The 55,868-nt window shown below is 35.5% G+C and overlaps 4 protein-coding genes and 1 non-coding gene across 9 annotated transcripts; 3 read left to right on the plus strand and 2 right to left on the minus strand.

The window, feature by feature from the left end:
• Positions 1-21,026: 21,026 nt before the first annotated feature.
• TRNAV-AAC (transfer RNA valine (anticodon AAC)) lies at positions 21,027-21,099 on the minus strand. The gene has a single exon. It is a non-coding gene; the product is annotated as a tRNA-Val (tRNA).
• A 2,668-nt stretch (positions 21,100-23,767) lies between these two features.
• On the plus strand, positions 23,768-29,554 carry Sap-r (prosaposin). The gene is made up of 14 exons (XM_018506199.1): positions 23,768-24,028; positions 24,945-25,044; positions 25,334-25,694; positions 26,252-26,554; positions 26,625-26,813; positions 26,882-27,001; positions 27,090-27,356; positions 27,440-27,574; positions 27,643-27,807; positions 27,885-28,104; positions 28,212-28,529; positions 28,613-28,752; positions 28,829-29,053; positions 29,126-29,554. The coding sequence occupies exons 1-14, from the start codon at positions 23,989-23,991 to the stop codon at positions 29,168-29,170; spliced, it is 2,628 nt and encodes an 875-aa protein (XP_018361701.1). The 5' UTR covers positions 23,768-23,988; the 3' UTR covers positions 29,171-29,554.
• A 4,620-nt stretch (positions 29,555-34,174) lies between these two features.
• On the plus strand, positions 34,175-37,068 carry LOC108760321 (prosaposin). Its single transcript, XM_018506200.1, has 6 exons — positions 34,175-34,226; positions 35,736-35,977; positions 36,051-36,191; positions 36,260-36,421; positions 36,513-36,701; positions 36,848-37,068. Exons 1-5 carry the CDS (start codon positions 34,175-34,177, stop codon positions 36,684-36,686), a joined length of 771 nt encoding a protein of 256 aa, XP_018361702.1. The 3' UTR covers positions 36,687-36,701; positions 36,848-37,068.
• Positions 37,069-41,850: 4,782 nt separating this feature from the next.
• Srrm1 (Serine-arginine repetitive matrix 1) lies at positions 41,851-50,690 on the plus strand. 5 transcript variants are annotated; one of them, XM_018506196.1, is made up of 16 exons: positions 41,851-41,934; positions 42,364-42,453; positions 42,950-43,072; positions 44,758-44,928; positions 45,508-45,668; positions 45,762-45,953; positions 46,036-46,869; positions 47,148-47,285; positions 47,351-47,854; positions 47,982-48,204; positions 48,365-48,450; positions 48,519-48,760; positions 48,841-49,002; positions 49,162-49,652; positions 49,732-49,848; positions 50,600-50,690. In XM_018506196.1, exons 1-16 carry the CDS (start codon positions 41,923-41,925, stop codon positions 50,600-50,602), a joined length of 3,549 nt encoding a protein of 1,182 aa, XP_018361698.1. In that variant the 5' UTR covers positions 41,851-41,922; the 3' UTR covers positions 50,603-50,690. The 5 variants fall into 5 exon arrangements, with proteins under 5 accessions (XP_018361698.1, XP_018361696.1, XP_018361700.1 ...); XM_018506194.1 differs by lacking the exon at positions 50,600-50,690 and having other exon boundaries at positions 49,732-50,095; XM_018506198.1 differs by lacking the exon at positions 50,600-50,690 and having other exon boundaries at positions 47,351-47,527; positions 49,732-50,095.
• A 125-nt stretch (positions 50,691-50,815) lies between these two features.
• RpIIIC53 (RNA polymerase III subunit C53) lies at positions 50,816-53,111 on the minus strand. The gene is made up of 6 exons (XM_018506063.1): positions 52,514-53,111; positions 52,339-52,456; positions 51,516-51,825; positions 51,309-51,403; positions 51,012-51,251; positions 50,816-50,932 (listed from the first exon to the last, which is right to left on the minus strand). The coding sequence occupies exons 1-6, from the start codon at positions 52,816-52,818 to the stop codon at positions 50,816-50,818; spliced, it is 1,185 nt and encodes a 394-aa protein (XP_018361565.1). The 5' UTR covers positions 52,819-53,111.
• Between the last annotated feature and the right edge of the window lie 2,757 nt (positions 53,112-55,868).

Raw genomic sequence — 55,868 nt, forward strand, 5'->3', positions numbered from 1 at the left:
CTCTCGAACACGTACACGCGCATAAAGATACGGACCGTAAACCCCAACAAGCGCAAAGACGTGCATTCTGCCATGTGCATGTGTATATATGTGCAGTATATGTGCATGTGTATACGACAATCCGCCACCGACCCAACACACAAATATACACGCGCGTATACGATAACGCCAAGCTAACATCGAAGGCGCAAAGAGCGAGAGGAATGACGGAAAGGAGGGACAGAGATGGTACGTCTTTTCACGGCCATAATGAAAAACAAATTAAAAACTTTCATCGAGGATAGTCAAGAGCAACGTGGAACGATTGGAGGATGAAGCCAACCCCCGAGTTTGGTCCACCGCTCCATCAGGACTTTACGAAAATACAGGATACAGCAGGGAAATAAGAATTATTGAGTTGGGATAGGTCGGTTTTACGATGTTCAATGCCGCTACCATAGCCGTAACCAGTGAGAACAAAGAATTCAAACGAGGAAAACTTAAAGATTCAAGAACGATAATTTTCCAAGAAAACGTTAATCAATATTAACCCGTTGTAGTTCGTTTAATGCGTCTCTGAGAAAAGGATTTATTTTAAAAACAACGTAAACCAATTTACTCTCTTGAATATTCATAAAGTTTGCTCTTATGTTAATACAGCTCTCTGTGATTGGTTTATACTGTTTATATTATATAATAGTATTTTTAAGACATCATAAATCAATCACAAAGCCGTACTAGATTTAAAACGATCTTGAAATAAGAACAAACTATGAATCCGGTCAAAGATTGAAGAATATATAAAAAATTACGTCTTAAATAGGTTTAAAATAAAAAAAGTAATGATAAAAATAATTGTAAAATTCGTTACTTTTACAGTAACAAAAGAATAGGATAACGCCGTTATTAGTCCGCTACCAAAAAAAAAATAATTTGTAACGTATAAAATTCTTTCTCACATATTAATGTCACTTGCAAATTCCTTATGAAAAGTAGACGGTTGAGTGGTCTGTAATTCGTAGATAGGTAAGGTAGTCGTCAAAACCAAAATGTTTGCAACAATAAAATGCGTATAATGATAACTGAAATAAATTCAAAATTATATTAAACATTTTAAAGAGAATCTATCTACGAAACTGAAAAGGCCGTCCTTATTCATGTATGAAATACTTATATAGCTTCTTACAAAAGATATAACACATAATTAATAGTAAGGCGAGAATTCTTGCAACTTAAAGGTTGGAGCGATTAAAAATGTGGTACGTTACAAAGTTACAAAATCTTATATCTTATATCACTTTCACAATAAACTAAAATAATATAGTATTTATTCTCTTTTTCTTATTTATCAAAGAGATATTAATTTCTTCTCACGAAAGATTAACTCGTTAAAATTGTCAGATCGGCGATAAAGCGCCCTTGCTTAACGTCACGTTGCGGATCGATTTGATGAATGAAAGAGAGTGAGGATGCAAGAATTCCCGAAAGAGGTCACGCTAATTACGATAGCATTATTCATACTAAGTTATAGAGGAAATAAGAGACAGGGCAATAAAACCATCACGCGCGAATATTAATTAAAAATAGTTTCCGTCTCCATAGTTAAACCGTATCGCATACGATATATTAAGTTATAGTCGCCTCGACATTTTTGTAAAGGATAAATCGATTCGAAATTGATGAAAAAAAATTCTCTGAATTGGACGATTGACGTGGATCACTTTGCATGTATGTCGAGCTACGATTTCAAAGGATCGAATCGTCCAACGTGCGATATGCATAACTGGGGAAGGACAGCTCGCTTGAGAAACATAAATCGCGAGCGATCAACGTTCCGAAGCGACGCGACGAGGAGCAATTTTTGATTGTCAAGCGGCACGTTAGCCTCGTTACGTCCGCACAACTGGAGAAGGCTCTCCCGTTGCGCCCGACGCGGCGGGCGCTACGAGCGACCCCCGGGCTTTATTAAAACTGGTATATCGCCTGTACTATCTTATAGCCACGGCCTCCTATTTAAGGTTTTGAAATTCAAATCGGGCGCGGCCCTGCCGTCCGCTATTGATATGCGAAATATCGCGGGTCTACCGGACCCGCCCGCTCGCTCTCCCTCCCGCCTATGAGCGATGCCATAAAATCGCAAAAGAGCAAAGCCGCCACGAAAAAAGAGATCGAGAGTCCTCGCTTCGGGTAAAGGCCTCGTCGCGCGTCATAAGTCCGATATATAAAACGCCATATACATATCGGGCGAGATATAACGCTCGTCGGTCGACGAGCGAGCGCGGCGTGAATAGATATAGGCGAAATAGAGTCGCGCCGGGACGATAATAATCGGCCGCTGCGCGCGAGTCCGCCGACGAAGTTCTGCCCAATGAATATTTATCTGAATGATTAAACGGCGCGTAGTTTAATCCTCGTTGATCCTACCAAGCGGCGAGCGTATAGAGCCACTGGAAAGAGTTTTCAGGCAAGATCGTCTCAAGAGGACCGAGACTATCTTCTTAACTCTCCGAGAGCGTTCTTTCTCCCATCATTTCTCTCGAAAATAACATCGGAAATCTCTGAAGACTTCATAGGCATCTCGTGCAAATCGACTCGTTTACGGTCATACGAACAAAATATAGCCGCGCGCACAGGATTCCGGTTGTCTTTCGATTGATCAGGTACCGTCATTCGGGATATCTCTCGGACACGTAGCCATCCGACGTCCCGACAGACCGAATTTTCCCCCGTGCGTGTCTGCACGTTCCTGTGTGTGTGTGTGTGTGTGTGTGCGCGCAGTATGACGCGCGTGTACGCGTGTCGTACACGTGCGCGTGACGATGTGCTCGTCGCATGTATATACATACTCTCGAAACCTTACAAGAACGGAGACGTGTGAAGGAAGAGGACAGAGGAAGAGTGTCGAGAAAGGGAGAGAGCGAGAAGGGAGAAAGACGGTAGGAGAGAGCGAGAGAGGTAGGAATGGTTCACGCAGACACTCGCGAAATTACGGCCTTCGCTTACGTCTGGATACATCGCTCGAGTGAACGAGCTAGCGCCAGCGGACGACCAGGGTTTATAGGGTTGCTGCAGGCACAGCGAGGGATGGCGGTTCGTCGGAGAGAAAGAGAGAAGGAAAGCGAGAAGCGGCGAGACGGCGGCGCGGGAGATGCGGCGAAGGCAGAGAAGGACAGAGAGGCCTCTGGTAAGGGTATGAGAGGACGGGTCGCTGGAATAGGACGGTGGTGGTTACGGGGACGCACACACCGACGTGGTTTTACTGTTTCGGAAGTCTAGCCGCCCCCAGGCTATCCACCCCCTTTCCGGCACTGCCGGAGTCCCACCATCCACCCGACAGCCACCCTTCGTCCTCCCATGGGGTGGCCCACCCGCTTATACGACCTTCCACCCCCTTCGGCCAGACTAGCACACACCGAAGTCGTAAACCTACACCCCTGCGTCTCCCGTCCTCTCTGTCTCGTTTGCGCTCTCTCTATCCTCTCTATCCCTCTTTCTCTTATCCTCCGTTCTACCGCTCGTTCCATCCTCGCCCTCGTTCGACCACCCTCGACCCGACCCACCCTCCACGTCCCTTCAAGCTCGCACGGATACCTCGAATGCACCAGCTCTTTCTCATCGTCTGTCTGACACGCACGCACGCCACCGCTACCGCTGGGATACGAGCACGTATTACACACACACACACACACGCATACTCACACGTACATAAATATACACGTACGCCCGCAGGCATACGTAGATGAGAGTATATGACAGCGTATATGTATGTGTGCATGCATGCGCCCGCGTGTTCGTCCACGCGCCTATAAGCGCGTGCACGTATATATACGCGTCTAGATGTGAGTATATACGATCTTTCGTAAGAGGTGTGGGGAAGAACGTAATTCCATCGGCACCGTCGGTGGTACCACGCCGACCGACACCCCTCTCCCCCCTCCCCCCCCCTTCCCCAACCCCTCGCGCCCGACTCACTCCACTACCCTCTGCGCGCTCCGTCGCGCGCTACAGGATCACGAATTCGTTTCGGCGAAATTGTTCGAGTCCACGTCGAGAATTATCGAGGTTCGAGTAGTTAAACGGGAACCCCTTCCATGGAAGAGTCGACCGAAGGTGAATGAGGTTGGAGAACGAGTCGCTTTGCCTGCCTACCAAGCCTTCGTCCAAAACTCCTCCAGACGAATCGTTGAGAACGCTCGTTTCCAAACTTTTTAGCGGTAATTAAGCGCCTTTTACGACGACGTCAGCGACACGCGGCTGTCGGTATGCGCGCGAGATATTGCGGATCGTGGCGGTGCTATCAGAAAAAAAACCCTGATCGCCCGATTGAATAATTACCGCTCTTTGCGAGAGTAATCCTCGCCCGCCAAATCACCGTTTTATGGCAATGGACGGCGATTACGACGATAGTTAACATTCTGGAAAATTTGCTTGACCGTATGACAGTTGAAAAATACGGTAATAAAGCTTTCCGTTATTTCTAGTAGAAGCGATGCGATCGAATCATATTTTAGGTATGCGTATAGTATAAGAGTATTTTTTTTATGTAAAAAATTCGAGATAAAATGTTTTTAATAGAAAGAAACGGTTATGGAAATATTTAACATTAAAAACTGATATATTCTGACACATTTCGATTGAAAGCTTTAAATAAATAATATTATTTATGAAATTTTGTTTCAACATGAATTAATAAAATAAATGAAAACTAACATAAATCGAAAATGATAAAAATGCTGAAATTGCCAAATCATTCAGATATTTAATATTTAAACAAACGTGACATATGGTCACGACATATCAAACTTTTAATATCAAAATATATTTGTAAAGAAATTTACGATTGGATAGAGATACGAATTTGATAAAAGATATTCGTAAATGAGAAATATATTCTAATCTTCGTTACTCCCAAATTGTACTATAGCATGAACTTGTAATATAAAAAAAGGTTTCTAACTGTATAAAAAAGTCTTAAGATTTTTGAAATAATAAAAATGATGACAATCCTCAGCGTAAATTTTATGTTTAACATACAAAAACAAAAAATTTCCTTTTTATTTGAATAATGATAAGCTACGTACGCGCAATTATTATGCAAATATGTTGATTAATCCCTACCCTCCCCTTCTCGATCCTCTTTGCGCAAGTGACAATCCGAAATAAAAAAGAAGGGAAAAAATGAAATAATTTCAAACGTTATCAACATTTGCCACTCTCAAGAACCCCTTCCCCCGTGCCAAACAAGGAGAATGCAACAACGAGTAGAATTCAGCTCACACCGGTGCGAGTCGAGTTTATGGCAGGATTTTAGGTGTGTTTTCATGGAATTAATACAGAGTTTAGCTTTGCGACCATAAACTACATCCAGACGGCAGTAAAGCGGGCGAAATGGCCGGGGACAGTGCTGTCTCGCCTCGGGCCATTAATGGGTCACGAGACGGGGCTAACTATAAATTGATAAGAGGAACCTGACCCGTTCCATTAAGAGTAAAAGTTCGGCAGACGTCTGGCCTGTCTTTTTTATGCGCGACTGTTCCCTCACTTCCGCGCGACTTTTTACTTTTATCGCACGAACGGGGCGGACCTGAGGACGGACCAACCAACAGCGAAGGAAATTATGGTCCTCGGTCCTTTCCTCTCTGACGTGAGAGGAAGGAAGTGCGATCTTAATGACGCGCTCGTTCAACCGCCCGGTGCGTCGTGAAAAACTTCCCGGTACGTATCTTCGTGCGATCGTTTGCATATCGGAGCTTTTCATCTCTCAACGAATGCACACTCCGTCTCCGCATATAAATGTGCCGCTATTGTCGCCGAGACGGAGACACCGTTGAGAGAGACGTTGTTAAAACAACAATTGCTTCAATCCGGATGTCATAAGTAAAGCTACAGGTAATCTCATTTCATATATACATATATATAGTATATATATATATATGTATGTATGTGTTGTGTGTGTATGTATGTATTTATCCGTGTATATATTTTTTTTATTTGTTATAAGCATATTTATATTTGCAATATTATATTTGAGCTTATCTATTAACTGGAAACCACGGAAGTTTTACGCGCGACGAATCTTTTAATCTCAGATTATTTCAATTATTTGTCTGTTGAACCGTACCGTGTTCGATAAATCGATGACGATATATAAATCGCCTCGATTTTATGGGAATTTCCGAATGCGGCGTGTGGAGAAGTAGAGCTCGTTCGCGTTCATCGGTTCGCAACAAGTGTAGATTTATTCACGGACATTGAGATTTGTCGTGCATACATGCTCGATCGCATAAATTATTGTGGCCCTCGCGAAAAAGTGTTTGTAACATCTCTCGCGATTCGAATCCGGTAGATTCTGCGGCTAGAGTAGCATCTCGTTAATATCAGCCCGGAAGATGATAAACGAGGCCAACTTATCAGCAGTCTACGAACACGACCAAAAAGTTTCGGGGTCCAAAGTAGCGGCGCCGCCGCCGCGGACGCGGAAAAGAGAGCAAACAGAGAGACCGATAAAAGGGGCAGAAGCAGCACAGCACCCCGCTCCGCGCAGCGAGGAAGAGGGGTTGTGAGGAAGGAGTATAAGGAAGAACGGGAGGAACGCGCGGGAGAAAGAGCGATAAAGCGAGCGAGAGCGAGCGAGAGAGAGGAAGAGGGCTAGGTAAGTCGGTTTTCGACATTGACTAAACGAGACACGGAGACATGGCGTCCGTAGCAAGGATGGTAAGTGCGCCGACCATCAGCCCCCCCTCCCATTCCCCTTGACTTCCCCACCGGTTCGCGAGGACCTATAGGCACGTAACACCCTCCGCCGCAGGCTCCTACCCATGAGCGAAAGGGCATTGCCTTGCCAAGGCGCAAAGGAGCCCTTCTTCGTGTGTGATGCACAACCCCTCGTCGGACGTTAACGCTTAACGTTCGGGCCGCTTACTACGCGTTACTTCGCGACCCCTTCGCCTTCGTACGCCCCCGTCGTTCTCTCCCTGAAACCCCATTGGCAACCGTTCTGCCATGGTATCTCCACGGCAAAATGGCCACCCGACCTTCCGCTATCTGACTTCAACCCAGTTCGTAACTGGGTGATGTATACTACCGTCCCCGAGGTCCGACAGCTATTCGTCACACTATATTGTAACGCCCGAAAAATAATAAGAGTTTCTCCGTAACTTCTGTCCGTGTTCGTTCTATATATATATATATATATCTCACACACTTTATGTTTCACGGAAGGTAAGCCAAAGTTTTTCCACGATTTAATTACTACCGACTCCTCTTTTGCGTCGTCCATTCTCACGCTACCATGTTTAAATTATCTTGCAGTTTTTACGTTTCTAATAGAGACATATTTACATCAAATAATATGATAATATATAATAACTATATATATTTTTATTACAAATATTATATTATATATATATATTTTACTATATATTTTTATTAGTAAATAAATATATATATATGGTACATATTATATAACAATATAAAATTTATCGCTTCGAAAGCTTTATGAATGAATTTGTAGATTACGTGCAATCGCAAACATCATTCCAATCGGTTATCGATTATCCATCCTTTTGTGCAGGGACACAATATACGTCCTTGAACCCGTCCTAGCTGCGAAATTGATCAACCCAGATTTTGGTCCAGCTTGTTCGTTTAGCGGAAACCTGTTTCGTCGTAACGCTCGTGAATTCTCGCAGGGCGGATAACACGCCCTAAGGTATACGTTGTTGCGATGACTTCTGACGTGCGACCCCGATTTTCTAACCGCGTCTCGTTGCCGTCGTCGCCGTTGTCGTCGTCGACGGCTTTTCGAGAACGGTCGCGCTGGTGCTACGTGCTATGAAAAAGGGATTTCTGTGAGAATTTCGGATTTCTGGGCGCGACGAGCGAGTGTCAGCAGAGCGCCGTTCCGCCCTCCCGCATCCCTCCCTTTTCACAGAGTTTCCGCCGTGGCGATGTTAGTCCGATGCGGTAGAAGTGGATGAATCAGGGACGCGACGTGGACCAAAAGCTGGTGCTTGCTGAGAGTCAATATTCTCGGATGGCACATGGCTAAAATCGAGACACGAGAAGAGAGAGAGAGAGAGAGAGAAACGAAATCTTCGGGGATTTCGATATATTTTTGGAGTGGATCGTCTCTTCGGAGTGAACGCGCTCTTTTTTTTTTCACTATATACTTGTCTCTCTTTCGAATTTTTCGCACGCGTGTAGGTACATGCATGCACGCATCGATTCTTCCCTATCTGTCGCGTCAGCGTCAGCACGAAGAGGGAGGATTGAAAATTGGGAGAGCGCGCAGAAGAGAGGAGAAAAGAGACGAGAAAAGGGAAATGCGCGGCATTTACGGGAGGTAATTTTCGTAGAACAAGGAAAAAAAGATTCGCGTAAACTCGGCGAACCGCGCGGTCCGTGCGAGTGTCAGCAACCGTTCGTCCTGTATACGCTTTTACTCGGCATCTACGACCCTCCTCCAGTCTCGGGACGCGGTTCAGGACGGCGGAATAGAAGACGGTTACGACACGTAGAAAACGCGACGAGCGTGGAATGGCTCGGTGGAGGTTACAACTGGCAAGTCCTTTTTTTGGGAGCAACGCGGACAAATTCAGTCAGCACAGCACGGGAACTCCCACGATCATTTCGGGTTCTTGACGCGTCGTACGCGCGTCAGCAGTACGCCTCCCGATGGCATCTTGCTTTGCACTTTTCCTTGCGTCAGGCATTGGGTAACGAACCAAAATAGGGTGAACGTGGCTTTCGTATATAGCATTGGAGGGAGGAGTGTGGCACTGATAGCTTTCGAGCTGGCGAATTGAACGATAAAAATATATAAAGCTGAATTAAAAAGTATGAATTGCAACTATTAATTGAAGAATAATAAAGCCACAGATAGAGATGACATTGTAAAATTTTTTTTAATACTTTTAGAACAATTATTGTTTATACGTTATACTTTATATAATTTGTTATTTTTACATTTTGCATTTGAGGCTAATGCCTTTATCGATTAATTGTAAACAAATATATATCTAATAAGAAACAGATAATAAATTAATTTCTGAATTATTTAATTTTGAATAATTTGTCGATTAAAAATAAAAAATAAAAATAAATAACAATTCGAGTTACGCAAGTCAATACATCTCAATAAACGGAACTTTATCGTCGAAACGCGCGACGATAGATTCGCATAATCGATCGAGAGAGGGAGGCGCAATTTCTTAGTGTCCTCTTTCGCGCGTTTCCGTGGCGTCGGTGGTGTCGTGACAAGGCGGGCTGGCGGCAACGAATGCCGGGTGGCCAAGCAGGGTGGGCGGCTACACGCGGTCCAAAATGTGGCTCCTTCTCGCAAGCAGGACGCCGAGGACAAGGACGAGGACGAGGACGAGGACAACGACGACGACGAGGACGAGGACGAGGACGAAAGCGGGGTTCTGTAGGGACTAGCGCGAGGGCGGATCAATACAATCGCTAATCCGGTGCATTGTGAGGCGAGGCGTGGCGTAGCAAAGAGGCGAGGTGAGGCGGTAGTAGTGGTCTTGCTTGCCTTCTCATCCCCCTCGCGTCTCAGCCGTCGGTTTCAACCCTCGCCCTTTCGCCCTCCCATCCCCCCGTACACCCACTCACCATCCGGCCTCCCCCGACCACCACCGCGCCCTCCTCGCACCCGCCCCCGCCCCCGCGTTCACGACGGTTTTCCTCCCCTCGCCGCTCTCTGCGTTTCAACCCCTCGACGAGCCTGCCTCTGCCTTCCTTCGTGGCCGTTCGGCCCACCCGCGCCCCCCTACACCGTCGTCGTCCGCTGCCTTCCACCGCTGCCGGCACCGTCTTGCCGCACTTCCGCCTTCCAACCCTTAACCTACCCCTCGGCGAACCAACAACCCCTTCGGTGGCAGCAACGGTGTAGAATCGCCGTTCGTCGACGAAAACGCAACCTATAACCACGATTGGATCCTCCAGTCGAATCAGCTCGCATACGGATTTACACGATCATCGGGGTTCGTTCCTTCTTTTCCTCGAGACACAAGACGAATATTTTAAGGAGAATAATAAAAAGCGACGATTCAATTTTTCAGCACGCGCAAATGCGTCTTTCTCGCACGCGGCTGCATGTTGTTAAACTTTGTTGTGCGGAGTTTGCTCTTTGCGCTATACATATGGCTACAGCAAATGAATTATAATTTTCGCCCTGAATTAACAGTAGATCCGACGAGTGCCTGCACTTTGTAAGAACCAATTTTACCCTCTCAAATCCGCGTCGTGACGTTATTATTGTTTTATATCACACACACACACACACACACATATGCACTATAATATATTCTTAAAACGTTCAGGTCCTTGAGAAACTTTATACATATATAGGTAAGAGATGGTTGTAACCGAGCACGGTGGTAAAGGTTTAAGGTCAATAAATAATTCATACTTATGTAATTGATAATTTGTATTCCTCGCTCGATATATCTTCTTACTATTAAGAATGCACGTTAACGGAATTTGGACAAGAAACAGCGGAATTAAATAGTAGCTGTAAGTATCGGGCTGTTACAGAGACCACCAAGGTGCGCTTATAAAAAGTTAAACAAGATTAAGGTGGAAAGCGAAGAGCCAGGAGTGGATAGCTGGCTGTAATTTCTAGCCTTCTGTGCAACTTAAAAGATAAATGCCTTGCTGCTTGCAATGAGTATGCACCTTGAAAAATATGCTAAAAGTTTCGTTCGTGCCAGACGATCGTGAGACGACGGATCTCCAAAAAAATTCGTCACTCGTAAAAATTACACGTCGCTTTGTAGGGGCGATAATTGTCAGAGAGTGAAAAATTAAATACGGCTATTTATCGAAATCGATATTCGGAGTAATATTACGGGGGTTTAATTGCACGGCGTCAGATTTCATTCGTTAAAATTATATTTCGCGCTGCGAGCAAATAATTGCGAAAAATCATAAGCGGCTATTTATCAAAGTTAAAATTCGGGATAATAATACGGGAGTTTAATTGCATCGCGTCCCCCTCCGGCGTGAATTTCCGCGTGTATTTTATCAGTATCAAACCGACACGTAACTCCCGCGATAAACAGTTTTCGTCAATGGCGTCGAGGGGCCGCCCGTTGCGTAAACGAATTTATTTATCGCTACGACCGCAGTTGCAACTTCTGAATGGAAATGTCCACCGCGCGGGGAAACGCGCGGCGGTCGCGGCGGATAGCGCGCCGCTACTTTTCCTGATGATCGCGCGCGCGCGCGCGCACCGAGCTAACTTTAGAGAGCTGCAAAAGCATATAATTGCTTTGCAGCCCGTTATACAAATCTACGAGTTGTCGAGGAATTTAATAGCGATGATGCCCCTTCGAGATTCACTCGCGCGTGTACTCGCAGAGATTTTATTCTGTGGCTTTTTTTTTTTTTTTTAAACTAAACCTATTACGATTTTTAACGACAATGTTAATCGCTGCAAATCAATTTGGCAAAGAAGAATCGAGTGAGGAGAAGAACGTGCTTCCATTCTTCTTTCGTATCTCACATCACGTTCGTAAGAAAGTTTCCGATTTCGTTATTTACGGTTGTCGCAGAATAACGCGACTCATATCGTGAAAAAGAAAAATAATGCAACTGAAAGTAAATACACAGAACAAGTTTTAAGATCGTGATACAAAAAAGTAAAATTATAAACTATTTCTTTTTTACTCGAGGGTTTGTTATATTATTAAGTAAAATTTCTAATAAGATAATAGAATGTCATTTTTTCTATTAATATTTGTTCTAAATAAATTCTTTCGGCTTATATTTAAAAAAATTTACTTTTTTGAGTTATATTTTTCTTCTCAAAGTGCGATATATTGCCCGCTTGGTACATAACTAAAAATGCGATTTTTAAGTTGCTTGCGAAGAAGGAAACTAAAGAGAAAAAATAACTTTATAAAATATATTTTAAAAGTGCATACACACACAGCGGCTGTTAAAAATCTTTACAAATAAATATTTAGTATACAAGTACATAATGTATTCTAGTATTAAAAATATCTTGTTTTTAAATTAATTGATTATATCAAAAATTTTATTAACTTTTAATTCAAAACTGAAAGACTATTTGACAAAAATTATCATAAAATTATATGTTGATCGAAAACTTTCGACAGCCACTGTAGGTATTTTCATTCCTCTACGATTTTATCATTAAAATTGCATTTCAAAATTAAAATTACGAAATTTTAATGATTTAAAATATTTAAACTCATTTTCTAAAAAACTTTGCTTTTTTATTTGTGTCGTTGTTGTAGTAAATGAGCAATATGCACGTTGATCTGCTTTGGAAAATTACGTGATTAATAACATATCATTTTACTAACAGTATGCGGTATCCGGGTAAAAATCAATTCTTTATAAAAAAAATCGCTGCGAAATATCCCTCTTTGTTAAAAAGAGGAGGCGATTCTTTACAAAGATATCGGTTTAAAATAGCCTTTTTTAATTAGAAAAATCAATTTTTCGTAAAATAGATCGGTTTAAATTTCGCTATTGTCGTTTAAGAAAATCAATCTTTTGACAATTGGAACATCTTTATATTTCACCAGAATCGCACTCGTGGCCGAGTTAAAAAATGGATCCTAAAAATATCGCGAGATGCTTGCGATTCCACGCCAATGATCTTCCACCCCCTGGTAGCAGCAGCAGCAGCAGCAGCAGCAAAATCAGAGCGGCATTCCTGCATCCTTCACGGAACCGCCCACTCTTAAGCGAGATGGACCCAAACAAACTCGCGAACGAGCAGCCGAAACTGTGTTACTAGAATAAACTCTGTCCGCGGTACTAGCAATTTACCAATACACGCGTGCGTGTACACGTACGAGATTACCGTTCACGCGGACACATTCGTGTATTTGAATGCAGGCGCAGTAGCGGATTGTGTCGCGGATGATGCAGCGTACAATTCGCTTTCTGTTGGCATGAAAAGCGGAAGAAAGTGCCATAAATTCGACGCGTTAACGCCGTCGCGAGAGCCGGAAACCGCCTCCGCGACGTTCGCGAAACGTTCGAGCAACATTCCCATGCGCACCGCGGCTGCTGATTTACCCCTTTGATTTACGAACGGCGCAACAAGCGTACGGTTCCAATGTCATTGCAGAAAAGATCGGCAGGATGCGCTCGAACGCAATAAAGAAGCCGCACGTTCGCTTACTGCTTTCGTCTTACTGTCTTACGTTTTTCGTGTGCCACAGTCTTTATAGAATTTCAGAAATAAATACATTTATTTAGTACAAAAAAATGTAATTGTGTTGATTTGCTTACTGTTTACGGTTTATTCCTTAAGTTTGTTTTGTCTGCTTTGATTCTTTAATGTAACATAATTGTATGCTAAGTACACATTTATCAATAAAGTGAATTGTGAATTTAATTACCAAGGAGGGTAGAAATTTTCGAGGGTTTCGTGATCGCTCAAGGATCGTTTTATTTCCATGTTTTCTTATGTATTTTTCTTCGTAGAGACCGAAAATAATCATTATAATAACGCCAAGCTTAAGGAAAAATTAGTACGTTGAAATAAAACGAATAAAATCCTTATTCGTATCGTTTTAAAATCACTATCAGTTATGCTTTCATAATTTATTCATGAAATTAATTCCAAATTGGATCAAATGCGAGCAATATTGCACCACAAAACGTTAATTAAATTATATTTTTCATTATTTAACATTTGTCATCTCTGTGCCGTTTTCCCCACCCCAATTGTCGCACATTGCTTTTATAACGATTGCGAATAGGGATTTTATTCACTTTATTTCAATGTTTCAATTTTTCCTTAAATCTGACGTTATTATAATGATTATTTTCGGTTTCTACGAAGAAAAATACATTAAAAAACATAGAAATATAACGACCCACGAGTGATCACGAAACCCTTGAAAATTTCTACCTTCCTTTTCATTTGTAAAAAGAGAAGGTCACATCTTTTTTTATTCAGAAATTTTTTTAAATATATTTAGGATGTGGTAGTTCCGAGAATTATTAAAGATTGAAAACAAATAGGAAACAGGAATATTTTTATCAATGACTTCGTTCGGGATGCGTCCACGTGACCATCACGTGTACAAAGCGAGAGAAAGCGATAATTACTTGACGTTCGTTTGCCGGATTTCCATTCTACGAATGACCATCTGAGGACATGTCCAGATGGACCGGCGCGTGTGTATATATACGTAGGGTCAGGCTAGCCAATTATCAAGTGATTGCTCGCAGATTATAGGAAATGCAGTTCCGCGAATGGAAGGTGTGCGACGTCATATCTGCGCATCGTCCACCCACACCCCATCCGTGCGATTCTCCACTTCCTCTTGTCGTATCCTTCGCGAATTGGTTATCGGTATTTGCCGTTCGGCGATCGGGGCGTCCAGCTGCTACTTGTTTGCTATTTCCAGAGATTATCTTTCGGAGAGACGTCCCATTACACAGGCTGTATCAGAGAATTACAATTGATACAAGTGAATCCTCCTCATAACATAGTTTTGACGTTATAAAAAAAGAATTATTATCGAGATTCGGGGTCGATGAATTCCCGAGTAATAACTCGAGAATGCATCGACCCCGGAATCGATAAGAAATACGAATATTATATAAAAACGAAAGCACAAATTTATTTTAAGTTTATTAGTCGATCTCTTATTAATTTAAAAAATTATTGTTTCGTATTTTTCCGTTTTACGTAAAAAATTGAAAGGCAGATATTTATGAGGACAAATAAAAGTACATAAAAAGAACGATTTTACTGAAGTATTTAGAAATTTAACTAAATAGAGATCTGAAAATAATTTTGTTGGACCATCAAAATATAAATTATGTAGGAAATTCAAGCATGGTGAATAATGCTGTAAAAAGTTTTGACATTCTAGCAACTAGGTTGAGCGTCCTACATAATTATTTTGATAGTTCAACAAAATTATTTCCAGATCTGTATTTAGCTAAATTTTTAGATGCTTTAGTAAAATCTCTCTGTATAATAATAATAATAAATAAATAAATAAATAAATAAATATGAAAATATGAATTTCATCTAGTGCCAATTTAAATCAATCTAAACGTTTCTCTATTTCAATGTTTATATTATAAAGTTCAAGAATATATTATACTTAAAATTTTACAATCCAAACACCGCAATAATCAGGCGTATACCATCAGTTTAATCGAATAATTAGCTTGTATTATGGGGTCCGCGTTATTCTTGAATTAAATTGAGAAACGCGCGAGAGCAGAAGCATTATCGACAATCCTCCATGACTTGGACTCGCGTGCGGATTGAAGCCACGCCATCCGCATCCGTTATAGATTATTGCTTATCCGCCACCAATCTGCAAATGGTCGTGCCGGCGGTAAAACAACGGAGGGAAAACCTAAATTCCTCGCAATAAATGGCGGAGGGCGGGAGAAGGATGACCAACCGGAGGGATGTATGCTCGCTCTCTCGCGGATGTACAGGAAATTTGCCTAGAAACCCCGTATTGGCTATCAGGAAGGTCCGGTTGGTCGGTCGTGCATCGCGTCCAGTCTGCGCGAAGTTGCGCCAAGTTCTGCAATCGGTCCACCCTCCCGCGCGTCATCCGCCCCCTCCTATTCAACCGATCGTTCTTTCTCTCCCGATATTCCGTTCTCCAACTCCCCCCCCTGCTTCCCTCCTTGCTCCTTTCTACCCCCTGTTGAGCCTACACTCGCATTTTCCTCTTTCTGCACGCGGTCGCTGCAGCCTCAGCCCCTTCATCGCTCGCCACTCAGACTTCAATTAATTTCGCTAGTTCTGGGCCGACCGTTTTCCAATTTCGAGTTTCTACGGTGAACGCGAGCAGCTCTCGATAGAGCGGGAGGGAGATGCGAGAGACGTGGGAAAAGTGAAACGGTTGTCTGGGCATGAGACTGGCAAGAGAGGACGATGCGCCGCGCCGGTGTATGCATTCCGATTGCGCGCGCGCGCGCGCGTACAAATGGCAAGCACGCGCTTCGACGAATAAAAATTAATTGCATATGCACATCGCCCTGAGGATGTCTCGGGTCATCGTTGTCGTATCTCGCGCAAGAGAAGCGCGGAGGCGTTCTCCCTCGGATTACCATCGGGACCCCATCGGGCATGCTGGACCGGAAACCGTGTTGAATGTTTACATATGCGTAGCGCACGAATTACTTTAGCGAAACCCACGTCTGAGATATTTATGTCCGTGGCGCAATGTGAAATAACGTTGCAAGCAAAAATATTCTCTGCTTGTCTGCTTAATGTTAAAGCGACGTATTACAGATGTAACGTATATATAAAGGTGACCCGAGGCGATGAGATCGGCGCATAATATTCTCGCGCGTAACGTTTGTCCCTCTGTATGAGCGCGGCGCGATGCAATTCCACACGCGTAAGACACGGACATGCACGATTCGGCACTAGTGCACGCCGACCGATCACCGGGTGGGGCTCGTTGCACGCCGATTGATTTACAATGGCCGAAGGTGTGGCAGAATCCGACACCAATATCATGCCGATGCCGCGATGGCCAGCCAGGCGCGTGGACAATTATCTGTGCCGGACAAAGGCTACGGGGGTGTATACACCTATCTCATATATACATCTAGCCTACGGCTCTTTACGCAGCTGACGCGTCGCGTATTAAGAAAACGCGTGGGCCCGCGCGACGCGCACGTGCGTGGGCCAACACCCGCGCGCGCACGCATGTGTTCCACGCCGAATCAAACGAGATCCGAACGTTCTTGCGTTTCTTCACGAGTGGAAGAACAGAGATGTTCGCATTATTCGTAATCCACGACGAACGAGATGCTAGTCCGCGACGAACTTGCTTAATAAATTTAAGAGCGCTTTTTCCACAGATTTTTTTATATACTACACTATGCTATGAGCAACAGTTTTTATAATGAAGCATGGCTATGTTTAGTGTGGGATAAAAATCCACATATACAAGATGTAAACTTTCAACGTATTATCGAGTATGCAATACGTCAAGACATTTTTCAATATTTTTATTTAAAACCGACGTTATCTTTGTTTATTTAGATTAAGCCACACATATTATTCTTACTGCACAGCACATATTATTCCACTGTAATATGGCTACCAGCTTTATATTTTATCGTCATTAGGTGGATTAACTAATAGAGTTTACATATATATACAGAAGTCCGCAGTGGTTCCTACAAATTGATTTTGAAACGTTTTTCACTTTACGTTGATCGTTTTATGGTGACTCCGCAGGATGATCGCTTGAAATAATTAGGAAGATGCTTCCTCAAAATTTCCATGCATATTATCTGGGTAAATATACTCTTAGTATTTAATATTTAAGAAATCTTCAATAAACAAATTTATGCACAAGAAGAGTTTTTTTATTATTAGCAGTAAGTTTACTAGTGATTCCTGCTCCAAGTAATAAGAAGTGCTTTAAGAAAAATAATCTCTCAATTGTTTTCATCAATGCAATTGAATTAAAGAAAATTAATGAAAATCCTGGTAAACTAAATCTCTGATTTTTGAAATTAGGAATTTTAATATTTCCGCTTATGTTCAGTACCACAATCGATCCTGTTGATTTAATTATATTAGACTAAAATTATTTTTTAACGTGATTAATATGTTTGTTGTAAGTTGACGAAGAAATAACAAAAGTTCGGAAAAGATATTATACGATCTAACGACGTTAAAGTACGGACACGGATGCGCGAAATCGTCGTCCCGTTCATAAGAGAATCGGAGCTCAAATTCCGGAATAATATTAGGAAAATACGAGCGTGCTTCTCGAAGCGAAGAGGCCACGTTTCCCTTTTCTATTGGCGCGGAACGAGATATTCTCACTCACACCAGCGATGTCGAGAGTCCTGCGAACAGTATCGTTGGTCCGATATTGCGACAACGTCTCGACAATGCCAATTGCGAAGGGCCCGAATAAATTTACGTAACGAATGACAAAGGGGTAGGAACGCGAGCTGCGGGCGTGCGCGCAATGAGTTCGCAGATACACACGTGTATGCCGTGTCACCGTTGCTTCGTAAAATAATGTTAATACGCAGTCGCGTTAAATTTCTTGATTTATCGTTTTTAACGCTAGCAGATATCATCTACGAAACGAACATTCACAGTGATAGGAAATCGCGATGAAGACTTATGCAATTAAGCGAATATCCCTTATGATCTCAGAATAGAGAATACTCAGAAAATATCCATTTAGGAAAAAGAATCTTCGAATATCCAGGGTTGATTCAGTCTATTAGAGAAAAATGAAAAGCGTATCTACAGTTCATGATAGAATATACGAGTATGTAAATATCTTGCTACGAAAACGTTTTATTGGAACAATTTACTTCTCTCTCCCTTTCCCTTCTCCTCCCCTCTCTACTCTATTTCACTCTGGTATCATTTTAAGCTAGATAAACATAAAAAGAAAAAAAATCTCTTACTTATTTCATTAAAAATGTACACGTTTAATTAGTTTATCTTTAGTTTTGCAACATGTACTTTTCAGCATATATGCAGAAAAGTAGGATATTATATATATATAGAAATGTTAGAATATTGAAATTTCCGTGTTGTATAAAAAAATGTTTAAAGAATACAGACATTAAGATTTTGCGATAGAATATTATTGCTTTTAAAATATAAATTTAATATAGATGTTATCTCAAATTGTATCTACAATATATTGAATTTAATAACTGTAATTTTAATTGAAAATTTTAACTTTAAAATACTTTATTAGAGTGTAATCTTGGATGAGATTTTGTAAAATATATGTATAAGAGGTGAAAGCTGTAAAACTTTCTGATTATGTAGTTCAAATGAAATATTATCGTCTACTGTCAAATTTGTGATAAGGATGTTGCCATCTGTGGGCCATTAGTGAAATTAAACGCACGATTTTAATTTATCTGAAGATAAGAAAAATTACTAAGTCGATAACATGAAGTTACATTATCGATGTATGATAAGTGCATGAATTGAAAAATTGTTACGTATAGTAAAATAATGCGATAAAAAATACATATTTTGTATAATGCGTAATAATTACAAAATTGTATTATAAAAGAATTAAGAATTGATATTTATATTTTTTGCTCCTGTTGGTATCGACAAACTGATAAGTATACAGTGGACTTTATGACAGTTAGGTTGGTCTCTACATGTACATACGTATCATTGAATGATAAATATAATGAGAACGGATATGAGAGTGTATCATTTTCCTGTGATCCCACTGGCTTATATTTTTGTATAAACTTTTAAGATTACAAGACGCAACCAGAATATAAACTCGCATTTAAACTAAAAATGCACTTTCACACAATGCAAAACTTAATAGAACAACTCTGATCAAGTCATTATGTCGAGTCACATAAAAAAAAAACGAAATTTGATCAATAATTAATGACATTGATATACTGTATGATTATTAATATAAGTCGAGTCTGATGTATTTTTGGCCTGGTAATATTTTTACGTTCTATTTTCGTATATCATACAAATAATGGTTGATCAAAATCGTGATTATAAAATCAAATCGTGTTAACCATAATATTATATCGAATTTTACTTAATCTCTTTGTGTTGAAATAAGATCCGAGTTAATTGAGTCGTTCTTTGAAGTCCAATGGAATTATATACAATTTCGTCATGTGTAATATAATATACTACAGGGTGGGCCATCTATTGGTACGTTTTTACAGAGTGGGCCATCTATTGGTACGTTTTTAAAAATGCGATCAAATGAGCATACATTGATATTTTTTATTAATTTTTTTTTTGTTGTGAAGCTAAAAGTATCCGCGTCAAGAATGAAAAACGATTTCGTTCATGTGAAGATGGCCCACCCTGTATAACGTCGAGATAGATTAGATACTGTGTCTCTTGATTAGTGTGTCCAGTGAATATACCCAATTTTAAATAAATAAATAATTAATACGTATGAATAGAATTTTTTTTGGTATTAATGGGAAATGAATAAATAATATGGATTTTGATTTCGCATTTACTCTCATTCTATAATCACAACATTATTTAATCCATTCCTTAGTGAAAGCATCGGCAATAGTTTTCATTTTCTTTTCGTTACAATTATATTTCCCGAACTTTAACCAAGCTAGAATATTTTACGTACTGTATTAGCACTTTAGCGATTATGCTTGTTTACAAGTAAATCAAGATCATTATAAACACTCTATACACTTGCACCAGAAGCTGACAGATAGTCTCCGGTAACTAAGAGTGGGATAAGCATATCTTCGTAATCTTATATCTAAATTCAAATTTAAGTAGAAAAGTAAAGCTAGTATAACAGAATTTAGTATAAAAGCAATAAAGTGAATGATCTTCCACCACAAAAGTATATTTGAATATTTAGTCATTAATTATGTATAAGGGGAAAGGGTTGTTTATTGAAGCTTTCTTTTTTATTTTACTTATATTTTGTTTGAATAAATATTAATTATACATGTAAAATAATTCATAAATATGTAAAATATTCATAAATACATATTTTTAAAAACTCATAGTTTTGAATAAATACATAAATACATAAATAAATATTTTTTATGTGAAAATTTTTAATAAAAAAATTGATCATTCAATTATGAGTTTTTTTTTGCATTCATCGGACACACTAAGTCTCGATTTAAAAAATAAGCATCACCTATACAATATATGTTTTTACAGTAAGACATCTCAAAACACGTATGTTAAAACGTTTTTAAGATTTTTCAAGTGACATCTTTAAAACTTTCTGAAAAGATATATCTTTTATAAAATATTTTTTAGAATATTATATAGCTAATGTTATATATATTGTCTAGCTAGAGTATCTCGTTGGTTTTTATTTTTCTTCATTAAATCTGTTATCTCGAAAAATATCACCGTTATCTGTTTCGCAATCTAAGAAATAATTTCGAATCAAGTCTCTGTTAAGATATCTCTTTGTTGAGAAACAATGCGTCTGATAAAAATATATTTATTTCTATATTTCGTAGAAGTTTGTCACGTAGAAAATTAAATTCTTATTATATAATCACCAAATTTGCGAAAAAAAAAATGTTTCCGCCCGGGATCGAACCGGGGACCTTCCGCGTGTTAGGCGGATGTGATAACCACTACACCACGGAAACTTCTTGGAAGTACGACTTTACTGTACATGTTTTCTGTGAGATGATATCTTGAAATTATCTGGAACACTTGTCATATATTATATTACTATTATCCAATGTTCATTGGTGATGAAAAAAAATAAAAGATATTGCTGCCTTAATATTTGTAGCGCATTTTATCGCAAAAACATCATTCCAACTTGTCTACTATATATATTGTAGTATTATGCACGATTCGAATTGTCGATGCTTGTATTATTCCATATTAATATTCCTATCTATTAAGTATAATCGATGCCTTCGATTCAAATAATTCGACGTACATATAAAGCAATAAAATAAAAAACGTGGAATCGTAAGCGTAGTAGATACAGACATTTCGCGTAAAAGTTATCTAGAATGGGGTTAAGTTTTTGTTTCTATATTATATTTATTCTACATCATTAATTTACTTAAAACACGCTACGAAACAAATATTATTAAAAAAATTTATAAAATGAGCGTAATAAACTTTGCGAAATTTTTTTCAAGATCGACGGAAGATGTTGAATGTGCATAAGACGCAATAAGAAATATCGTGTGAACGATCAACTAAGCAACATATGTATCTCCCGATCAGCTGATTCCATATCGACCGCTTTGGTTTATTGCCAATTAAATCGACTCGCTTTCGTAGAAAAAAATTGCTTGTGTTGCGATTACATGCGCTTCGTCAAAACATCGTAAGCTATTTCGTACGTTTTCGACAAGATCGCGAGGAGGTGAATCGGAATGAGTTAAAAAAGTTTCCACGATCGTTTCACCATTGATTCCGTCATCAACCGTGTTATAACTTGCTTCGACTTTCGCGCATAAATATCATTCCGTTCTAGATTTCGCAATCAGTAACGCTTATATCTTAGGTTTTATTTTTAACGGCAGCGATCATTTTTTTTGCGCAGAACGTCACATGATCTCGAGAACAAGAAGATCGTTATGCGAGAAACGATTCAAAGTTGCTAAAATAGAACAAGTTGAAATAGCAGCTTAAAAGATGTTAAAATGAACAAATCATCAGTTTTTGCTTTCAAAATTTATTAACGTTAAGTTTCATAATGAAAATTGCGAAGCTCATTACGCTTGTTTTTATAGCGTTTATAGTGAACTCCTCAAATGCATACATATTCATTTCTAAATCGTGTTGTAAAGATTTAACCTCATTTTAGATTCTAGGTAATTTTTATTTCGCATCAGATTTTAGGATAAGATTTAATTTGTCGTTTAATATATATTTTATATACGCATTTCTGGTTTTGCGAATGTTTTTCGTATAAAATCATAAAATTCTATCCTCTCTGAATTTTAACATAAATTTCAGATATAAATCGCCTAAAGTAGGCTTAATTTGAATTCTAATATAATTTTGCAATAACGATAATTTATAATATTTATTTAAATTTGATAAGATAAAATCTCTGTAACTATGAAATAAAAGTTTTTATTCCGCCCAGAAATATCGGTTTAATTTTATTCTAGACAAGCGTAAGTGTTTGTGTGTGTGTCATTTCAAGGGTACTGATACTGATTACAAGTTTCTCTATAGAACGGAAATGTGAAAAGTGCAAAATTTTGAAATTTTTCGTTTTTACGTTTCCATTTTAAAGAAAAAGTTATCATATGGTTTGTTTTTTATAGCTGAATTACATAGTACATTTTTGAAACTTAAAGAAAAATAAATATGTTTAATATTTTTGACGAAAGCGAGAAAGACACAAGATATTTACTAAAATTTAAAAAAAAAATCTGAGAATTTCTGGATTTTCCAGGTATTTTTGTACAAGATTCTAAATAAGATTAGAAAATATTTTTTAATACAAAATTTTGAAATAAATTGGAATGCAAGCAACGTAAACAAGCTATTGTGACTGTGTTCCAAATTTACTGTCAATGCTGAAAATGCTATAGTTTACGTTACGTTCAGTACAGATTTTCAGTATAGGCAGTCAATTTTGGGGAACATAGACATATGTTAAAAATTAGAAGACTAACTATATTCTATCATTTTCTACCATTAGAAAGTTGCGAAACCTATAGAATAATATAGAGAAGGCTCATTACAAAATAATATCAGCTATTCTATTCTGCTGAGTTAGCTGATGAATATTATCTGCTACTTGTTACATCTACTTGTCATATGATTTTTTTAAACTCGCGAACACACACAAGAATATAGGTACATGATGAATGTATGCGAATGTGTATGATATTAAAATTGCATTATCGAGCAAAAATTAAAAAAACATAGTTTTTTCAAAGAGACAATAATTAAGTTTAAAAATAAAATTCCAAAAATTTTTCTGAGAACTAATATAACATTTCATAAACAAACATTTTTCGAGGGTAACTAAGAAATCTCCTGACATTCTAGGTTCTCGAGATTTTTCCAAGTAATAAACACACACATCCTGAGAAAGTTTCAGTATTGTCTAGTGTAGGGATGAAAAAAAAATAGAATTTATATTTGGTACCTGGAGCCATAGAAAATTACACTAAGCAGCCCTGTGCTGTGACCTGCGATGCACATGGAAAACGAACCACGTGATTGGTCGCCGTGACGACTCAGTGTATGCGCACGTGCATGTACGACACGTTGCCAATGGATTAATGCCGAACGTTTGCCGAGCATTGCCGAAGCCATGAATTGCGTTTTCCGGAACGAAATTGACGGAAAGCGGTTCTGGCAGTACGGCTTTACAGCTTACAGCGTATTCGTCATTTTGTCGTTCAGCGGTCGACGTCGTTAGGTCAGGAGGCGCTGTCTGTGATTAATTTAATCATTGATCGGTAATTGAATTTCATCGACAATTCAATTGCGCATAATTTCATATCGTGAAATCTTCGGACTGGCGGAGAACGAGACATCGTGGAAACATGAAGGAGATTCTGATCGCGCTCAGCGCGATTCTAGCTGGTGAGTCTGTGTCCCACTTGCCTCCTATTATATTTCCTATTTCCGCTCTGCTTTTTCTCCCGATGGTCTTCGTAATCATCGAAAGTGACCCCTGCTTTGCGTCATCCCGGTGTCCTATTCTCGCGACAATCCCGCTCCAATGCGCACTTCTATCTAGAATGCTTTTGTTTGGCAACTCGTGCTTACACATACGTAATCTATAAATGTATCTCAACCTCCTAAACATTATGACATTGCGGACATTGCAGTTTTGTTTACGAGCGACCTTTAGTTTTATTTTTGAACGATATTTAGCGTCTAGCTCATCATTCTTGACTTTCATCAGTCCCCTCGTCCATTTGTCGGATCTCCTTTTCCTGCAGTTTTTTTCTTTCGCTCTTTTGTTATTGCTGTCTTAACGTCTGTCTCTTTCTCTCTGTCCTTCTCGCGTTGCCGGGTAATCACGTTTCCATTACTCATTGCGAAGAAACTCTAGGATGAATAGGATGACTCAGTTGATTTGAGCTTGTAATTTGTTGATTTAGATGGAATGTACGATTAAGAATGGAATTACTCGATTATATGGAGATAATAACAATGACTTATAATAACATTCTTGATAATACTTATCGTCGAATGATGAGTAATTCTCGAGTGTTTTCTTAGCATTGTTTCAAAATTCTATATTATTGAGTCGCTCATTTATTTCCATGAATGTACCAAATATAGCAGACATGGAAACTGTGAACAAGGCAATGAATGCTTCCTGCCTTGGGGATTATTCATTGTTTCAAGAAGTTGAGAACTAAGCCAACTATTTTATTTTTTTAGACTCTTTTTTGTAATATTTAATTTATAAGATTGTACCTGAAAATTGTAAAATAGATACAACTATGAATAGATACACTATAAATAGATGCAATTTTCTAATTTTCAGTAACTGCGGCTGGAGTGATCATATCTGCTAACCCAGAAGATGGTCTTTTGGGTAGAGATGAATGTACATGGGGTCCAAGTTACTGGTGCGAGAACCTAAAGTAGGTTTTCATAATTTAAAATATATATTAAATATAAAAGTTTAATATATATTTTCTGCATATTGAAATAAAGTAGTAAAATGATGAAATAGATTTATCAAACATCTTTAAAATGTATTCATTATATATTTATAATATGCAGTATAATTATTAAATAAACAGTAATGATAATGATAAAACATTGAAATTTCTATATTGAACTTTCTATGTCTTTTAATTAATTTTTTTTATAATTGATATAACATTGTAATAATAATGGTTGTACTAATATTACTAATATTAATAATAGGACAGCTAAGCAATGTAGCAACGTCAAACATTGTATTGGTAAATATTGGGAACAGATAGAAGTTCCAGAAGACAATGATAGTGTATGTGGAATTTGTAAAGATATGGTAAAACAGGCGCGGGATCAATTGGAGAGTAATCAAACTCAACAAGATTTGAAAGATGTCTTTGAAGGAAGCTGCAAACTGATTCACATTAAACAAATTGTTGACGAATGTATCAAAATTGTGGATCAATTTATTCCTGAACTTGTGGAGACGCTGGCATCTCAAATGAATCCGTCTGTCGTTTGCTCTGTCGCAGGATTGTGTAACAATGCTCATATAGATAAGTTGCTTGCAGAGTACCAAACTTCGATAAAGGTAAGGATGTCAGTTTTTTTTATTCTGTTTTGCTATTTTATTATATCGCCTTGAATGGATCAAAACTTCTAAACTTGATTTCATTATAATTTTAGTTTTTATAGAATGCGATTGTATAGCCCCTTGCCTGACCTTCATTCTGAGAGGAACAATTAAATTTGATTTTTTAAATTATCATTATTTACAGTTTCTGTTTTCCAAATGATAACTATCGTAATTTATTTATTGCCTATTATTTTGGGATTAAATTTGTTTTGCAGATTTTATTTTTATTGAAATATTTGTGCATTTAAAATTCTTAGTGTCCAATATAAGTTCGAAAATTAAATCCAATCTTATAGTGAATTCGGTTGAACGCACTAATACGCACTGATGCATATACATTAATTCATATATTCATTATTTTAATTAATTATCACAATAACAAAATTAATAAATGTTATATATGGAATTTTCTATCTGTACATTTGATAAATAATAGTGGATAAAGAACGTTAGTATGTATCAATATGATTAGTAAAATGACTGTTGACAAAGTACATGTGTTGTATTTCTAGAAGGATGAAACAAAATTAGTTGTATTAAAGAATGATGAACTTGAGCCTGACGAGTGCACCAAATGTTACACGATAACAAAGTATATGGAAAATAAATTGCATCGTACGCCGCGGAACACAATGCTTCTACAATTTTTGAATATTTGCGGTCAACTTAGTTCTTACTCTGATTCTTGTTCGGCCATTGTTATGAAACATTTTGATGCCATTTTTAACCATCTGCAGGATAATTTTAATGCGGATAATATATGTCACTTATCAGGACAATGCAACAGCAAATATCATAAACATGAAAATAGTACAGTAAGTATAATAACACATATATTAATATCTATTTAGCTTAATTTTGTTTTAATATGTATTGTAATAATAGGTTCCACAAGTAGAGATAACACCATTGTCAAGTGTAGGCATGGTAGAAGTTGAAGATGATCTCCCGTGTAAGTTGTGTGAGCAACTTGTGGGTCACTTGAAAGATCTTTTAGTTGCAAACACGACGGAAATAGAATTTAAAGAAGTTCTCCTAGGTCTTTGTAAGCAAACTAAATCTTTCGCCGATGAGGTTTGTATTTTAAATAGTCTCATATTTTTTTGTTTCATATATCTAGTATTAATGGAGATTATTTCTAGTGTAAAGCCATAGTTGAAGAGTATTATGTACAAATTTATGAATATCTTACAAAAGGATTGAATAGTAATGTTATCTGTCAAATGTCTGGAATTTGTCCCAGTCCTGACAAAACAGTACAAGTAAGGACATATTGCATTTTATAAGTAATAAAATATACTTTCTAGATTAAAATATCTGATTATATCGTTATGTTTTATGTTAAAATAGGGACCAATTTGGCCTTTGGTTCCAGTAGAAGTAGCAAATATAGGAATGAAGGTAATGGAAGAGGTACAACCTCGAAAAGGGATAGCTGAAGTTACTATTGGCAAAGAATATCCAAAATCAGAAGCTGAAGAGATGCAACTACCTTTGGAAAGATTAATGCCTCTTCCTTTAGTGCAATCTGAAAGTGTTGACGGAACGCAAGCGTGTATATTTTGCGAGTATCTGTTGCATTATATTCAAGACGCTATTACAAATCCTGTAACTGAGGTAACAAGAATATTAAATTTTATGAAATGTATATATGTAAACATAGAACACAATAAATACTTACAAATACATCAAAATTTAAGGAGAAAATGAAAGAATTTCTTGGAAAAATATGTACAAAGGTACCTTCTTCCATTGAAGGCGAATGTAAACAATTTATAAATACTTATGGGGATGCAGTTGTGGCCCTATTTGTCCAGGAAATTGATCCATCACAGGTAATGTAATTTTTTAGTATTTAAAATATGGAGGTCAATAAAAAGTACAACTTATTGTGTTATTTAAGATTTGTCCTATGCTACATATTTGCCCATCAGAAGCATTGTTAGACATGTGGGAAAAAGTTCCTAAAGAGTTTACCATTACAGAAGAAAAAGATAAACCAGGTTGTGCATTGTGTTTGCTTGCAGTACAGCAGATTTATAATGCTATCGAAAATAATAGAACTGAGGTATTAATCCGCTGTTTATATATTTATATGATTATATTTGATTATACAATTTATTTAATGCAATATTAATATTACAGGCTAACATTAAAGCTGAATTGGATAAATTATGTAATCACTTGCCACATAATTTGATCGATGAATGCATAGATTTTGTGAAATCATATAGCGATGAACTCGTAGAAATGATACTTACAGATTTGTCTCCCCAGGAAGTATGTGAATATCTTCGTTTATGTGTGTCAACCGAAGATCCTGGTCCAAAACCTAACTATATTACTGAGCAGGATGGAGAAATATGTAAGTTATTTCTTGAAGTATATATTTAAATAAAGAATAGAGCAATTTGTTACAATTATTTTATGATAAAAATATTTGTGAAACGGAAAACTTTTTTAATATTTCAGTAACCAATGAGATACCTGAATATCCATTACATATAGTTCGACCCACAAATTCTTTTATCTCTGATACTGAGTGTGTAATTTGTGAATTTGTAATGAAATATATCGACAAAGAGATTGGTAACAAAGAGGCACGGGATAAAATCGAAAAAGTGGTACATGGTGCGTGCAATTATTTACCAAAAACAGTTGCCAAGGAATGCAATGACTTTGTGAATAACTATGCTGACGCCATAATAAGAATGCTTTCAGAAGATGTCAGTCCTAAAGAGGCCTGTAGTATGTTAGGTCTTTGCACCGTGAGCATGATAAAAATTCAAGGTACAGAAATAATAATTATATGTTACAAATTTTGCTAATATTATATGAAAATGTATACGTAATTTAATTATTTATTATTACAGAATCTATAACTGAATGTGCCTTATGTCAAGCAATTATATCGCAAATTGATAAGCTGTTAGGTGATTCAAAAGTGGACGTTGAAATTGAAGAAATTGTTAAGAAGGTGTGCAAGTATCTACCAGCAGATAAGCAAGATATGGTAATATCTTATTAATTTACGATTTCATTTTTTTTACAAAACCAATAACTTGAAACTAAAATTTAAATTTATACAGTGCAACAAGATGGTGAGCATTTACGGGCCCAGTATAATAAATATGCTGAAAAATAAAATTGATAGCGAACAAATGTGCAGCAAAATGGCTTTATGCTCTTCCAGTGACTATTTAGCAATGTCACTTATAAATTTACGTGTATCACGATCAATTACCGAGTCTAAAAAATGTACGTGGGGCGAAGATTTTGTGTGCAAAAACGAAGAAATAGCGAGATTTTGCAACGTAAGTACACAAACCTGTGATATTATTAAGAATGGATGAACAACAGTTTTTAAATTACTGATTTTGAATTAGGTTACGAAGCAGTGCGAAGACCGCAAAAATAGTGGAGTTCAATAATTTTTTCAATTGCGAGTGATTGCACAAGCTGCAAATTGGAGGCAAACGTAAGAAGTGAGATCAAAGATGTGCTACGCTCCTCAATTGAAAGTGTTAAACTTCTGGAGATATTAGCTATAGCCTATTTCATATTATGATATTATATATCGATAATCTTTTTATTAAATCTCTAACTGTATTCGAATACTCGGATAATATTGATCTGTGTAGACATGACGAATGCCATGTGATTTTCGTATTTGAACAAAATAATACACGTAGTTTGCCGTACTTGAGTTATGTTGACGAAATTTCTGATTTTTAATAACGCCGCAAGGATCTATTTTCTTCAATTAAAATAAAATACTGTTTTATACACAATCGAAATAATATATTAAAAGATATCAATACCATCTTTCTACGTGTATTTTTTTCATTATAATTGACCTATAGCAATGATCTGTTATGTTTACTGTGATAATGATAAAAACATTTGGTTCTGTATATTGTATTCTTAAAATTGTATGATTATTATATATATATTTTTTAATAAACATTCTCTATCTCTCTTTTGCATGTGGGATATATTACCTAGAAAATTTCCACTTCTCTAATCACAATATTACGATACTAAAAATTTTGATATCTACACAGTTAGAAATTTTATCTTTTCAGTAACATTCTAGATTATCGTAGATACGAAAATTTTTAGTTTGAGACAGAAATACTATTCTATCGTTACTACTTAATTCAAACGAAGTTTGTTTTTTCTTAGAATAATGCAGAAGTCTTACGAAACGCACATAAGGAATGAAACATCGCAATGACTGGACAACGAGGAGTACGATTGAACATTCACGTTGTCGATGGATTTATTGTTAGATTACGTATAAGTTATGCAAAATGACGAATATTACCGACTATTGCTGAAGTCATAAATTGTTTTCCGAAACGAAAAACGGTTTTTGAAGTTAAAATAATAATTCATCGTCCAGCAATCGGTGTCTATTACTTAATTTAGAAGGGTCTAGTGTTCACTCATCGTTTGATCATCACGTGTTCAATCACGCAGTAATCCAAGTGTGTACAATTTATATTTGGAATAAAAATTATCTTCTCCATGTCTATTTTTAAATGACGAGATAAAGTATGATGAAAACTTTATTCACACTTGACGCGATTCTAGCTGGTATTTCGCCGCGCTTTTCCTCCGACAGTTTTCTCATGTTCGTTCGTTGCATTTACAATGAAACAGATATATCTATCTGGAGACACTGGTAGTGTCTCGGCGCTAAGCCAAGCGCAGCGTATACAAAACTTGAATAAACAAGAAGGAAAGTTTTAGTGCAACGATAAAAAAGAAAATGAACTTAAAGATTCATTATATATAGAGACTTGCTATATTATTCAGATTAGCTATAGCCTTAGAGTGTGCGCGCGCGTGTGTGTACACACACTATCTACATGATTATACCGTAATGAGATGGTTTTCCATCGTAATTTATTTTCAATCTTCTAGTATATGTTTAAACAACAAAATGACAATAACAGTCGATGAGAATATGTAATTTTGGCACATATTTATCGGCGTACGCACGAATTGTTCGGACAAAAGTAACTGTATGAAGGAGAATAAAGATTCAAATCACATAGATTATTTTAAATAAGAATCAGTGATCAATATATAATATCAAGTTAGTTGTTACAAGACAAAAGTAAAACAGTCATTGATTCTAAAAATTATATATCAAGAACAAATACATAAATAATAAGTCATATATATATATATATGTATGTATTTAAAAGGTGAAAGTCATACGTTAAAATATAAATTAAGATAGGATAACAATTCGTAAACTATTTAAAATTGAAAAATAAGCATAATGCAAATATATAATATATTTGTATTGTTTTATTCATGGAGATGTTTGTCCTCTCTTGGGATCATGCAGAAAATTGGACAAAGTTTGCGTGATGCGCACGGGGAAATAAACGTGGTTGCCGCGATAGCAATATGTGTGCACACTTGATATATAAGCTATTGTCGATGAATTTATTGTTGGATTACGTATGAATTGAAAAATAGTTTTTGAAGTTATAACAATTCGTTATTCAGCAGTCAATGTCATTTAGTCTGGAAGTGCCATACACGGCTCATGCTTTTTGATCATCAACCACTCAGTATAATCTAACTACGCACAATTTATATTTAAAATACAAATTATCTTCACTACGTTATCTTTGAAATGATGAGACAATTAAGTATGAAGGAAGTTTTGATCATGTTCGGAGCGATTCTAGCTGGTGAGTTGACATCTTGCCGCCCTTTTCATATCTGCTTTTTCTCTCTAATAATTTTCACGTATATATTCTTTGTACTCAAAATAAAATATAATGTTTAGTAAATTTAAAAGTTGCTTGCAATTAAACTAAATGTCACTCGCAAGTAAAATTAAATTTGCAAAGTTTCAAATATCGGAATATTTATTGCAAAATTAAGGTATAAATATTACAAATATTACATGCGCTTAACTGTCAAGTAAAAAAATTTTCCAAAAAGAAGCTCGCATCAGAGAAAGATTATATAGCTAAGTGATAAATAACAGAAATAATGATTAATGACATAAGAATAACTTATTTTCAATAAACATCAAGTTGTTACATGTAACGTACCTGTTAGTAATAGGTAATTTTCTACTCAATAATATAACTATATAATATACGTGTTATATTACAATTATATTATTGAATGAAAAATTACAACTAACAAGTTATGTTATATTATGTAACTTGATGTTTTATAGAGTTAGAATATATGCAGTATGTACCTGATGGCTATAGTTAATCTGATTATATAATATATATATGAAAAATATCCTTAATATAATATAAATTTATTTTTTAATTTATTTTTTATTATTGTACTGGGTTGTATTAAAACTTCCTTCCTTGGCAAATTTAGACTGTACATATAGACGCGCAGTTAGCACGCACTATTTGGTTTTTTATTTTTTACTTTTTATTATATTTACTGAAATGCTTGAATACTTAAAAAAAATTTTTAATATCTCTAAAATAAATTTTTTTAATTATTTCAGTAATCATTGAAGTACCTGGACAACCATTACAACCTGTTAATATTGAACCTGGTGATGTTTGTATAATTTGTAAAATTGTATTGCAAATTATGGATAAAACTATCAGTATAGATGACGACACGCGAGAGGCAATCGCAAAGGCTGCACATAGGGCGTGCAATTGTTTTCCACAAATAGTTGCCACGGAATGCAATTATTTTGAGAATAAATATGGTGATTCTATAATAAATCTTCTCTCAAAAGGTGTCAATTCTAAAGAGATATGTACTCGGTTAGGTCTTTGCAAAGAGAGCATATTATAAATCTAAGATATAAATTACAAGAAATACAACTTTTGTTATTATTATATTATTTAAAAACATAAATTGTCTGCGCTTGAAATATAGCAACTTATTTTATTTTAATTAATGTTAAATAGAAATGTTAACATTAAATAAAAAATATATGTTTAGAAAACTGTCAATGTTTTATATGAAAAGATTTATTTAAAAAAACGTTTAATATACGCTATAAACGTCTTATGAATATTTTTATATAACATTTATTGTATATAGCTTTAAAAGCGTATTAAATTTTTAACATTTATATTTTAGTTTATTATATGATTTTTAACATTTATGAAATGTAATGTTGATCGAGTATTTTATATAATCTAAACGATATATGAATCTGAATTCCGTCTCTCTATTTATATTTTTTCTATATATATTTAACTTACAGCAATAATAATTGTTATTTTTAATTATAATAATTGCAAAATAAAAAAAATAAAATATTTGATTCCGAATTTATGAGTTGTATTTCTAAAAATGTATGATTTATAGTTATATTTTTTGAATAAAATATTCTCTCTCTCTCTCTCTCTCTCTCTCTTTCTCTCTACGCACGAGATATTTTGTTTGGAATATTTCCTTTTTTCAATCACAATAACGATAGTCTAGAAGATTATATATATATATTTTTTTTTAAAAAAGCAATAACTATATGGCGCCGCATAAAAATTTTCAGTTCATTATAGATACAATTCTATCGGTACTGTTTTATTTATACAAACATAAAATGTTTGAAAAGACTTCCTTCATTTAGAAAATTGGACAAAGTAGCCTTGCGTGATGCACATGGGAAATGAAAACACGTGGTTGCTGTAATCACTCAGTAATGTGTGCTAGTGATGCATTCGAGTAAGACGAGACGAGAAAATACCGATATCGAAATATGGGGTGCTTTGTTACTCTCTGAATGTTAAGAAGGATAGAACGACGCTTGTGTCGACTTGTGTCATCAAATGGAAAGCATTCTTGGTCTCGACAAAAACAAATAATTGATACGATTTTCTCGTCTAAATGGGGGTCGATATTCTCGCTTTTCGAGATTTTCGAATTTTATCGCGAGACATTCAAGAATATCGACTATCTCGTTTTATTTTCGTTTGTAAAAGGCGAAAATGGAATTCGCAATTTGCAAATTGTGTACGTTAGACAAATGACGGTGGTAATTTATTTCTTATTCCGATATTTCTCCGATTTTTTCGAGACGAGACCGAGACGAGAAAAACAAATGATGTATGATAATCTCGGAAATGATATTTTTAATGATACGAGAAAAATTTCGAGACGATATTCAGAGATTCTCGTATCGAAATGCATCACTAATGTGTGCGCACACTTGATCGTGTACGTCGATTTATTATTGGACTACATGTGAGTTGCGTGAAAAGACGAATACTACCGATTATTGCCGAAGTCATGAATTGTTTTCCGAAACAGTTTTTGAAGTTACGATTCGTGGTCCAACAGTCGATTAGTCTGGAAGTGTCGTTCATGACTTTACGCTAATTGATCGTCGTGCGCTCAATTACGTCGGAACTCAATTGTGCACAATTTGTACGCGAAATTCAAATTGTCTTTGCTACATCAACTTCGAAATGATGACGAAAAGCATGAAAGAAATTTTGATTGTGCTCAGTGCGATTCTAGCTGGTGAGTTAACATCTCGCTTTTCCCCTATCCGTTTTACTACCTATCTAACAATTTTTTCATATATGTGCATTCCTTGTACTTAAAATGAAATATAGTTTAAATTTGCCGAAAACAAAAAGGAAAGTTTTTTAGAGCATTCCAATATAGCAATAAAAATATACTTATAAAGATAAATTACGTATATTGAGGATATTTTATTTAAATTATCTATTAACTTTTCAGTATATATACATATTCTAAGTTGTCTTACGTTATAATTCTGTTTCTTTTTGGCTGCGTTTCGAGAGCGCGCTTTCATTGCAGCACTATCAGTGCATTCTATCTTTGTATTTACGTCTAACGGTAGAATGATACGTTGAAAGCATTCTTCCAGAACGCAGCCTTTGTCACATCATGATAATCTCACTCTGATGCGCACTTCTTTCTAGAATACTTTCTTTTGTTTGGCAGTTACGCGCATGTAATATTTGTACCTTTGTAAATATTGCGACATTTAAAATCTCTATTTGCAAGCAATGTTTAATTTTATTTGCGGGCCACATTTAGGCCAGCATTTATAGTCGATTTTTATATATAAAATTATCTTAAATACAATATCTTAAGATGTTATAAATCATTACAGAGTTGTGTATATTATCTGTGTGTAGTATCTTAAGATATTATTTAAGACGATTAAAATAAGAATTGTCTATGATTACTGACCTTACCTTTTATTATTTATAACCAAAGTTTAGTTTTATCTACAAGCCTTTTAATTTTATTTGGATGCAGTATTTAATTTCCAGTACGTATAATGGCTTTAGATTTCATCGTTTTTTTTCACTTCTCTATTATGAAATCCTTTCAATCTTTCTTTCTCACGAGCTTTTTTTCCTTTTTTGTTATTGCTGTCTTTCTGTTTCGCTTCTTGTCCTTACATCTTGTTTATTTTTATTCTCATAGTAAAAGTACTGTATGTACTGAAAATACTGTTTAAACAGATCTGTTGATTTGAACTTGTAATTTATTTAGATAGAATGTACGATTGTCGTTGAAATATTGTAATGTTATAATAACGGTAATATTGTAGCTTATACTTATGATATGCTAATATCTTTAATGTAAATCATGTTGGTTTGTCTTCATTTAACAATCCGCTGTTTTATTGTTCATGTACGGCAAATTACATGAACAATAAAACAGCGGATTGTTAAATGAAGACAAACCAACATGATTTACATTAAAAATTATTCACCTTTAGTACACGAAGCAGATCGGTAAACACTCAATGATTCTTTATTTGCATAATTGATTCTTACGCTTAAACCCAACAAAAACTAAAGGCAAAGTCTAATTATATTAAAGAATCATTAAACGTTCTGAAGAAATACTGAATTCTGTTTTGTCTGCTGAACGTGCTTTGTTAACATTAAGATTATTATTTTGAAAATAATCTTTTTAACTCTAGATTTTTATAATGGCTAATTTATAAGACTGAAAATTACATGAATGTAATTCTTTAATTTTCAGTAGCCACAGCTAAAGTGATCACAACTGATCCCAAAGTGAGTGTGATGGAAGAAGAACTTCGAAAAGAGATTTCACTAAAAAAACATTCATCATCATTGCAAGTTAGAACGATGCAACTGCCACTTGAATTACCGCCTTATCCTACGCAATCCGAAAATACTGATCGAACGCAAACGTGTAAATTGTGCGAATATTTATTGCTAGCATTTGTTTATTTTGGAGATAGTACAAATGCAAATGAGGTAATAAATATTAAATTTTATGATTCTGTGTATATAATATTATGTAAGCTTTATAAATATACCAAAATTTAAGGAACAAGTGAAAGAATTTCTTAGAAGAGTGTGTATAAAAGTACCTACTTCCGTAGAGATTAGAGATGATTGTCAAAGTGTTGTAAATATTTATGGAGGTGCAATTGTGACTACACTTGCTATGGATATGGATCCATCTCTGGTAATATATTTTTGTATTTAAAACAATGAATCAGTAAAGTATAATTTATTTAAGGTTTGTAATTTAAGGTTTGTTCTATGATACGTGTTTGTCCATCGGAATCATTAGTAAATATGTGGGAAGATATTCCTAAGAATTTCATCAGCACCGAAAAAAATAAGCCGAATTGTCCATTCTGTTTGCTTGCAGTATCGGAGATTTGTAATGTTATTAAAAGCAATAAAACTGAGGTATTAGTCTACTGTTTATTATATTAACAATATTTATGTTAAATTTGATTATTCAATCTATTTTATCGATATAATAATGTTGATGTTTCAGACTACCATTAAAATTGAATTGGATAAATTATGTAATCGTATGTCACGTACTTCGAACACTGTATGCACAAATTTTGTGCAGACATATGGCATAGAACTCATAGAGTTACTACTTCTAGACTCGTCTATCGAGAGTGTATGCAATTATCTTAGTTTGTGTGTTCCTGAAATGTAACTATTATTGCAAAAGGTAGAGAGATATGTGAATTATTTCTTAGAATATACACAGGATAAAAATGTTTCAATTTTAACAATTTATCACAATTATTTTTCAATAAAAATGCTTTTTGCGATAAAAGTGTTTTATGATAAAAATAAAAGAAATTTCTTTTTCAGTACTTAATAAATGAAACACATTTCAGTATGATCGCAATGAAATACCTGAGTACTCATTACATATAAGTCAATCCATGAAAGTAAATTCATGAACGAGTTACATAAGTTCGTGTAATACAAACTGCAAATTGAAAGCGAATCTAAGAAAGCGAGAACAAAGAGAACGATGTGCTATGTTTCTTAATTGGAAATATCAGATCTGTGGAGATATTAGCCATAGCGAAGAGCCTATTTTATATTGTTAGTATATATCAATCTGTTATCAAGCATACATTGATCTGTATAGACTTGACTGCCATTGAGAATTTATACTTAAACAAAATATTATATGTGTTAATATTTCATATAATATTAGAAAATATAAATATACAAACATGTGTATATTATGTATATGTATTGTATATATTCCTATTTTGTACCAATTTATAAAATATTTAATCCAGAGAAGTATTAGGAAGGGGATTTGTATTTATTTCAATAATTTTATTTTAACAAAAATCTAATTATTTCGATAATATATGTATATTTCTATATATGTATATGTGAAACTATTATCATTTTTTATTATATTCTAATTTTATATGTTATTTACAGTTTACTTTGATTTTTCGCTTTTTATATTTCCACAGAAAAGGAGGAATTTAACTTTAGTATCTTTTTATATTTAAATATTTCTTTATTTTTAATATATTGAAAATAAACAATAGTTTTCTATAATAATAAGATTTAATTTCGAATTTTTATTTTGTATTAAAATTATTTTTATTAAATAAACATTAATAAATTTTATTTCCTGTTTTTTTTTTATCTATTTTCGTACCTGCACGGGTACAACTTTAAACATAGTAGCGTACACAGAAAGAACGGTTTTGATGAAATATCTAAAAATTAAGCTAAATAAATAAAAGGACGCTCAAGCTGGTTGCTAAAATATTAAAATTTTGTATAGCCTTGCTTTTTTACAGTCTATATTATGTTTAAATTTTCTATATAATTATTTTGATGATTCAACGTAATTATTTTCAAATCTGTATCTATCTAAATTTGTAGATATTTAGATATTTCAGCAAAATTTTTAAAACGCAAATTTTTTCTGTATCAAAGTCACAAACAATAAAAAGGACTCCAAGATTAAATATTTGTCACACTGTTTTATAATTTTTTCATTTTAAGGCAATGAATCCATGAAATTTCGTATATTCACTCGTGATACGATTGTAACAATGTCGATATATAAATATATATTTGACACAATTTTTAAGATTGATTACCTCATTAATAAAATATTTTATCACTCACCGACCGATGCGTACTAAGTAGTCTTTCCTCTATGTTTCCTCTTCCTTTCAGATTTAAAAATTTCTTCCTTTACCTCCTCACAACACTAATCTGTAATACATACAAATATATTCAAATAAAAATGATGTCTAAAATAAATATATTGAAGAATAATTTTATTGAAGTTTACCGTACGTAAGTAATTTTATTTGTGATTTGAAATCAGTCTTTTTAATACAAAATTTAGTTAAAAAATGAATTTTATATTAATTATAAATATCTTAAATATTTTGAAATATTTATATATATAATATTTGTTCACAATTATAAGCATTTTACTAAATATTTTTTAAAATCTTAAAAAAATAATACAAAATATCTTATTTATTTGATAGTATATTACATGCAGTACGCAATTACATAAATCTAAAATACTGTGCTACACATATAAATAATTACTTTCACCTATAATAAATAACAAAATTAATTAATTATGAAATGCTTACCTCGTGATTCTTCGCGCCCTCGTCCCTGTCATCGCCCCGGTTTTTATTTCATTTGTTCTTTTATGTATTGCTATTTCTCCGTGCTACAATATCTGTTTGCAAAAACAAATAAATTACTAATTACAATTAACTGTGATTAAAATTTACTAGAATAACAATTGCGCGTCTTTATCATACTTTATTCAACGGTCTCGATATTAATCACACTTAACGCGTATTTGATCATATTTATACGATAGTGAAAAAATCAGAGCATACGAAATTACGACACGTTTGATATCCGCGATATTTCATAAATAAAACGCATTGGGTTGCATTTAATTGTACTAGTAAGATGATAAAGAGACTCGTTCTCTACGCGATCAATTTCACGCGATTCGACGACACGGTGGTAACGCGTCGTCGCGGTGATGTTACATGTTTTTGTTTTCAACCGAACAAGTACTGCGAAATGCGCGTTCGATCGAATTATCAGCGCACGATTATCGAAATCTATTATGCAATATTTCAGTGAAAGAATAAAAAAATTACTAAATAAATGCGAATTTCACGTACTTATTAAATCAGTAACGACGCCTGCAAATGAAACGTGAACGCGTTAGAGGCTCCGCACAATAAAAGGAACAGGGAACAGAGAACAGAGAATAAGAATTTCAACCTATCAACCTAGAAACTGTGTATTCTACAATACATGATTTCTATTAGATTGAAAATCTTATTCTCTTTTCCCTATTTCTTTTATTGTGCGGAGCCCCTTAGGGTAGCGAGAAAGCTTCATTTTCGGCGCGGACCGCGAACGATTTCACGCACCAAAAGTGACGCGGAGCGACGACGACGCTACGCGTCCCACTCTTAACTTCGTGTTTATACATTTTCTGCATTTCGAACTATAAATAGTCAAAGACATAGAGAATGGACTGCGCAATCCCTATCTAAGTAATGTATCAAATGTGGTCGACAATAATGAGAGAGAGGGACCGTGGGAGATAGCCAATCTCCCTCTCATTCTCTCTCCCATTACATTGAATGGAAAGAGATAGAAATGGCCGTCTGCCACGGTCCCTCTCTCTCATCCCTGTCGACATTTTGACACACGGATCGCGCAGTCCATTCTCTATGCCTTTGTAAATAGTATACACGCATTACATTGTAACAGAATAGGCGTATTGATACCATAACTATATGTATATTCGCGGCATTCGTAATAAGTTGCTTTGTCAATTATTCACGCAATACACCTTTAGTCGAACAAATATTGAGATACGCGTTTTAACTAATTATTAGTAATATACGAGTGCATCAAATTGATGTTTCGCGTAAATTGAATATTGCAAATGAAGAAAGTACAATGATAATAAAAGTTGTTTTTTATCAATTAAACTACACACTGAAAGTATTTTTCTCAATATTCGTTCGGTCGAATTAAAAGTAATACGCCGCGTTAATTTTAATGATGCATGAAGTCAACGGCGCGCGAAAAACGACGCCGCATCGCCATCTTAATGAAATCGCGGTGGAGACGGGATCCATGGACGACGAGCATGTATGCTATCGAAGCGACAGTTTAAAAGCAGCTTAAAAGCGAGCGGTTTTTAAATATTTCTCGCGTTGCGCGTGAAAATATTAATAATTTGATAATATTTATTAGTTACCTCATTAGTATAATTCGAACGATCCTTTCGAGCCGTTTCCCGTCGTTTTATTCTTTACAATAAGGATTGGGATATTTCTGGAGAGCAGGATATTTCTGAAGGAAAGGGTCCATAATTGATTCGAAGCCAGGGGTGCGAACTATTCCAACGTAATATTACAGAACGTACTCCTGCCCCCTGGTCGAGTCGTAGAAACGCGAGAGTGCGAATTACGTGCTATTTATATGCGCCGTTAGACCGCGAACCCCACCACTCGCATGCCAGCCAATGAGCGGTAGCGAATCGCTGCAGCACGTATTCGAACGCTCATTGGATCGGCGCTAGCTTTCGATTGAAGTATATAAGCGCGATGCACGAAAAAGTGCAGTCTTTTTCGGAATTTGGCACCGCGCGTTTCGCGAAGATAAGCCTGGGTACCTATCATAGAACAAGTCGGAATCGATTCCGATCGGAATTATTAAATTATTCCCTAGATTTTTATTGTGTTTTCTAGGGAAAACGGGATAATTCCGATCGGAATCGATTCCGATATATTTCATGATAGGTACCCTGTATATATTCAGAATTCAGATTGCGCTTTTAGTGCTTTAACGATATTAGCGCGTATTTAGCACAGTTCGCGTTATATATACTCTTAATTTAAATTTCAAATATAAAAGCGTATATTCTGAATACGGGCTATAGATATTCTTCAAATTAAGATATTAATAGCAATATGACTTATTCAATTTTAGTTTTATTAAATATTAAATACATCATGTGTGTGGATATAATAAATTTTATTATACCCATGATGTATTTAATATTTAATAGAACTAAAAGTGAATAAGTCATATTGCTATTAATATCTTAATTTGAAGAATATATTGTTACAGAACTTTATAAATAATGACCCGTATTCAGAACGTGCTTTTATCGACAAAAGCGTGCTTTTATCTCTGAAATTCTATAATATGCGTAACGTAAAATATAGTATGTTAGGGCGCTAACATCGTTGTAAGCACGTTCTGAATATGGGCCTACATGTATATTTTTATATTTTAATAAAATGGTCAAATGATCCACAAATTATATATTATATTATATTTTTTAAAGCAATTTAATACGTGATTTAACATGCGACAGAAAGAAACTAGAAAGAGGTCATGCCGATCTTTTTCCTGTTCGAAATCGTCCATACACTACCGCCATTGGTGGTCGCCCATAATTCTTTGTGCTATGATTTTATCGACAGGGTCAGAAAATGGATGTAGCACGTAGTTCCCAAACCGAAAATGGATGTACTGGCGATAGTGTACGGGCGACTTCGGCGGTAACAGGAAAAAGGCTGGTATGGTTTTTGTGTTTCTCTCTGCTCCTGTTGCATGATCCGAGCGATCAAACGGCACGATTGGACTGGGCACGACCGCCATATTAGTAAATCGAGCTAAGTTAGCGTCCGTGTATGATTTTTAGCAAGGTAATCATTCATGGAAAATCGCTTGTATCGCTCCTTCACGTCGTTGTTCGTCAATGATCATCATGGATGTGATTTAACCTATTTGTTTTTCGTTACAGAGGACAAGCTGTCAACTGGTGTCTTGCCAATTTAACGCACCTCGCTTCGCCGAGATCCGGATTCCTGCTACTCGTTGCCAAGATGATGTACACAGTAAGGGGCCGCGTCATCGACGCGTTATTTTCTGACCTAATTTTCGAACTCGCTTTCAGCGAAAATGCTAAAGATGTTTCGCAATTTTCATTTTAGCGATTAAGACTGATTAACTCATCGTTTAATCAATCCAAAGTAGTTCTTCCAAAGTAGGCTTTAAGAAACGTGTGGATATAGCAAGATATTTTTATTTAACTCCAAAACTACTTTAAAAATTTTCTAATTCTAAAGGATTAGGAAGATTTTTCCGTCATAAAGTTGGAGTCGTATTATGTGACTTCTCTATATTTTGCCAAAGTGATACAATTTTTAATTATTCTGCAATGTTAAATATTTGTAGAGATTGATAATTTGTTATTTCTAGTTTCTATATCAAGAAGCACATTTTTTTATATAGGATTTTATCTTTCATGTTTGTTCCTTTTGCAGGGGACGACTGCTTCGCAGGACACCAGGTTCAGCGACAAGGAGAAAAAGCTTCTAAAGCAGATGAAATTTGGAGATTCATTGACACAAAAAGTAATTAATATTTTATATTTAAAAAAAAACTTTTTTTTATTTACTTTATAAATATATCTGTTGCATTGATATCAATCTACACTAGCAAGAATGTTTAGCAAAATGATTAATATAAAAATTAAATATTATGAAAATAAAGTTTGTTAAATATCTGAAGTAAAGTTTAAATAACTAGAGTACTCAATTTTGCTGTTTCTTTATAGGAATAATATTTGAATCTTTAATCAATATCTATACAAATGATATTTAAATTTTTAATTGATATCTTTAAAAAAAAAAATATGTAAATCTTTTTAATCAATACCAATATTAATAATAAAATATTTATTTTTAATTCTGAGTATCAATATATTTAGAATATATATCAAATTTATATTAAGTGCAATTTTATTATTAGAAATACTGTAATTATTGTTATTAAATTAAGAGTCTGTATAACTACTAATCTCTGATTTAAAATTAAAATAATATGAATCTTTAACATATTTGTCTATAGGTGGATATGAGCAAAGTGAAACTTGATGTGATTAAGCCATGGATTACAACAAAGATCACACAGATTCTAGGAATGGAAGACGATGTGGTGGTAGAGTTTGTGTATAATCAGCTTGAGGAGAAGGTAAGAGATGTGTCACACTTAATTTCGAATGAAATTAGATGATTTTATAAGAGATACAATTTTAGTATCACAATTTGTGAAAAAGCAGTAAAATATAGTAATGCAATCACTTGGCTTTTTCCCCTCATCATTATAGGAAATCGATAAATATGCATTATTTCAGCACGATGTTTTCAAATAGCAAGAATTTACTATCCAAACTCGGCACATCGTGCAGAGTTTGGATAACACAAAGCAATGAGGCAGATATTCTCTTAGCCTTTTGGCATACTTGCCACATTGTTTTTTTTATTTCCATAAGTATCATCGCCACTCAGTAATATATTTCATCGTTCCTCGTTTTTAATCAACCTATGTATCCCTTTCCAAGCATATCCACTTTCGACAAAAAAAAAACAGAAAAAAGGTTAAAAAAACTGATTTGTAGCTGATCCTGCCACATTGAACTGTGCAAAGTCAGTCTTTATCATATGTGTTTGAATTCCCCGTTAGTATAAGTAGAGACCGTTGGTGAGGCCCAACCCTTTTGTCCAATTGGCATTCGGATGTGCTCCTCTCTACATCCGATTGGCCGCCTTTCTATCAGCCGTCAACCCTAGTGTCAGCTGTGGCAGTTGGTATCTCAACGTCACCTTAGAACTGCCGACAAATCTTCAGCTTCAGCAGTTACATCGCCGCCGCTGCTGATCATCGCCACGATGACTACGCATCGTTGACACCATCAACATCACGAGACATCACCGGCATCGGGAGGCGATACTTTCATCACGTCATGTTCCTGTCTCGCGTCCATCACATGAGCCTGCAGATGTCTACGAGTCATCTGCTACGGAGCTGCATCACTTCCATTCATGTAGCTGCCTCAACCGAGGTAGTTTATCGTCGCGAGCCGCGAGATTTCGCAGCTTTCGCTCAAGGAGTTCCAACTTCGCGGTGGCATCGTTTTCTCCGATCGTCTCATCCCAAGGTGGCATCCGCGTGTCAATTTGGGCTCTTCGGAACTTTCGTCTACCGCAAGCTACGATTCTCCGTTGGAACCGCCAATGTCAAACGCCAAGAGCAAGCTCGAGCGTCAACCTGGCGCTTACTTACCACCAAAACTCAGTTTGCGATGGACTTCGATATTCTTCCGGATGTACTGTCAATCACGCGTCGGCATGATTGAGGCGAAAACGGCGCCCGGAGGTATCCCTACACATGGTTTGACTCTTTGCCACAGGTTGGTGAAAAGGTTGATCCTTTTATACCACATTATCTCCGATTTTCAGGCGGACATTTTCGCCAGATATTTAATATATACAGGCTTCTCTCTCGTTTCAGCACACGCACCTTAGCGGTGTAAATATTAAAATCGATGATGAAGGGTGACGAGGTATCGGTCTATTTTCTGCTACTTACATTTAACATAATTCTTTTTTCTCTTCAGCATATAATTATTTAATACAGGTACGAAAGAGTGCGGTCGGCAGCATTGGTGGTAAGGCACGCTTAAATATAGAATGATAAATATCTGCTTTTTCGAGGGGGAAAAGCAGTTCATATAACAGAATAGGAATAAAGATTATATCGATTAAAATTGCAGTCAAAATTTAATCTATTATTTTTATTTCGTCGTGAAAAATCTGCACAAAAATTTTTTGTTATTGTGTATGGAGAATTAAATTTGTACGTTGTATATTTTACAGTTTCCTGACCCCCGAAAAATGCAGATCAACCTGACAGGCTTTCTGAACGGTAGGAATGCCCGTTCTTTCATGGGTGAATTATGGGACCTTCTGGTCTCAGCTCAAGAAAGTGTTACGGGCATTCCCGAGGCTTTCTTGCAGCAAAAGAAAGATCAAATTAAAAAGCGTTTGGTAATTATCAGTTTTCACTTTTGTGTAATAATCGAATATCAAAAAGATTCCTAAACACCCGTGCGCGCAACATGATTATGTTCTATATAACTATCTGATAATATATTGCATGTAATTTTTATATTATCCAATATTCGATACATTCATATATGTGAGACATGATAAATTTTATTGTAATATCACTTTTTTTGAATAATCATAATTTTTAGGATTCGATAGTTATATTTAGCATGTATATATATATATATGTTATGCAATTTTATTACCACGGTAGAAGAACAAATAAACTAATATACTTAATATTTCTTCCACCATGTGAAGTTTACCTCATTACATTTTTACTTTACAAGTTTGTTCTTTGTGGATTAGTATATATACATACACTTCAGATTAATTATTTTAAGTATGAAGTTTGTTAGATATGAACGAACAATTGACTTACTATATTTTGACATTCAGAAATGTTCAGTTGAATATAACCAAATGGAAGAAATCAATTTTAACTTAGTTATATTTAGTTGTAAGGAAACGATATTTTGTAAGCATTGGTTTATACTATGTTGTAATATATCAAATTAGGAAGAGCAAGAGAAGCTTCAAGCATCGTTGGCGGAGAAAGAGAAAGAAAAGGAGCGTGAAAAAGAAAAAGATGATGCTGATAAAGTGAAGAAGGAGGAGAAAGATAGAGGCTCATCTAAGGAACGTAGAAGAGATCGAAGTAGGGATCGTGATAGAGACAGGTTAATTGTTTTAATTATCATTAAAAGAAAGGTAATTTTCAAAAAGCATGGTTATATATCATGTTATTTATCTTTATTATTTTTTTTATATAGAAGTAAAAGGAGTAGATCACGTGATCGACATAGGGATCGTGATCGATCAAGTCGCAAGAGAAGATCCGTTTCAAGATCACCGAATAAAAATTCGAAGGATAACGGGAAAGATATGCCCGACGTTAAGATCGAACGAGAAGATTCGCCGCAACCGGAAAACGCTATACCTTTGATGCCAGTTAAAACCAAGCCGTAAATAACAAATCATATTTATGTGTTGTATTGAAATATATTTTATTTTGTATATTTTAAATTTTATGTTTTTTCTTCATAGGGAAGCCGCAGTAGCAATATCAAGATTGCAAGCCAAATTGATGAGCATTGCTGATGGAAAGAAGAAAAATAATCGCACACCATCACCGGAATCGGTGGACAAGTCAGCAAGGAAATCGCGATCTGCATCTAAATCGCCAACGAATCGTTCAAAGAAATCTAGAAGTAAGTCACCTAGCCGAGATTCAAAGACACGTCGATCACGATCGCCCGCTTCAAAGTCAAGACGATCTCGTTCAAAATCAAGATCTAGAAGATCTCGATCTAAATCTAGAAGATCAAAATCGCGCTCGCAGGACCGTACGAAGTCTAAGCGAAGCAAATCCAAATCGCCAAGATCACGATCACGATCGCGATCACGATCACGTTCACGATCCAAGAAATCCCGATCCAAGAGTGAGGACAGGAGCAAGTCGAGAAAATCAAGATCCGTCTCGAGTGACTCGAGATCGTCCAAGTCCCGCTCGAAGTCTATGGAGAAGCAAAAGGCCAATGCAGATTCCAATAGAAAACGCAGTGGTAGTACGAGCAGCAGCTCTGAATCAGAAGTGGACAAAGATGGAAAGGATAAGAGCGACTTTGAGATACGAAAGAAAAAGGATGGCGTGCAAGCTAAGAGATCGTACAGGAAAACCAACAAAGATGATAGTGGTAGTGATAGCGACTCTAGTCGGGAAAGAAAATCAGCTCCTAAGCGAAGAAGTCCTTCGCCACGTAAAGATAGAGGACGATCTAAGGATAGAGACAGAAATAGATCACGAGATAGATCACGAGACAGATCGCGAGATAGATCACGAGATAGATCACGCGATAGATCACGAGATAGGAATCGAAGGTAAGATTTATAAATCTTTGATGTAAATTTAATCTTCAATTGTAAAAGTTATCTAAAAGATATAATATATATTTATATGCATATAATTATTTATGTACACGTATTACAACTTTCCTTGTATTATCAAGAGACAGTTGTATCTTTTGCGCCAAATCAGGTGCAGCAAATATTACAATGCAATATTGTTGGCGGTATATATCTTAATCTAATTGTACTACAAAAAGTTTAGTAAGGAAATCGACAATTTATATGAATTTTTGATGCCTTTTATCTTTTAGAAGATCATTGGACCGGGATCGCGACAGGAGGAGGGACCGAGAGCGTGAAAGAGAGAGGGAAAGGGAGAGATTAGACCGATACAGCGGCAGCCGCAGTATGCGACCACCTTCGGTGCGCAGACCGCTTAATAGGCGAAGGTTGGTATTCTTTTGTGTATTAAATAAATTTATCTTTGCATTGTGTGCATGAGAAATTGTTCTAGCAGTCCCCCACGCAGAAGTCCGGCGAGATATCGTCGTAGGTCACCGAGTCCTGAAGACAGGCGTCGCAGGAGATCACTGGATCGTCGAAGACGATCATCGGAGAGACGCGATAGGCGCCGTTCGCCCGATCGACGTGGTAGCCGACGTTCGCCGGATGGACGGGATCGATCGAGCAGGTATGATAGATCTTCCTCACGCGACAGATCAAGTAGACGGGATCGCTCCAGAGAACGACGGGATAAGGATCGTCGATCTAGATCTAAGGATCGTAGATCGAGATCCAAGGATCAAAGATCATCGATGGATCGTTCGAGAGACGAGAAGCGGTCTCCTGATCGTTCGAAGGGTACCAAGGATAAAGCAAAGGACAGGAAAGTGGATGAGAAAACTAAAAGACCGCCTGATACAGGATCGCGAAAAGAATTACGAAATGGCCGGTCTAAATCAAGTAGCTCGGAAAGTAGCGAGAGTAGTTCCTCTAGCAATGAGGACGAGTCACTTAGGTGAGTGAAATTTTCACTTTGAACACGATACTTTCACGGAGTCTGCAATCGATGGATACTTGGTCGTGGTGTATCTATGTTCGTTGAATAATGTTCTACAAAAAACGTGCTTGTGATCTGTTTGCAGGAAATCGGTCGAACGCAAACCGCCACAAGAGAAGCGGGAAAAAGAACGTGAACACGCAGATGATGCCAAGAAGAAGGAGAAAGAAAAAACGGTGAAAGAAGAACCTGCTAAGCGTCCAGAAAAAGAAATTAAGAAGATAGAACCAGTCGCTGTGAAAAAGCCCGAGCCTAGTGTTTCTCCTAAAAAAATTCAAGCTACATCACTTCCTGTTACCAGACACAGAGTAAGCTTAATAGGTTCAATTAATTATTTACTTATCACATGATTAATAAAAAAAATTCAATTTTATATGTACAATAAATAAAATTATATTGATAATATAAAGGAAAATATTATTACGCTACTCTTTTATAAAAATTTCAATTTTTTTCTTTGTTTTCAAGTTCTCGAAGAGTTTATCGCGTACACCTTCGCCGTTTAAGAAGACCGAAGACATCGTGGCAGTAGCTAAAATTAAACAGACGATTAAGTATGTTGCAAGATATTTGCATAATTAAAATTTTAATTATTACGATTGTGTGTATATTTTATTTCCAGAGAAGACACCAAGGACGAATCACCGACGACGAAGACTGGAGAAGTGAATTTTACCACTGGAGATGCTTTCCCTTTAAAGAAGGATGAGAAGTCTTTGAAATCGACAAAATTAGTAACAGAAGATAAAAAATCTACTCAAAAACCATTGGAACTTCCATCCAAGAAACCTGTAGAAATGGCTAAAAAAACAAAAAGAGAAAAGCGTGATGGTTCTACAGACAGTGAGGATAGTGATGGTGAAGGTAAAAAATACATTTAATTATAGTTAATAACATATAATAAATATATTAATGTTTTTCTCTTTTATAAATTTATTTTACAGGTAAGAGAAAAGTGAAAAAAACAGAAAAATCAAAGAAGTCTAAGAAAACTTCGACAGATGAAGATAAATCTGATAAGAGCAGAGCTGGATCCAGTTCGGATTCTGAAGATGATAGAAAGCATTCAGATAAAAATAAGAAAGTTAGAGATACTAGCCGAACCGGTAAGTTTTTCGTATCAAATATAAATAATTAGCATGTTATAATTTATTTAAATATATAGTATAATTTATAAATAACATTCAAATACACTTTATAAGTATGTAATTTACATATAAATAATAATAAATGTATAGTAATTTTATAAATAATTTTTATTATAGATTCAATAGATGATCGTAATAAGGATAGAAAGGATACTAGAAAACGTGAAATTGCCGAAAATGACTCGCGAAAGCGTTCAAGAAAGGAAACGGAAGAAGAATTAAAAAAATCAAAAAGATCACGAAGAGATTCTTCTTCGGGTGAAGAAGAGCAAAAATCTAAAAGAGGTAAAAACGAAGATGACAGATCAAGATCTCGAAAATCGAAGAAAGACTCTAGTTCCGATGAAGAACCTAAAAAAATGAAAAAGAAGAGAGATACCTCATCCGATGATGAAAAATCTAGATCGCGAAAGTCCAGAAAAGATTCGACAAGTGAAGATGACTCTAAATCAAAATCGAAGAAATCGAAACGAGATTCCAGCTCAGAAGATGACGATCCTGGAGATAAAGATTTGAAGAAGAAAAGAAAAGTTGATGATAGCTCGGACGATGAAAAGGTGAAAAAGAAGCGTAAGAAAAAGACAAAAACCAGCACCAGTGAATCGGAGGTAACGACTTTATAGACAAATTTATTGCAACAAATTTATTATCTTTAATCGTTTATTAATTGAGCTTTGATACTTTCAGGAAAGTGAAGTCGAAGAGAAGAAAAAAAAGAAAGAAAAGAAGCACAAGAAACACAAGAAACATAAGAAGCACAGAAAGCACAAAAAGAAGAAAGTTGCGGATTCAGATGAATCTGATGTAAGTGAAGGTAATACTGAAGAACTGGAAAAGAAACTTCGGGAGAAGGCATTAAAATCAATGAAAAAAGGACATAGCATTGAACGAAGTGATTGAGGTTAATATATGATCTTCGAAAATGTGTCATGCATGTATCTCTTTATCGCAAAGCATTTTAATTGTATTATGAATATGAATAACTTCCGTTTCTTATCAATAATTGGATTCTTACTTATCACTCAATCCCTTCGGAACAAGATCAAATGGTATTCACATTGTGTGAAGTAGTTCACATAAATATATTTAAAAAACATATTATATATATATATATAATTATATATATATCTATATGATTTATACATATATATTTATATATGTATAAAATTGATATTCTCTTCACATTTTATTAAGATTTGTTAGAATTACGTGATGACTCATTTTCTCGTATCAGTGTACAGAGTGTACTTATTCATATTGATACGAATATTCATGTATACTGATATAATGTAAAGATTTTACATGTTTTAAAGAATCCGATAGAAAATATCGTACATTTTTTTAGTTCCTAAGTTCAAGTGAAATTAGGACTCGTATACACAGCGATTCATTTGAGTTAATTTGTATAAAGCTTAGTTTTCATTACAGTGTTAGATAATAATATAGTATACTTGAATGATAATGTTACAGCAACTTGTACAAGTCGAAGAACAATCGAAAACCCATTTGCAAAAACTATGTGTTCCCAAATGATATAATCGTTTCTGTTTTACAGTGACTCCTAATTTCTCCTAGACATCAGAATCGCCATACCGAATTTGCAGACGTAATGTAATTTATTTAATAATTTACGTAATTTGCTAGTATAAAAAATATAGAAGTATTAAAAATTATAATCCGCATTATATATATTGTTCACGAATCTCCTACAACTAAACATCCTTTTATACAAATATTTTTTATTAAAGATGATACATATTTATAAAATTTCTTATGAATTTTCTAATATAGATTCAAAGTCTGGAGAACAAATTAATTTATTGCTCACTGAACCAAGATTGACAAGTTCACCGGTTTGTGATGCATCTATTTTTACAGCTAAAAGGTCCTGAAAAGTAATTAATTATTGAGGATTACAACAGTATTATATTCCTTAAATTATAAGCTATAAAAATATAATTTTATACTTGTTGGAAACGTTGCTGCACTCCAATATCAACGAAAAAACTCATTTCGCCGAAACGTAATCTAGCTTTACCAGACTTCAAAATTTCGAGTTTGCCTAAGAGACCACTTCTTAAATTATTTAAAATACAAAACTCAGTTTTTGCTTTATTATCATTCTCACTACGAGTATTCGAATTATTTGATTGTTTCGATCCTGCTTCCTCTCTACTGGATACCAAACCGGGCAAAGATTCTGGAAACTGTTGATCAATTATTAAATTAAGTAACGATTATAATGAAGTACAAGATATCCTTACTTGAATTAATGTATAAGAATTAGCCTTGCTTTCGATTATTTGAGAAATAGTAAGTTCTTCCTTTTTGTCTTGCCTGCTTTTTTCTTCATTTATGACTATGAAAGAAAAAAATTGTTTAAATTAATAAATTACCAAAAAGAATATTATACACTTACTTTAATAAATTAATAAATTAATAAATTACCAAAAAGAATATTATACACTTACTTTCACCATTTTCCGAAATGACCGGCTTCTTATCGATCTTATCATTATCGATCATATCATGTATATCTTTTCTAATTCTTGGTAACGTGAGAGGGCACATTTTTTCATCAATTTCCGGAGCATCATCAATAAAATCATCTCTTAACAGATTTTTTAATTTTCTGTCTTCTTCTGCCTTAATCTTATTTGTACTTATTTTTGGTTCCTCCGAATATTTTGCAGTACTCGCTGTGCTACTAGAAGCTCTGGAACCTTCACTCTTTCTAGCGGTAGGTGTTACATAGAGTCCATCTGACCAAATGCCAACAGACTAGAAATATAGAATAATCTTATGATTTATTAAATTATTAAATTAAAATGTAAAGTGAAGACTTAAGAATAAAATTCAAAGATAATAAAATAGAGGTTTATAAGTTGAGGTAGTTATTTGTACTATTACGTACTACAAATAATGGAACGTTTACGTATTGTTTATGTTAAGTTTACACAAATTTTTTTCATTATGTAAACACTATAAGCAATGTAAAATACATAAATTATTATTATAAATTGAATAACATATTACAGAAAAAAGTAATTAAATGTATCCATTTAGTATTGATAAATAAAAATATATAAGCGAAATAAAAATAACTTAAGTTGCAGTCTAATGCAACGACAAAGAACATTAGTTTCAATGATTTATAGATTGTTTACATAGATGTGGTATGTAAAACATAGTTTACATAGTTTACATTATATATACGTGAATGTAGATTATATTTTACGTAATTTTATGTAAACGAAGAACCCTTCTGAAGGATATTTAGAATACCAACATTACCTGTATTATATTTCCTTTATCTCCTCTTCCACGTCCTCTGTCTCCTCTCCCTCGTTCCCTTCCACGATCGCTGTTTTTCGGTTTCACCAGATCAGTTTTGACTGAAATCGCTGGACCGCTGTAATCAAATTACCTTTAGCATCTGTACTGTGTCACAAGTTGATTAATAACTTACTCTTTCTTTTTATTCCTTTGTACATTGAGATTTGGCGTATACACTTTCTTTGGTTTTTCAACCTTAATATTTCCACCTAGTGTCAGGTCTCGTGGTAGCCGATAGGATATCAACCTCTGTGTGGTGGTGGGTAAACCTGGTTCCACTTTAATGCTTTTCACCCTCTCTGAAAACGATGTCGACGGTAATGCGGACGTGCTGGGTTCTGACATGTTAGGTTCTGACTCTGACGTGCCAGGTTCTATCTTTATTCGAATGTTCGTGTGAAGAGTGTCGTTCGAAATAACAGAATTGTCCGAAGACATGTTCAATCAATGTTCAATGGATCTCTTGTTTATAATACACTGGCCCGCTGGGCGCCTGCGTCTATGACTACGTCGATGACTACGATGCTTGCACGTCGCACGGATGCGCGCTCAGAGTAGTTTCAGTATAAAAAATGCACGATCGAAGTCGGCAACACTTTCAAAAAATTAGGGATGTAATATCTAAGTCGAGACGTTCATCCCGGTTTGGTTCACGTTCGTCACGAGACTTGGGAGCAAAGCTCTAGATATAAAGTACTGTCCAACAAGAACTTTCGAGACTGTCCGAGACCAGTCCGAGACTTTTAATAATACGGTGGCACAGTGTTGTTAGGTATGCCGCTTTTTTAGCGCATGCGCACTACAGTACTAGTGACTTCTAGAGAAATAAAAAAAAATCGATCTTTTTGATTGAATCGTACATCCCTATATTACAAATCAAAATAATTACAGATGGTAATAAAGAAATACCGTTACCTACCTATGATAAATAAATATGAAACATTTATTCAGTGAACTCAACAGTTCAGCAAACAATCATTGTTATTAGTGTAGTCATATCGACCTCCTATTGATTGTTTGGAGGCGTGAGCCATAAAAGAAGAATTGTTATTAGTGTACTTTTTAAACGTCTAATTAGACGTTTAGATTTAAAGAAATATACCAGCAGCAACAAGCATTCATTCAATTGTTGGGTCCATTGAACGTATTTATTGGGCACTTTCCAGTTGTAAAATCACTAATACTATACACTTTCGTGCATGTGGCAACACAAGTTGTGTTCCAGGGCATTTTTCAACAATACACTCAATAGATTTGTTCGCGTCGCATGATCCAATCAACATATTCTTACCATAGTTCCTATTTACTCCAACAAGCGCATTGGAGAGAGTAGGAACAGAGAGAAACCTGAAAGTGGACATTCGGACCTTTTTTGTGTATCAAACCTTATGTCCTTATAGGTACCTGTCACCTACGAGATATTATTAAAGGCCGACATCCTTACGGGAGTTCGCGTCCTTGCAAATATTGAAGTGATTAAGAGTTAAAAACTGATAATATTGTACTAATTTTATGATTTATTAATTTAGTAGACATATTAAGCATTTAGAACTCAATAATACTAGATTTTTTTTTTAAATTGTGATTTCAGTGTTATCGTCAAAGTTTGATTATCAACAGAAATGATAACTGCAGAGAAAAAATTGTAATTTTTTTGCAATCTATAGGATATTATAGCTTTACAAGTATGCATATTTATTTATGGAACATTTATGTAATAAAAATCATGAATTTAATAATGTATGAGCCAAATGTTTATGTTAATAATAGCAAATTTATATTAATTGTCAATAATATCAGCGTTCTTCAATTACCTCCGGGCCCTTGGAGCCCTTTTTATACCGTCGAAAATTTGCCCAGGGTTGACAGTTTAATAGTATATCTCGTCGATGGTACTGTCCACGTTTTTGTGGTTCTCTTGTACTATTATGTGGGTTAGATAAGGACGAACAATCAACTTTGATTGTTCATCCTTGTCTAACCCATGTAATAGTATAATGGAACCATAAAAACGTGGACATTAGGTATCTACGAGGTTTAATACACGATAAAAATCGGAATATCCACTCTCAGGTTTTTCTCTGGTAGCAGCTTTGATAAAAGAATGTTGGAGCATGTTGTAGCATGCGACGCGAACAAATTTAGTGGATCATAAATTAAGGTGTAGATACAATAGAAGGAATAAGGAATTAAGATTAATGAAAAACGATTTCAATCTATCAGAAATCGAATACATCGGAATGTACGATTTCTAATAAATTAAAATAGTTATTCCTTATTCCTTTTTTAAGTTTTATTTTTAAGTGTTTCCACCTTTATATCCTTATTGTTTGTCAACATTGAACAAGGATGAAATGATTCACTGTATTACACTGTGTCCTTGCTAGAAAATGTCCTCAATTGCCGTAATCATTGACACAACACATCCGCACTGAGTCCAAGAGCTACTAGTCGGTTGTGTAAGTTTATGTTTTTAATGACAATTACATGTTACTAATCGCAGCAGCTATAAATGAGATTGGAGGACATTGAACGTGGCCGGCATTTTTTCTTTTTTCATTCAATATAGGTGGCAAAAGCTACATTTAATCTAACTCTATTCGAAACCGTGCATAGCGTAATTCTGTTCCAATTAAGTTGTACATAATGTTACACTTTGGGTACTTTCCATTTAGATATACAAATCGATATAAACGTCATTCTATCTTTTTTTGCATTTCATGAGTAGTGACAGAACGATATTTATGATGATATATATCACTAAATGGAAAGCACCCACAATGATCTCTCGATACCTCGTAAATGTTTGTATTGTAAATCGTATTTGTATAAATCGCATTTAACAAGTAAATCCTGTTAGAGTTTGATCATTACGCCAGCATCCTCTTATGGTTTTTCTAATGATACTTAGATTATTTAGAAATTCGCAAATTAAATATTTTATCGAAAAGCGCTTCTGATTTTACAAATTTAGGTAAGATGTACGTATGTTTGATGAGTAACTTACGAAATCGTTAAATTTTCACCGAATTAAAAAAAATTGATTTCAAGGAAATTTTTACTTAAGTAGGTCACAGAAATCATAATAATATCATAAAAACATTATCTTGATCTTATTCGTCACTTATTAAGCTCATTTTTAAATATCAAATAACGTCATGACGACGTCCCATGATATCATTATGATTTAATTATGACTGTGTGTTCTACCTGAATAATTTCCGTCTATAAATTGTGAAAAATTAGGAAACGCGGTGTATCCTCTCCCACGCGGTCGCGTCTGCTCAGTCTGCTGTGTCCGCAGATAAGCGGTATCTGCGGCGCGGCGCGGCAAGTCGGCAACCTGCGGAAGACGGCGGCGGCGGCGGCGTCGGCGCCGATGGCGATGTTTTCAGGACGGTTCGTAGCAAGAGTGACATGAGCAGGAGAGGAGAGCACTGCCGGTGCGGATGAGGTCATCGTATGGTTTTTTAGCCGCGCCGCACGCC

This window comes from Trachymyrmex cornetzi, unplaced genomic scaffold, assembly GCF_001594075.2.
Source record: "Trachymyrmex cornetzi isolate Tcor2-1 unplaced genomic scaffold, Tcor1.1 scaffold223, whole genome shotgun sequence".
Taxonomy (NCBI): domain Eukaryota; kingdom Metazoa; phylum Arthropoda; class Insecta; order Hymenoptera; family Formicidae; genus Trachymyrmex; species Trachymyrmex cornetzi.

Bases quoted from the DNA above. Each gene is read 5' to 3' on its own strand.
- Sap-r (XM_018506199.1), top strand. From the start codon at position 23,989: ATGAAGGAGATTCTGATCGCGCTCAGCGCGATTCTAGCTG. The intron at 26,555-26,624 runs GTAAGTATAATA...TTGTAATAATAG, and splicing joins ATAAACATGAAAATAGTACA to GTTCCACAAGTAGAGATAAC. The intron at 28,753-28,828 runs GTAATATCTTAT...AAATTTATACAG, and splicing joins CAGCAGATAAGCAAGATATG to TGCAACAAGATGGTGAGCAT.
- LOC108760321 (XM_018506200.1), top strand. From the start codon at position 34,175: ATGACGAAAAGCATGAAAGAAATTTTGATTGTGCTCAGTGCGATTCTA. The intron at 36,192-36,259 runs GTAATATATTTT...TTGTAATTTAAG, and splicing joins TGGATATGGATCCATCTCTG to GTTTGTTCTATGATACGTGT. The intron at 36,422-36,512 runs GTATTAGTCTAC...TTGATGTTTCAG, and splicing joins TTAAAAGCAATAAAACTGAG to ACTACCATTAAAATTGAATT.
- Srrm1 (XM_018506194.1), top strand. The intron at 45,954-46,035 runs GTAAATAACAAA...TTTTCTTCATAG, and splicing joins ATGCCAGTTAAAACCAAGCC to GGAAGCCGCAGTAGCAATAT. The intron at 47,855-47,981 runs GTGAGTGAAATT...ATCTGTTTGCAG, and splicing joins AATGAGGACGAGTCACTTAG to GAAATCGGTCGAACGCAAAC.
- RpIIIC53 (XM_018506063.1), bottom strand. From the start codon at position 52,818: ATGTCTTCGGACAATTCTGTTATTTCGAACGACACTCTTCACACGAAC. The intron at 52,457-52,513 runs GTAAGTTATTAA...ATTTGATTACAG, and splicing joins CAAAGGAATAAAAAGAAAGA to CGGTCCAGCGATTTCAGTCA. The intron at 51,252-51,308 runs GTAAGGATATCT...ATTGATCAACAG, and splicing joins ATTCTTATACATTAATTCAA to TTTCCAGAATCTTTGCCCGG.